General features: G+C 45.6%; 3 protein-coding genes across 4 annotated transcripts; 1 reads left to right on the top strand and 2 right to left on the bottom strand.

Annotated features, from left to right (window-relative positions):
- Positions 1-27,363: 27,363 nt before the first annotated feature.
- Positions 27,364-33,352, bottom strand: LOC123066933 (cytochrome P450 90B2-like). 2 transcript variants are annotated; one of them, XM_044489912.1, is made up of 8 exons: positions 33,111-33,352; positions 32,668-33,001; positions 32,316-32,468; positions 30,578-30,829; positions 28,935-29,027; positions 28,099-28,177; positions 27,900-28,012; positions 27,364-27,603 (listed from the first exon to the last, which is right to left on the bottom strand). In XM_044489912.1, exons 1-8 carry the CDS (start codon positions 33,350-33,352, stop codon positions 27,364-27,366), a joined length of 1,506 nt encoding a protein of 501 aa, XP_044345847.1. The 2 variants fall into 2 exon arrangements, with proteins under 2 accessions (XP_044345847.1, XP_044345848.1); XM_044489913.1 differs by having other exon boundaries at positions 27,906-28,012.
- Positions 33,353-34,029: 677 nt separating this feature from the next.
- On the top strand, positions 34,030-38,239 carry LOC123068071 (uncharacterized). Its single transcript, XM_044490574.1, has 5 exons — positions 34,030-34,061; positions 34,531-35,043; positions 36,568-36,691; positions 36,781-36,939; positions 37,950-38,239. The coding sequence occupies exons 1-4, from the start codon at positions 34,030-34,032 to the stop codon at positions 36,793-36,795; spliced, it is 684 nt and encodes a 227-aa protein (XP_044346509.1). The 3' UTR covers positions 36,796-36,939; positions 37,950-38,239.
- An 11,919-nt stretch (positions 38,240-50,158) lies between these two features.
- LOC123068070 (uncharacterized) lies at positions 50,159-53,878 on the bottom strand. Its single transcript, XM_044490573.1, has 3 exons — positions 53,184-53,878; positions 51,137-51,480; positions 50,159-51,016 (listed from the first exon to the last, which is right to left on the bottom strand). Exons 1-3 carry the CDS (start codon positions 53,876-53,878, stop codon positions 50,295-50,297), a joined length of 1,761 nt encoding a protein of 586 aa, XP_044346508.1. The 3' UTR covers positions 50,159-50,294.
- Between the last annotated feature and the right edge of the window lie 18,211 nt (positions 53,879-72,089).

Raw genomic sequence — 72,089 nt, 5'->3', positions numbered from 1 at the left:
GCTTCCTGAATCATATCCGGGCCAAAGAATTGTCTTTCCCCGGTCTCTGACCAGTTAAGGGGTGTTCGACACCGTCGTCCATAGAGAACTTCAAAAGGGGCTTTACCCAAGCTAGATTGATAGCTGTTGTTGTAAGCGAATTCGGCAAATGGAAGGCACTTCTCCCAGTCCATTCCGAATGAGATAACAGAGGCTCGAAGCATGTCTTCTAGAATCTGGTTGACGCGTTCCACTTGACCACTCGACTGAGGGTGGAAAGCGGTGCTAAAGGAGAGACGGGTTCCCATAGCATTTTGGAAACTTTCCCAAAATCGAGAGGTGAAAAGACTTCCTCGATCCGAGTTAATTTCCAAAGGAACACCATGGAGGGACACTATTCGGGAGATGTATAAGTCTGCCAGCTGACTAGCGGTTATACTCTCACGAACAGGTAGGAAATGGGCTACTTTGGAGAGACGATCGACAACGACGAAGATAGCATTATTCCCTCTCTTGGTCCTGGGAAAACCGGTAATGAAATCCATACTAATTTTATCCCATTTCCATTCAGGAATAGCTAAGGGTTGAAGGGTGCCAGCAGGCCGTTGATGCTCTGCTTTTACACGACGACAGACGTCGCAATTAGCAATATACTGAGCAATTTCTCTCTTCATCCTAGTCCACCAGAACCTCTGGCGTAGGTCCTGATACATCTTAGTACTACCGGGATGAATGGTGAGAGGAGATTCATGAGCCTCCTTAAGGATCAACTGCCGTAGATGCTGGTTCTTGGGAACCACTAGACGGTTCTCAAAGTACACAACACCATGATCATTTGTGGAGAAACAACTAGCACCTCCGCTAGCAATGTTCTCTTTGATTTTAGATATTCCCTTATCTCGCTTTTGGGCAGCGATGATTTGATCCGTAAGAGTAGGTTTTGCTACCAAGGTGGAAAGAAAACCTTGAGGTACAATGTGAAGGTTAAGCTTCCGAAATTCCTCATGGAGAAGCGGTTGACTTTGTTGTAACATCAGGTTGTTACAATAAGATTTACGACTTAGCGCATCAGCCATGACGTTGGCTTTCCCTGGGGTGTAGGTTATTCCTAAGTCGAAGTCTGTGATCAATTCAACCCAACGTCTTTGCCTGAGATTCAGATCCGGTTGGGTGAAAATGTACTTCAGACTTTGGTGATCAGTGAATATTTCGCAACGATTACCGAGGAGGTAATGTCGCCAGGTCTTAAGTGCATAGACTACGGCTGCAAGCTCTAGATCATGAGTAGGATAATTCTCCTCATGTGGGTGCAATTGCCGTGAAGCGTAGGCAATTACGTGTCGATCTTGCATGAGAATGCAACCTAGTCCTTGTCGCGAGGCGTCGCAGTAGATAACAAAGTCCTTGGAGAAGTCTGGCGGTACCAGTACGGGAGCAGAAGTCAGGCGTCTTTTCAGTTCCTGAAAGCTGTGCTCACATTGTGGAGTCCATTCGAACTTCTTATCTTTCTTGAGGAGTTCGGTTAGAGGTTTAGCAACCTTGGAGAAGTTCTCGACAAAGCGACGACAATAGCTCGCTAAGCCTAGAAAACTCCGAACTTGCTTGACCGATTCAGGTGGAGTCCAATTAAGGACGGCTTGAACTCGCTCAGGGTTAACAGCAATACCTTTACCAGATATTACATGACCCAGATAGGTCACTTCTGACAACCAGAATTCACATTTAGAAAATTTGGCATAAAGGCGATGCTCTCGAAGTTTCTTCAACACTAGCCTTAAATGTTCGGCATGTTCTTCCTCGTTCTTGGAGTAGATGAGTATATCATCGAGGTAAACCACGACGAATTTATCCAAATACTCCATGAAGATTGAGTTCATTAACCGAGAAAAGGTGGCTGGAGCGTTGGTTAAACCGAAGGACATGACGGTGTACTCGTATTGGCCATAACGAGTAACAAAGGCCGTTTTAGGAATGTCCCCGTTTCTGATTTTGATTTGATGGTAGCCCAACCTCAAATCCATCTTGGAGAAGACTGAGGATCCAGCGAGCTGATCGTACAGGTCGTTGATCCTGGGAAGCGGATATTTGTTCTTGATTGTGACCAAATTGACAGGTCGGTAATCTACAACCATCCGGTCCGTACCATCCTTCTTCTTGACGAATAGGACGGGGCAAGCCCACGGAGATGAGCTAGGTCGGATGAAACCCTTTTTCAAGGACTCATCGAGTTGTTTCTTAAGCTCGGCTAGTTCTAGGGGTGCCATCTTATAAGGTCTTCTAGCAATCGGAACGGTTCCTGGGATGAGGTCTATTACGAACTCAACATCCCTGTCAGGTGGAACACCTGGCAATTCCTCTGGGAAGACATCCGGGAAGTCACGGACTACCGGAATGTCCTCAAGGTCTGGCAAAGGGCTGGCGTTAAGAGAATATAATTGTCGCTTGGCTATTCGGGTCAAGACATTGACTATCTTCCCCGAAGGATGGGTGAGTTGAACAGTCCTAGAGAAGCAATCAATTTGGGCATGATGAGCTGACATCCAGTCCATACCCAGAATGATATTAATATCTGAAGATTTAAGGGCTATCAAAGACGCGAGGAAAACAAGTCTGTCGACTTGGATTTCATTTCCATAACTTACCCTAGAGGTCTGCCATCTAGAACCAGGAGTAGAAATTTCCATAGTGGATGGCATGTCACAGAATGCAACGTTATGCAAACGAGCATAATTTTCGGATATAAAAGAATGAGAGGCTCCTGTATCGAAAAGAACAGATGCCGGGTGGCAATTAACAAGAAGCGTACCGAGAACGACGTTGGGATCCTCTTGAGCTTCTTCGGCAGAGATACAGTTGACATGGCCACGTGAAGCGGTGACCGGCTTGGCGTGGAATATTTTTCCTGTCGGCTTGCCACGGCCAACAGCTTTAGCAGACTGGTTGGGGTTGGTCTGGGGACACTCACGCATATAGTGACCAGATTCCCCACACTTGAAACAAGTCACGGAACTGGTACGTGGAGGAGCATTGTTAGTTGGACCCCCATAGGGCTTGGCCGGTGCAGACTGTTGAACAGGGCGAGGCGCCTGGAAGGATGGCCTCGGTGTGAACCTGGGTGGCAGGGCGGTGTTGGGTACCCACACGCGGCGCTTCTGAGGACCAGCACCGGATGAGGAACCCATGTCACGGCCATGCTTGCGTGTTGCGTCATAGTCAGTCTGACCAGTTTCAGCACTGATGGCTTTGTTGACAAGTTTCTGAAAAGATGTGCACTCATGCAGACGGAGGTCGCGGCGAAGCTCAGGACTAAGGCCCTTACGGAACCTTGCTTGCTTCTTGGCGTCAGTAGAAACTTCCTCGGTTGCATATCGTGCGAGATTACCAAACTCCCTGCTGTAAACATCCACAGAAAGTCGGCCTTGGGTGAAACTGCAAAATTCTTCACGTTTACGGTCCATGAGACCCTCCGGAATGTGATGTTCACGGAAAGCCTCGCTGAATTCAGCCCAAGTAGTGACATGGCCCGCTGGGCGCATAGCTCCATAATTCTCCCACCATAGACTGGCGGGGCCTTCAAGATGATATGCAGCAAAGGTGACCGTGTCAGCCTCAGCTACTAGCGCGGAACGCAGCTTGTGAGCGATACTGCGAAGCCAGTCATCAGCGTCGAGAGGCTCGGCGGAGTGGTGGAACGTGGGTGGATGCAATTTGATAAAATCACTGAGTGACACCACGTTAGTCCTCTGATGGTGTGCTGTGTTCTGTTCAATACGCTCCAACAAACGGTTGGTCTCCCGCTTGTTTCTCTCAGCTTCCATCATAACCTCGGCTAGGGAAGGAGGATGAGGCAGATTTTCATTCCTGCCTTCACTGCCTTCGGCCTGCTCTTGAGAAGCAGGGTTAGCGCGCGTGTTGACCATCCTAGGTAAACAAGACAATGATTTAGTCAGAATGATAAAATTCCGACATAGGATACAGAATGTAAGGAATAACTCGAAATGCAAGATGATCATCCGTATGACATGGTAAAACAGAAACTGCTTCTTTATTCCATCGTCATACACACCATACAGGGTTTAGTTCAAGACCAAACAAAGTACTATTACGGTGAGAAAGGATTACATCTCATCGGAGGCATCCCAAGCTCCTATCCATTATTTTTCTACACCTCCGGAAAGAGTACAAACTAGGTCATATCCCACGAGTCACGCGGGACGATAGACGACACAGCTAGTGCGAACTAGTGATACTACCACTAACTCAGACCGATCCGTAGTAGTCCTCGTAGAAGTCACCTCCATAGCCTGGAAGCTCAACATGATCATCCGGAAACAGACGATCTCGCGGAGCTTGTGGACCATAGGGGCTAGGATGAGGTCTTGGACCAACAGACGGTGGCCTGCAGGGACCGCGAGGTGGGGTGATGCCTCCTACATCACGCCAAACCATCACGTCTGGCAGAGCAGATCTCACAGGATAGAGATCGCGCATATCTGAATATCCAGCTTGCACCGCCGGTGCGAACCGAGTCAAAGTGGCCCAGTGGTCAGCACGGGTATTGAAGAGCTCTAACCTCAAGGCCCGATTTTCACGGTCCTTATCCTCGAGCATCTCAGCAGTGGTGCGAGTCCGTGAATCCTCCTGAGTGGGGTCAGCATAGATAGCCTGGAGATACCCTTGTGCTCCCGGAAGTGATCCTGGCATATACCGGAAATCAGAGTCCCGAAATAGACCAGATCTGACTCGCATAATGGTCATCATAGAGTAGGCGGCGTCCTGCACAGCCATCTCAATAGTAACCCCGAGTCCATAGGAGCAGTGAAGGGGCTCGGTGGATCCAGGATAAGATGGAAATATCCTGACAGTGCAGAGATACTGGCTTTGATTAAAGTCTCGAAATTGCTCTTCGACCGTGTACTCAGGATACCAGCGGTATCCAGCCTCAGTCATTACCCTGACCAACTTGGCAGTATGGCCGGGTACATCTAGGCATCGAGTCAGGCGAACCACTTGATTGAGGTCGCGAGTGGCCATCTGAAAGCACAATCATAATGCAAAGGCATTAGAATTTCTAGCAAAATTTCGGCAGCATAACAGCTGTAAATGCTCAAGAAGGATTTTGAGACATTTGACAAAGGATTACATACACACTCATCATCATCATACCAAGTTCTGAGACCATCCTAGCAACATAATATGGTAGAAGAACTGAACTAGGCTTGTATCCATCATACCTATAAGGTACTACTGATTAGTAACACGTGATCCTGATAGAGAGAATAGGTCCTAATTCCTTAACCCCCGGTGGAAGAATGGACTGACTCAGATCAGAATGTCATAAGATAAAGGAGTAAAAAGAGCCTTACGTTCCAACCCACAAACAATTCCCCTACATATAACTAAAGAATTTCTAGACTCAACATCGACCAGTTTGGCTTGGAGAACCTACAGGCAGTCCGGCTCTGATGCCAACGCTGTCAGGACCCCGACTCGATGTCACATCGATCTAGCCGGTAACACCTCATATCACTTTGCGGCCTCACGCACGGTATCCCCACGGGTGTCGCCTTACCTTTGCCCGGGACCGTTTGCGCCTTTTGGCTCACGTATATGATAGTGTCGCTAGCATCCATATGATAAGGAGCCCGGGCTGACATGACTAGTCGTAAACCCAAAGTGGCACAGACTTACAGGGACAGGCATCCATGACCCAGCTTCGAACGTGTCGGTCATCAGCAAGTGGGTCCGGGCTGTAGCACTGGGCTAGCAGGACTCCGGTAAACCGGGCTGTAGCGGGCTAACAGGACTCCGGTACTCAAAGCGTGACATTTCCCCGAAGGGACAGACACAGGAACGAAGAAGGACACATGCCGGCCAGCCTAAGTGTTCCAGAGCAGTAGCAAGCTACCATGGCTCAGCGGTAACACTAGGAGACATTTCCCGGTAAGAGAGGCTACTAAAGATAAACAACTAGATAGTCAGATCCCACACATACCAAGCATTTCAATCATACACACAATATGCTCGATATGTGCAAATACAACGAAGCATCACAACATGACTCTACGACACAAGTACTTTATTTAAGGCTCAGGGAGCCATACATAACATACACAAAGGTACGGGTCTCACGACCCAACACTCAAGTCATACAGTCATACAAACCAGCAGCGGAAGTACATTGTCTGAGTACAGACAACTAGTAAAATAAAAGAGGCTTGGAAAGCCTAGCTATACTACGTGGTCCTTCACAAGCTCAGGGTCACCACCTGGGTCTTTAGCCTACTCGTTGATGTCAACGTCTACATAGAACCCATCAGAAGGGGTTGCAGCGTCTTCTGTAAAAATGTAGATTATAGCAACATGAGTACAAAGGTACTCAGCAAGACTTACATCAGATCCTACATACATGCTTAGTATCAAGAAGGGTTGGTGGAGTTATTGCAGCAAGCCAGCTTTGACTCTTGGCTAGGCTATCCTACGATACTCCAACTTGAAATGGTTTTGCGCACACGAGTCCACTACTCACCACTTCAATACACTACCGAGGATCCACCTCCGTCTTCCTACGGAAGAGCCATCCTCGGCACTCACACTTATCTTGAGGCTTTTAGTAGTTTCCATTTACTTGTCTATGAACTGTATAGGCAACCAAGTAGTCCTTTACCGCGGACGCGGCTATTCGAATAGATTATGATAACCCTGCAGGGGTGTACTTCTTCATACATGTTTCCACCACTTAGCGTCTGCACACGACATGTGCTCGGCAGACTTCAAGCGAAAGCCGACGTGGGTGTAGACCACGACCTACCTAAACACTTAAGCCTCTAGTCCAGGTTTATCGCCTATTCAGGTTCCATCCGCAGGGAGTCCGGCCGAGGTTTCCCATACGGCCCCGAACGATGTGAACAGGGTTCCCGAGATACCTAACGGGTATTCGGTACACCCGGCCACGTACCTACCGCATCACAGCCCACCCCTACGGTCAGCGCTGTCCACGGCCTCCAGTAGGCTACAAACACCAGAAACTACTTGCAACTCCTGGACAGAGAGCTAGGGTGAATAAGAAGTCGAGCGGGGTCATATTTCAGGGCCCAATGCATGGTAGTAGCTGTATCTTAAATCACACATACAGATCTCAGTGCTTAAGGTCGGCTTCAATGAAACAACCCACCATGTACTCCTACATGGCCTCTCATCGATACCTTTACCAAATCGTGTTCACCACACCACTCTCATTACCGACATAATCATTTCACTCTAGCCCATCACCCAGATGAACCAGACCTGACACGACTCTAAGCATAGCAGGCATAGCAAGGTAGGAACAACACATACATATGGCTCAATCAACTCCTACACATGCTAGTGGGTTTCATCTAGTTACTGTGGCAATGACAGGTCATGCAGAGGAAATGGGTTCAACTACCGTAGCACACAGCAGTTTGAAACGCGTTGTCTTAATGCAGTAAAAGAGAGCAGGAGCGAGAACATGGGATTGTATCGATATGATCAAATGGTTGGTTGCTTGCCTGATGGTTCGATGCACTGATACGGTTCTTCGTTAGGGTAATCACGGTACTCCTCGGAGGCAGAACCTGCCGCAAAGAACACCGATACACAACCATCACCAAACAATGTGCAACAATATGATGCATGCATGAAACATAGCAATATGAGTGTGTTGGGCTAATGCAACTAAGACCAGAAGGGTTTGAGCAAATTTGAATCAAAGATTCAAATTTCAAACTCAAACATGGCCTTTTAAAGTGCTTTTCCTTGTTCTGCTTGAAACATCAATTTAACTTGTTTGATCATGCATGAAAATAGTACAGATGGATAGATTGGATTTTTCTGATCATTTTTCATATATAATTTGTCCAATTTGGAGTTACAGAATAAAAGTTATGAATTTTTGAAGTTTAAATAATATTCTGGAATTTCCTGATTTAAATTAAATCCAGAAATATAATTATTGCGCCAGCATGACGTCAGCATGACGTCAGTGGTCAACTGCGGCTGGCTGGGGTCAAACCTGACGTGTGGGGGCCACACGTCAGTGACAGGGGGGCTTAACAGGATTAAATTAATCCTAATTAGGAATTAGTGGCGCTGGGGCCCACTGTCAGTGTCAGGGGGGGTAGTTAGTTTAACTGATTCGGTTAGTGCTAATCCTAATTAGCTACAGGGCTGGGCCCACCTGTCAGGGACACAGGGGGGTCCTGCCGTGGTCAAGGTGGGTCAAACCCACCGGCGACATGACGCCGGCGAGGCCCGAGACGGCGGCGCGATGCGGGATCGCGCTACAGGGCACGGGCGAGGCCGTGCTTGGGCTCGTTGGAGAGCTCTTGCTCCCGCGCGTCGAACGGTGGTGGTGGTCGTGCCTGGGGTGGCCTGTACCGACGACGGCGACGACCGTGGCGGCTGCCGGATCTCGGTTGAGCTCGGGGTCGAGGCTACAACGGCTGCGGGGATGCGGGGTTGGCACCTACGGCTTCTACGCGGTGCGGTGAGGGCGTGGGTGTGCTCGGTTGGGCGCTACGGTGACCGTGGCCACGACGGCGACATCGCCGGCGGCGTCGAGCTTCGGAGCTCAAGGGGGCGGCAGCTACAGGAGGCTAGGGACGACGGGGCGAGGGGGAATCGAGTCAGTGGCTCACCGCGGAGCTGCAGGGATGGTTAGCGGGCTCGGGGACGGCCGGAGTGCAGCGAATCGACGGCGATGACCTCCGGTGGCCGAGGAGGGGAACGGCGACGTAGGCGGCGATGCAGGGCTTCCGGAGACCCGTGGAGCGGTGGGGAGGAAGAGGGGGTCGAGGCGGAGCTCCTGAGCTAGTCGGGGAGCGAGGGGTGGCCGGTGACGGCTGCTATGGCGAACGGCGGCGATGGTGGTGTTCGGCCGTGTGAGAGAGAGAGCGAGGGAGAGGAGGGAGGAACTGAGGGAGAGTGAGAGAGAGCAGGGGGGAGGCGTGGCGTCGTCCGGGGCATCGAGCGAGGAGGGGAGGGCAGGCAGGCAGCCGAGCAGGTGGCGTGGCGCGGTGGCGCGCGCGCGCGCCGGCCACACCCCCCTCCCTCTGTCGAGGACGAAGACGACAGAGGAGGGAGGCGGGCTGGGCCGCCTGCTGGCTGGGCCGGCCAGCTGGCTGGGCCGCACAGTGGAGGAGCCCAGGTAAGCTCCTCCTGTTATTTATTTTTCTGTTTTCTAATTTCTGACATTTGTTTTGATTTAAATAATATATTAAATCATTTATTTAACTTATGCCAATTTTTGCAGGAGCTAGATATATTATTCCAGAGCTCCTTTATAATTGGCATAATATTTGGACATATATTAATATATATAATTAATATATTTCCAATGCAAATATTTATGCATTAATTCCAAATGCCCAAAATAAATACCTATGAGCTCTTAAAAATATTGGTTTGATTTTTATCTCTGTCCAATATTTTCAGAGAGCAACATGAGCATTTTCTTGGACCCTTTTGGAGAAATTTTTAATTGGATCATTTCAAAAAAAAATGATTCTGAGGGTTTCACAGATCCCCATTTCAAATTAAATGGAAAATTTAAACATGATGCACACACTCTGATGCATGACTAGCTAGGGTGTGACACCTATCAGCGTTAATCACATGACGATGTGAACTAGATTATTGACTCTAGTGCAAGTGGGAGACTGTTGGAAATATGCCCTAGAGGCAATAATAAATTAGTTATTATTATATTTCCCTGTTCATGATAATCGTTTATTATCCATGCTATAATTGTATTGATAGGAAACTCAGATACATCTGTGGGTACATAGACAACACCATGTCCCTAGTAAGCCTCTAGTTGACTAGCTCGTTGATCAATAGATGGTTACAGTTTCCTGACCATGGACATTGGATGTCGTTGATAACGGGATCACATCATTAGGAGAATGATGTGATGGACAAGACCCAATCCTAAGCCTAGCACAAAGATCGTAGTTCGTATGCTAAAGCTTTTCAAATGTCAAGTATCTTTTCCTTAGACCATGAGATTGTGCAACTCCCGGATACCGTAGGAATGCTTTGGGTGTACCAAACGTCACAACATAACTGGGTGACTATAAAGGTGCACTACAGGTATCTCCGAAAGTGTCTGTTGGGTTGGCATGAATCGAGACTGTGATTTGTCACTCCGTGTGACGGAGAGGTATCTCTGGGCCCACTCGGTAGGACATCATCATAATGTGCACAATGTGACCAAGGGGTTGATCACGGGATGATGTGTTACGGAACGAGTAAAGAGACTTGCCGGTAACGAGATTGAACAAGGTATCGGGATACCGACGATCGAATCTCGGGCAAGTACAATACCGCTAGACAAAGGGAATTGAATACGGGATTGATTGAGTCCTTGACATCGTGGTTCATCCGATGAGATCATCGTGGAACATGTGGGAGCCAACATGGGTATCCAGATCCCGCTGTTGGTTATTGACCGGAGAACGTCTCGGTCATGTCTACATGGTTCCCGAACCCATAGGGTCTACACACTTAAGGTTCGATGATGCTAGGGTTATAAAGGAAGTTTGTATGTGGCTACCGAATGTAGTTCGGAGTCCCGAATGAGATCCCGGACGTCACGAGGAGTTCCGGAATGGTCCGGAGGTAGAGATTTATATATGGGAAGTCCTGTTTTGGTCACCGGAAAAGTTTCGGGGTTTATCGGTAACGTACCAGGACCACCGGGAGGGTCCCGGGGGTCCACCAAGTGGGGCCACATGCTCCGGAGGCTTGCATGGGCCAAGGGTGGTGAGGGACCAGCCCCTGAGTGGGCTGGTGCGCCTCCCACAAGGCCCAAGGCGCAGCAAAAGGAGGAGAAGGGGAAACCCTAGGCTTAGGTGGGCCCTAAGGCCCACCCTAGGGGGCGCCCCCCTCTCTCCCCTCTTGTCCGCCTCCCCTTTTCCCATCTAGGGCTGCCGGCCCCCTAGGGGTGGGAACCCTAGAGGGGGCGCACCCTCCTCCCTCTCCCCTATATATAGTGAGGCCTGGGGCTGCCCATAACACGTGATCTGATCTCTGCCTGTTGGTGCAGCCCTCCCTCTCTTTCTCCTCACATCCCGTGGTGCTTGGCGAAGCCCTGCTGGATTGCCACGCTCCTCCACCACCACCACGCTATTGTGCTGCTGCTGGATGGAGTCTTCCTCAACCTCTCCCTCTCTCCTTGCTGGATCAAGGCGTGGGAGACGTCACCGGGCTGTACGTGTGTTGAACGCGGAGGTGCCGCCCGTTCGGCACTAGGATCTCCGGTGATTTGGATCACGACGAGTACGACTCCTTCAACCCCGTTCTCATGAACGCTTCCGCTTAACGATCTACAAGTGTATGTAGATGCACTCTCCTTCCCTCGTTGCTAGTTTCTCCATAGATAGATGTTGGTGACACGTAGGAAAATTTTTGAATTTCTGCTACGTTCCCCATCATTTTGCAATAAGTATATGAGTACTTTTGACTAATGTTGAGTCCATGGATTACACGCACTTTTACCTTTCCATCATTGCTAGCCTCTTCAGTACCGTGCATTGCCCTTTCTCACCTTGAGAGTTGGTGCAAACTTCGCGAGTGCATCCAAACCCCGTGATATGATACGCTCTATCACACATAAACCTCCTTATATCTTCCTCGAAACAGCCACCATACCTACCTATTATGGCATTTCCATAGCCATTCCGAGATATATTGCCATGCAACTTTCCACCGTTCCGTTTATCATCATGACATGCATCATCATTGTCATATTGCCTTGCATGATCATGTAGTTGACATCGTATTTGTGGCAAAGCCACCATGCATAATTTTTCATACATGTCACTCTTGATTCATTGCCCATCCCGGTACACCGCCGGAGGCATTCATATTGAGTCATATCTTGTTAGTTTTGAGTTGTACTTCATGAGTTGTAACAATAAAGTGTGATGATCATCATTATTAGAGCATTGTCCCCAAAAAGAAAAAAATGAAAGGCCAAAAAGAAAAAAAAGAAAGGCCAAAGAAAAAAAGGAAAAAAAAAGAGAAAGACCAAAAAGAAAAAAAGAAAGGCCAAAGAAAAAAAGAAAATAAAATAAATAAAAGAAAAGAAAAAAAAGAAAAGAAAAAAAAAAGAAAATAAAAAAGGGGGCAATGTTACTATCTCTTTTTCCACACTTGTGCTTCAAAGTAGCACCATGTTCTTCATATAGTGAGTCTCATATGTTGTCACTTTCATATACTAGTGGGAATTTTTCTTTATAGAACTTGGCTTGTATATTCCTAGGATGGGCTTCTTCAAAATGCCCTAGGTCTTCATGAGCAAGCAAGTTGGATGCACACCCACTAGTTTTCTTTTGTTGAGCTTTCATACATTTATAGCTCTAGTGCATCCGTTGCATGGCAATCCCTACTCCTCATGTTGACATCAATTGATGGGCATCTCCATAGCCCGTTCATTATCCTCGTCAATGTGAGACTTTCTCCTTTTTTGTCTTCTCCACACAATCCCCATCATCATATTCTATTCCACCCATAGTGCTATATCCATGGCTGACGCTCATGTATTGCGTGAAAGTTGAATTTTTTTGAGATTATTTAAGTACGAAAAAATTGCTTGGCTTGTCATCGGGGGTGTAGAAGATGGGAGCATTTTTGTGTGACGAAAATGAAGCATAGCCTAACTATATGATTTTGTAGGGATAAACTTTCTTTAGCCAAGTTATTTTGAGAAGACATGATTGCTTTGATTAGTATGCTTGAAGTATTACTATTTCTTATGTCATTGTGAACTTTTATTTTGAATCATTTGGATCTGAACTTTCATGCCACAATAAAGAAAATTACATTGAGAAATATGCTAGGTAGCATTGCACATCAAAAATTCTGTTTTTATCATTTACCTACTCGAGGACGAGCAGGAATTAAGCTTGGGGATGCTTGATACGTCTCCAACGTATCTATAATTTTTGTTTCTTCCATGCTATTATATTACCTGTTTTGGATGTTTATGGGCTTTACTTTACACATTTATATCATTTTTGGGACTAACCTACTAACCGGAGGCCCAGCCCGTATTGCTATTTTTTTGCCTATTTCAGTATTTCGAAGAAAAGGAATATCAAACGGAGTCCAAATGGAAAGAAACCTTTGGGAGCGTGATTTTTGGAACGAACGTGATCCAGAGGACTTGGAGTGCAAGTCAAGAAGCAGTCGAGGCGGCCATAAGGGTGGAGGGCGCGCCCACCCCTACTAGGCGCGCCCCCTATCTCGTGGGCCCCTCGGGCGTCCATCGACCTACTTCTTCCTCCTATATATACCCAGGTACCCCGAGAACATCAAAGGCGACCAAGAAAAACTGTTTCCACCACCGTAACCTTCTGTATCCGCGAGATCCCATCTTGGAGCCTTCGTCGGCGCTCCGCCGGAGGGGGAATCGACCATGGAGGGCTTCTACATCAACACCATAGCCCCTCCGATGAGTTGTGAGTAGTTTGCCACAGACCTTCGGGTCCATGGCTTCTTCTCTCTTTTTGGATCTCAATACCATGTTCTCCTCGATCTTCTTGGATATCTATTCGATGTAACTCTTTTTGCGGTGTGTTTGTCGAGATCCGATGAACTGTGGGTTTATGATCAAGTTTATCTATGAGAAATATTTGAATCTCCTCTGAATTCTTTTATGTGTGATTAAGTTATCTTTGCAAGTCTCTTTGAATTGTCAGTTTGGTTTGGCCTACTAGATTGATCTTTCTTACAATGGGAGAAGTGCTTAGCTTTGGGTTCAATCTTGCGGTGTCCTTTCCCAGTGACAGCAGGGGCAGCAAGGCACGTGTTGTATTGTTGCCATCGAGGATAAAAAGATGGGGTTTATTTCATATTGCATGAGTTTATCCCTCTACATCATGTCATCTTTCTTAATGCGTTACTCTGTTCTTATGAACTTAATACTCTAGATGCATGCTGGATAGCGGTCAATGTGTGAAGTAATAGTAGTAGATGCAGGCAGGAGTCGGTCTACTTGTCATGGATGTGATGCCTATATACATGATCATGCCTAGATAATCTCATAATTATTCGCTTTTCTATCAATTGCTCGATAGTAATTTGTTCACCCACCGTGATACTTATGCTATCTTGAGAGAAGCCACTAGTGAAACCTATGGCCCCCGGGTCTATCTTTTATCATATAAGCTTTCAATATACTTTTATTTGCATCTTTACTTTTCCAATCTATATCATAAAATACCAAAAATATATTTATCTTATCATACTATCTCTATCAGATCTCACTTTCGCAAGTGGCCGTGAAGGGATTGACAACCCCTTTATTGCGTTGGCTGCGAGTTCTTTGTTTGTTTGTGTAGGTGCGTGGGACTTTTGAGGAGCCTCCTACTGGATTGATACCTTGGTTCTCAAAAACTGAGAGAAATACTTACGCTACTATTGCTGCATCACCCTTTCCTCTTCAAGGAAAACCAACGCAAGCTCAAGACGTAGCACAGGCCAACAATGTTTAATGTTTGCCTTTATCAGACAACCACTAGTGCAGAACCGAGCTTTAGTGCCGGTTCGTGACGGCCTTTAGTGCCGGTTGGCAAACCGGCACTAAAGAGTGGGGACTAAAGGCCCCCCCCCTTTAGTACCGGTTCGTCACGAACCGGCGCTAAAGTGCAAACACGTGGCACAAGCCAGGCCCGTGTGCGTGTAGGACATTAGTACCGGTTGGTAACACCAACCGGTACTAAATGTTTGGGTGTTTTTTTAATTTTTGCTTTAATTTTGTGTTTTCAATTTGGCTTTATTTTCCATTTAATTATTTTTTGTTTGCTGGTATTTCACGATACTACAAATTGTACATGTTATCTATGCATATATATTAAATAGATTTTCTCGTACGTAGAACCGCATATATATATATATATATATATATATATATATATATATATATTATATATCATCGAATGTCTCACAGCCAACACCATTAACTATTCACACATACACATGTATATACATATACAATTTCTCCTACATGTTGCCTTGGTGCCTTCGGAGCACGATGACAAGTGGTTCATGGGGGCGGTAGCGGGTAATAGTATTCTCCTTTCGGATCTATGACCTGGTCGAGCAAAAATCCGGCTATTTCCTCTTGAAGTGCTTGTATGCGGTCCGATGGTAGGAGCTTATCCCGCACCGATCTGAACTGTTAAGAAGGAGATCAATATGCATGTGTGTTAGTTGTGTGACTAGATATCGATAATGGTGTGAATAGTGTTCTGACAAAAACGTACCCAGTCCTGTCTATCAGATCTGCTCCTTTCGCACGTCATCATGCGAATGTTCTCGCAAACGTAGTATGCACACAGATTATTCCCTTTCGCCTGCCTCAGGGCCTTTACGAGAATGGAATTGAATCAGATAATGATTAATCAAGCATAATAATTAATTAATGATATTGAAACAAGAATTAAAGAGATGGTAGCTAGCTAGTACTACTTAATTACTTACCTTGGGTCGATGCCAAAACAACTTTTTTGGCCACGTGCCTGGAGTCACCTTGATGAACTTTGCCCATGCCCTGCCCGCCGGCAAAGAAAATTAATAAAGGGGTTATTAAATAGTTCATATCAGGAACTAATAGTTAATAATGATTGAAATTACCTGTTGACTATCCCCTTCACGATGGTGTAGTCTTTATCTTCTTTAGTTAGTGAGTCCAGTAATTCAACTTTTCCTTCCTCAACTTTAATGTCTAACAAGACCCAGTGCCAACTGCATACGCACACGTTTGCATGTCTTAATTAAGCGGGCATGTGCATAAAATTAATCAACTACCGTAAACCGTATACACTTAATTATTAACATCTAGCTAGCTAGTAAGCAAAAACAGAATTTGTAGTACAAGACAGTGTGACTCACGGGAAGTTGTAAGGAAGTAGTATATCTTCATTGGTATTGAGGCGCTTCAAGAACTCTAGCATGCTTTCCTCTACAGCAGCTTGACAATGTTCAATCTGCCATATGTCCTGATTAATGGTATTTGGGTCAATGAACCCAACGCCATAGCGTCCAGCTTTTTTCATTTCATACATCTTCATCCTGCATATAATACCACAGAAAAAGAATATAGTGAGGATAATTACATGTAATGATTGATCAAAATTATCACTACATAACTAGCTTGAGACTTAAATTACAGAAAGAAATCACTTACAGACAATAGCAACTGACGATAGACTTGTCGAGTGCGTCTTGATTAAATAACTGAAATAGTTCTGGATACTCAATGGTCAGAGCTTTCTCATGGTAATAATGCTCATGCTTGACATTCACCATGAGGGACTCTCGATTGGAAATCTTGGTAATGTTCATGTACCATTGATGCAATTGATACATTCTCGTTGGGAGGTCCTTGACCTTGTCTGGATGGACCAAAGGTTTGCCCCGGACATATTGCCATGCTATTTCCGATTCTTTAAGCGTAGGCATGGGCTCGATTTCGAGGAGTTGTCCAACAGAGATATTGAGCATTTGAGCCTGCATTATATGATCCTCTGTTATTACCACATCGCCATGCTGGGGAACGCTAACGGTTTGCCCACAATAATATTTGGCGCGCGTACTACTCCTCTCATGTGTTGTTGGCACAACAAGCGGGGGGATCGCTTGCGCCGCCTGTTCTCCCAACTGGGGAACGGTTTTCCCGCATTTTTTGCCAGCTGCTTGTTGGCTCGAGCTTGAGCTCGCTTCCTTCTGTAGTCGTGCTCGATGTGCCTTCCTGATTTGGCGCTCATAGTCCGAGTCAACAGGCTTGGGAGCTGGTTCTCTAGCCATACGAATGAAGTGGTCAATTACTTTCTCAGGCACTTTCTCCTTTGGCGGCGGTGCCGGTTTCGGTCCAAAATGGGCGTCCACTTGGGCTTGCACTATGGCTGTGTTTTGCTCCTTAGTCATGTCGTAAGGCCTCTGAGGAAGAGGAGCGAGGCTTGGACCATATTTATATCGCTTGCCTTCGCCTGTACTTCCTGAACTACCTCGACTCGTACCGCTACGCACCAAAGCTGCGGGATGTCTCTTCTGCGATTGCTGAGACGGCGGAGACGGCTGACGTGGAGTTGGACCAGGAGAAGTGGCCTGACGATGTGCCGGACTTGAAGCAGGAGGTGTGGCCTGACACGGTGCCGGACTTGCAACCGGAGAAGTGGCATGACGCTGTGCCGGGCTTGAAACCGGAGGAGTCAGCTCACGCGTTCGGGGACTTGGAGGAGGTGGCGGACTTCGAGGAGGAGTCGTCTCACGCGTTCGTGGACTTGGAGGAGCGGGAGTCTGCTGACTCGGTGGCGGACTTCGAGGAGTCGGCAGACGACGCGGTGTCGGTGGACTTCGAAAGATGATGCAATCCTTTCTCCATAGGATGATACGATGTATGGCCTCTCCCAGTGTGCGCTCGTCTTCACCTCCAGGAATGTCAAGCGTTAGCCCCGAATATGGGTCCACCACTTCATCAACCATGACACGAGCATAGCCCTCTGGAATCGGGATGCAATGGTAGGTTGCTTCGGGGGTAACTGGAAAAGCAACGCCGTCCGCCACCTTCATGGATATGTTCTTCATTTTGGAGTGTAGCTCGCAGTTAGTGTTCTCTATGATGTCATCCACAGGGTATTTATCCAGCAGTGTGTCGCCCGGGGCAGAACCAACGCTGCTTCTCGGCATGGATGGGACGGTGCTATCCAATGCTGGACGATCATCCGCTTGCTGCTGCCGCTGCTGAGACCCCCTTTCCTGGCTAAGTGAGTCGATCTGCTGTTGCTGCTGCTGGAATTTGAGTGCCAGGTCCGCGTGCCTTGCTTCTAGGCCTTGAAGGCGTTCTGCGTCCTGCTTCCTCTGCTCCTCCTCCAGCTTCCTTTTCTTCTCCTCCTCCATCTTCCTTCTTGCACGGCTCCTGTAGTCCTCGTTCCATTCTGAAAAGCCCTCATACCAGGGAATAACGCCCATGCCTCGTGTTCTTCCCGGGTGTTCAGGATTTCCCAGGGCGCGCGTAAGCTCGTCGTTCTCTCTGTTGGGCGTGAACACCCCCCTTCGAGCTTCATCTATTGCGTCAATTATCTTTTGTTCGGCTCCTTTTAGACTTGCCTTCCGCGAAACTCCGCCTGTCTTCGGGTCCAACGCTCCCCCATGCGCATAGAACCAAGTTCTGCACCTGGGGGGCCAGTGCCGGGTAACCGGAGTGACCCCTGCATCCTCCATCTCTTGCTCAGACTTATCCCACTTAGGCAATCCCACCGCGTAGCCACCTGGACCCAGCCTATGGAACTGCGTCTTTCTTGCGGCATTTGCCTTGTTTTTCATCGACCGTTCCTTAGATATTTCTGAATCCTTGAAGGTCACGAAATCGTCCCAGTGCTCTCTTTGCTTCTCTAGTGTTCCCGTGAATTCTGGAGTCTTCCTTTCATTAGCGAGGTAGTTGGCCCATACAGTTTTCTTGTGGGTGTTGAATGCAATTGCCATCTTCTTAAGAGCAGCGGCCTTGACTTTCTCCACATCTGCTTCAGTGAAATGATCTGGTAGGGTGAAATGTTCCATCAGAGATTTCACAAGGTCTTTTTTGGCTCTTTGTCGACCCAAGTAACACCTGGACGTTTAGTCTTTGGCTCTTTCCATTCTTGAATGGAGATCGGGAGTTTGTCCTTCACAAGAACTCCGCACTGACGAGTCCACTTGTTCGCAATGTTCTTAGGCGTGAGGGGTTCGCCACTAGGTTTGATGGATTCGATGTGGTACTTTACACCATCCTTCAACAATCTGCCCGGGCCTCGCTTTGTCTTGCTGTCTGTAGAAGCAGATTTGCTCGATCCGGAGGGCTGAAAGAAGAAAGATCGATTCGTTAATATATCTTCAATAAAAAAACATGTGATGATCACCATGATGCATGCTTATATAAATATACCTCGCCGGTAGTGTTTGTTATTTGAAGATCAGCATTGTCTGTGTCATCACAAACATTGTCTGTGTCATAATCATAATCATAGTTCATGACTTCATCAGCCCGGTCGTCGAGATCGAATATCTTTTCATCACCCTCTCCGGTATTGTTAAGATATTGGGAGCCGTCATCTGCTTCATTCAGATCATCTAGCCTGTGAGGGCTGCGTATGATGTCGAACAATTCCTCTTCTCTCTCTCTGCCGGTATTGTCCGCCATAGCTTTTACTTTACTAATAATACAGAAGAAATATAAAACAATTTAGTATTCAAATTACAATGCATGGATGCAATTAATCAATAAGGAAAATCTGAATCTCGAATACATCCTCTCGAATATATAATCTCGAATACATCATCGTCTTAATATATATAATCTCGAATACATCGTCTCGAATATTATATATCGAATACATCACTGGCTAGGTACCTAATAAAGATCGAGTACTACAGAAGAATCTAGGGCGCCACTCGCGGTTCCTGGGGCGCGGGCGGTGCACACCCAAAGAGAAGGAACCATCACAGGATCATATCTCCGGTCATCTGCCCAAAGAACCCGCCAAGTAGTGGAGAACCTGACGTCGTCCATAGCAGCCATGTAGCGATGGACGTGCTCATCTTCCTCCCTGACACGGCGACGCACCACCTCCGGCGGGGCCGGCTGCCTCTGCACCGAATGTGGCCCACGCGAACGCCACCAAAGAAGATCAGGGTCGACGACGGGACCCGAGGTCGGGTTCCTCACCAAGCGGCGCGCCCCTCCAGGTAGCACCTCCCAGTGCCAGCCCGGCGGAGCCCAGTCCCGGACATGGGTCCCCTGAAGCATGACGTCGTCGCGAACGGGTCGACGGCGAGGATGCGGGCCGGGCATATCGTCGAGAACAAATACTATATGCCCGCAAAAAGTAACATTTTTTAAATGATTGGATTGTGATAACTAAAATTCTATATATATGCAAATTCTAACAATTTGACATTAATCTAATTCATCTAACTAAAACTAATTCTAAAATTTCCTGATTATATAACTAACATTTCCATAACAATTCTAATATTTATATAACTAAAAAACAGAAAAATTGCTAACATTTCTATAAATATTTCTATAACTAAAAAACAGAAAACATTTATAACATTTCTATAAAACTAACATTTCTAATATTTATATAACTAAAAAACAGAATAATTTCTAACATTTCTATAACTAAAAACAGAAAAATTTATAACAAACAAACTAATGTGTGTAGTGTGTGTGTGTGTGTGTATGTGTGTGTAGTACTGAGTGTGTGTGTGGACATGGCGGCCGGGGCGAGCTCACCGGTGAGGCGACGACGGGGCGCGACGACGGTGCGACGGGACGGGGCGGCGACGACGGGGCGACGGGACGGGGCGGCGACGACGGGGCGGGGCGGCCGGGGCGACCGTACGGGGCGGGGCGCGTCGACGGGGACGACGGGGACGGGGACGGCCGGGGCGGCGACGTCGACGGGGGCGGCGACAAGGGGCGAGGACGGCCGGGGCGGCGACGTCGACGGGGGCGGCAACGAGGGGCGGGGGCGGCGACGATCGGGGCAGGGCGGCGCGACGGAGGGAGGAAACAGGGGGGAAGAACAGAGGGAAACTGAATTTTTTTCAAGTGTTGTTTATATAGGATGGACCTTTAGTACCAGTTGGAGCCACCAACCGGTACTAAAGGTCTGTTTTGGCCAGGCCAAGCGGCGGGAAGCGCACCCCCTTTAGTACCGGGTGGTGGCTCCAACCGGTACTAAAGGCCCCCCTTTAGTACCGGTTGGAGCCACCACCCGGTACTAAAGGGGGTGCGCTGGCTCCAGGCGGTGCGCAAGTTTAGTCCCACCTCGCTAGCCGAGAGGCTACCGCACTGGTTTATAAGCTCCAGTGCGGTAGCTCTCTCGAGCTCCTCTCCTAGTCAGGCCTACTGGGCCTACCTGTCCTCTTCGCCCAGTGGGCCTACTGGGCCTTTGCGGGCCTGCATCCTGGCCCAACAAAAGATTGTGTTCCTAGTCGTATGCAGGCCGCTTTGGCCCAGTAGGTGGGCTTTTTTATTTTCTAATTTTTTTCGCTTTATTTATTTTTGTTTATTTATTTTTGAGTTGTTTTTTGCTGTATTTAGAGTTTCTTTGTGAATATTTTTGCTTTAGGTACAAAAAATTACAAACTTTCTGTTAGTGCCGGTAGTTTTCAAATTTGAATAGTTTAAATTTTGAATTATTTGAAATTTGTGTGAATCACTAGTTTGTGAATAACTTAACTTTGAAAAAAGTTTTTTCAGTGATTCTTTTTTCTTATGTTTAATATTAGTGTGTTTTATCATTATATTCAATTTGGTAATGCTTAGGTTATTTAAAAAATGAAATGCCTTTGTAACAGTTCAGTTTTCGTCGGAAACCCTGATACTTCGAAAGAGATTGTCCATTTTGTACACGAAGTGCATCCAGTTTTTGCCGTAACCCTCTCTACTTTCTTGCACATGCTATTTGTATGAAATTATGATACCATGCCAACTTTCAACCTTTTCTGAGTTCATTTGAAATGGTTTTCAATTTCAGGGTCATTTAGCTGGAAAAAATCAGTAAATGCATGAAAAGAATTTGTTTGCACATAAAATTTCTTCGCGTTTCAAATGCCAAAACACATAACTACCCTAACTATTACAGACATTCCCTCCTGGGTGTGAAACACAGAAGAAAGTGATGATAGTGAAGCCGATCACATCCCAGATCTTTGGGTGTGAAACTTTTTCTTCGCGTCTGTCCCTTTGCGCCGTAGCCATGGAAAATCTTCATCATTTAACTGGATGCTCGGGTCAATATTCACTGTGAATGGAGCAATTTCATCAAACTTTTCATAATCTTCTGACATGTCTGTCTTGTCATCCACTCCCACGATGTTTCTTTTTCCTGAAAGAACTATGTGGCGCTTTGGCTCGTCGTATGATCCATTCGCTTCCTTATCTTTTCTTTTTCTCGGCCTGGTAGACATGTCTTTCACATAAAAAACCTGCGCCACATCATTGGCTAGGACGAATGGTTCGTCTGCATACGCAAGATTGTTGAGATCCACTGTTGTCATTCCGTACTGCGGGTCTTCCGTTACCCCGCCTCGTGTCATATTGACCCATTTGCACCGAAACAAAGGGACCTTCAAATCACCTGATCCATAGTTAAGTTCCCATATGTCCTCTATGTAACCATAATATGTTTCCTTTCCCGTGTTGGTTGTTGCATCAAAGCGGACACCACTGTTTTGGTTGGTGCTCTTCTTATCTTGGGCGATCGTGTAAAATGTATTCCCATTTATCTGGTACCCTTTGAAAGTCATTATATTCGAAGATGGTAACTGGGACAGCGAGTACAGGTCATTTTGAATATCGCCATCATTCAGGGCACGTTTCTGCAACCAACCGGCGAAAGTCCTCGTTTGTTCGCGTGTAATCCAGTCGTCAGACTTCTCCGGGTGTTTGGACTGTAGAAAATTCTTGTGTTCCTCCATATACGGAGCCACCAAGGCGGAATTCTGTAGAACTGTGTAGTGTGCTTCAGTGAGAGAATGCCCGTCCATACATATTATTTGATGCCCTCCTAGCGTGCCTTTTCCTTCCAGTCTGCCCTTATGCCGCGATTCAGGAACACCAATCGGCTTAAGGTCAGGAATGAAGTCAATACAAAACTCAATGACCTCCTCATTTTCATGGCCCTTCGAGATGCTTCCTTCTGGCCTAGCACGGTTATGAACATATTTCTTCAAGACTCCCATGAACCTTTCAAAGGGGAACATATTGTGTAGAAATACAGGACCCAAAACGTTAATCTCTTCGCAAAGGTGAACTAGGACGTGCGTCATGATGTTGAAGAAGGATGGTGGGAACACCAACTCGAAACTGACAAGACATTGCACCAAATCATTCTGTAACCTTGGTATGATTTCTGGATCGATTACCTTCTGAGAGATTGCATTGAGGAATGCACATAGCTTCACAATGGCTAATCGAACGTTTTCCGGTAGAAGCCCCCTCAATGCAACCGGAAGGAGTTGCGTCATAATCACGTGGCAGTCATGAGACTTTAGGTTCTGGAACTTTTTCTCTGCCATATTTATTATTCCCTTTATATTCGACGAGAAGCCAGACGGTACCTTCATGCTGAGCAGGCATTCGAAGAAGATTTCCTTCTCTTCTTTGGTAAGAGCGTAGCTGGCCTGACCCTGATGTATGCCGTCTTTTCCGTGCATACGTTGCTGGTCCTCCCGTGCCTCTGGTGTATCTTTTGTCTTCCCATACACGCCCAAAAAGCCAAGCAGGGTCACGCAAAGATTCTTCGTCACGTGCATCACGTCGATTGCGGAGCGGACCTCTAGGTCTTTCCAATATGGCAGGTCCCAAAATATAGATTTCTTCTTCCACATGGGTGCGCGTCCGTCAGCGTCCTTCGGAACAGGTTTTCCGCCAGGACCCTTTCCAAAGATTACCTCCAAATCCTTGACCATATCATGTACATCAGCACCAGTACGGTGGCGAGGCTTCGTCCGGTGATCCGCCTCACCTTTGAAATGCTTGCCTTTCTTTCTTACGGGATGCCTTGTCGGAAGAAATCGACGATGTCCCAGGTACACATTCTTCCTACAACTATCCAAATATATACTGTCGGTATCATCCAAACAGTGCGTGCATCCGCGGTATCCCTTGTTTGTCTGTCCTGAAAGGTTACTGAGAGCAGGCCAATCATTGATGGTCACGAACAGCAACGCCTTTAGGTCAAATTCTTCCTGTCCGTGCTCATCCCACGCACGTACACCTGTTCCATTCCACAGCTGTAATAGTTCTTCAACTAATGGCCTTAGGTACACATCAATGTCGTTGCCGGGTTGCTTAGGGCCTTGGATGAGCACTGGCATCATAATGAACTTCCGCTTCATGCACAACCAAGGAGGAAGGTTATACAAACATAGAGTCACAGGCCACGTGCTATGGTTGCTGCTCTGCTCCCCAAAAGGATTAATGCCATCTGCGCTTAGACCAAACCATACGTTCCTTGGGTCACCTGCAAACTCCTCCCAGTACTTTCTCTCGATTTTTCTCCACTGCGAACCGTCAGCGGGTACTCTCAACTTTCCGTCTTTCTTACGGTCTTCTGCGTGCCACCGCATCGCCTTCGCATGCTCTTTGTTTTGGAACAAACGTTTCAACCGTGGTATTATAGGAGCATACCACATCACCTTGGCAGGAATCTTCTTCCTGGGGCGCTCGCCCTCGACATCACCAGGGTCATCGCGACTGATCTTATAACGCAATGCACCGCATACCGGGCAAGCGTTCAAATCCTCGTACTCACCGCGGTAGAGGATGCAGTCATTAGGGCATGCATGTATCTTTTGCACCTCTAACCCTAGAGGGCAGACAGCCTTCTTTGCTTCATACGTACTCTCGGGCAATTCGTTGTCCTTTGGAAGCATATTCTTTATCATTACCAGCAACTTTCCAAATCCCTTGTCAGATACACCATTCTCTGCCTTCCATTGCAGCAATTCAAGTGTGGTGCCCAACTTTTTTTTGTCAGCTTCGCAATTCGGGTACAACAATTTCTTGTGATCCTCTAACATGCGCTGCAACTTCGTCCTCTCCAGATCACTTGCGCAGTTTCTCTTTGCATCGGCAATGGCCCGACCTAGATCATCAGCGGGCTCATCTGATGCCTCTTCTTCAGCTTCTTCCCGCATTGCCGGCTCAGCTTCTTCCCCCATTGTTGTATCATCGTATTCAGGGAACCCATGGCCAGGATAGCCGTCGTCGTCCTCTTCTTCTTCATTGTCTTCCATCATAACCCCTATTTCTCCGTGCTTGGTCCAAACATTATAGTGGGGCATGAAACCGGACTCAAATAGGTGGACGTGAATGGTTCTTGACGTAGAGTAACTGTGACCATTCTTACAGCCAGCACATGGACAAGGCATAAAACCATCCGCCCGCTTGTTTGCCTCAGCGGCCAGCAGAAAAGTATGCACGCCATTAATGAACTCGGGAGAGCATCGGTCATCATACATCCATTGTCGGCTCATCTTCATTACACAACACCAAATAGACCAAATTAATACAAGTTCATACATAAAGTTCATACATAAAGTTCATATACAACACTTAATTAAATGCAACATACAAATAACTCTCTAGCTAAAGAATTTAAATGCAACAACAAATGCGATGAAGATCGCAACTAAGGTAACAATTGATCCAACAGCATAATGATACCAAGCCACACTATCAATGGCATATTTTCTAATCTTTCTAATCTTCAACCTCATTTTCTCCATCTTGATCTTGTGATCATCGACGACATCGGCAACATGCAACTCCAATTCCATCTTCTCCCCCTCAATTCTTTTCAATTTTTCTTTCAAATACTCGTTTTCTCTTTCAACTAAATTTAACCTCTCGACAATAGGGTCGGTTGGAATTTCCGGTTCACATACCTCCTAGATAAAAATATCTATGTCAACTTGATGGGCATAATTTGTCATAAACACGAAATGCAACAACTAGTTTTAAAAGAGAATATACCACATCCGAATCATAACAAGGACGAGGGCCGACGGGGACGGATATCAAAACCATGGCACTATGTATAACAAACAACGTACGGGTAAGATAATTATACGAGTAACTATATATCCAAATCACATAAACATCAATTTGGTAATGTAAAACATTCATGAACAAGAGCCTCACCAGAAGGTGGTGCCGGCGACGGGACGGTGCGGGCGATCGACGGTGGTTACGACGGAGATTTAGAAGGCACTAAGTAAACCACACCTACATATGCAAACTAAGTGTTATTTTTGACCTCAAATTGCATATAAATCAAATACTAGCAAATATAATTATTCCTCCCAAATTAATCACTATACAAAGCATTGCAAGAGCTAATCTAGCAATGAGAGTTGAAAGGACAAAGTTGCTAACCTTTGTGATCATTTGAATGGATGGGGGCCTTCAAATCTTGACAAATTTTGGGCAAAATTTGTGAGGAGCTCGAGGAGAGAGGGGGAAGAACAGAGGAAGTGAGGGGAAAGGGGAAGAACAGAGTGGCTCGGGGGACGAAGGGTTTATGTACGTCGACCTTTAGTACCGGTTCGTGCCCCGAACCGGTACTAAAGGTGCTGGACGGGCCCCAGACTGACAACACCCTGCCACCACCCTCTTTAGTACCGGTTCGTGGCACGAACCGGTACTATAGGTTCGCCACGAACCGGTACTAATGAGAACGGCCGGCTAGCCGTTGGAACCGGCACTAATGGACACATTAGTGCCGGCTCAAAACCAAGCCGGCACTAATGTGTCTCATATTAGGTCCTTTTTCTACTAGTGAACTAAAGATCTTGAACTAACTACTAGAATTACTTATGCATTTCCAACATGAGAGAGAGAGAGAGAGTGAGAGAGAGAGAGAGAGAAAAGGTGACACAATATAAGGATTAAGTTACGTAGCAAGCCAACAATGTTTAATGTTTGCCTTTATGAGACAACTAAAGATCTTGAACTAACTACTAGAATTACTTATGCATTTCCAACATGAGAGAGAGAGAGAGACATGATCTTACTATACATGTATCAACTGAAATATGTTTGGATTGTCACTATTACTTATGTAGTATTTACTGTGTTGTCAAATACACTTTTGTGCGATATGGTTTTGCAGTTCTTAAGATTTAATTGAATGTGTCATTGCAAGCATATTTCTCTTAGTTTTTTATTCGTGTGAATCAAATAATTGACATCAGCTATTGATGTAGTAAGACAGCTCTACCAAGGACCGTTGATTGCCAGATGTGTAGAATTTGGTGGCGACACCATCAACTGCGTCTCTAATGGTATGGCACCTAGGATGGTGACTGCATCCCTCCCCTCTATTAAGATTACTTAGGTAATGACATGCAGTAAATAAGTGAGTAACAAATATGTTGAGACTATGATAGATCAAAGTTGGTGTTATCATCCTCTATGACAGAAGAACAAAATTTTAGTGGGAATGTGGATTTGAAGAGTAAAATTGGGTCAAGATAGGACTACCTATGTAACAACATAGAGAACATTCTAGAATATAGTGTTTTATAAATGTCACAACAATTATTCATTCAAAATTTAAAATGATTCAAGATATCTTTTTAACAATAAGATAAAAATAAATACATCATACTTTTGACAGACTTCAAGATCATTCCCTCGCATTTGCGAGGGCCACCTTGCTAGTTATTTAAATAAAGCAGCGATGTTCTTCTAAAAAAACACAAACGCCAAAGGGAAATAAAACGACGACGAACATGTGTACATTTCTCTTCCTTTGACGCTAGACTGAATCATCGATCATATATGTCCACGGTCAAAACGCTTTACTCTTCTCCTTCCTCATGTGTAATCCTATGGACCCTAATGGGCAGGCCCTTGGGGAAGTCCACGAACGGGTACACGAACGCCTGGTCCGGCTCGGCGAGCTCCCACCGGAAGTTTAGCACCAGGTGGTGCAAGAAGATGGCAATCTCGAGCTTGGCGAGCTCCGACCCAGCGCAGAGCCTTGTGCCACCGCCGTAGGGCATGAAGTTGCTCTTGTGCGCCACGCCGGATGCGTTGCTCTGCAACAATAGTAAAAACAACGTTAACACCTCTGAACCTGAATGCATATATCAAGTTTGTCTTTGTGCTATTGAAGTGGTGGTGGCCGTGCTGTTGCCACGACCATATGGCGTCGTTTTGTCTTTGCCGCCGAGGTTTCACGGCATGAAGGCCTGTGACTGACTGGACAACAACGACTGCCAGACATATATTTTCCTTTTTTTTTGGTCTTTCTTGGATTGATTTTCACGAGATCCAGTATCATTCCTAGTCCCAGTTGATTTTGTGCTGATAAAATTGCTGGCAACGTTTAGGCACTGACCTTCCACCTCCAAGGGTTGAAGCTGTTGGGATCTTCGTACAGTGATGAGTCGAGATGCACTGCCGCTAACACCGGCAGAATTTTCCATCCGCTCGGAATGTCATACCCTGTCAGTCCACGTACATACAAATATTGAACAACTGCATCTATAGGAAGAAGAGTTCAGTGGTACGGTAAGAATGAAGCCACCAACCATTGTAGTGCACATCTCGAATGACCTTCCGGTGCAGGAACCTGACGACGTTGCCTAGCCGCAAGGTCTCATTTATAACCTGCAAGAAAACAAGCAAATAAGAACTCAAATATTTGTCAACTTTTCTCTACCGCATTTGAACTCGCAAACGAGAGAGTTCGGCAGTTGGAATGTAGGACCGGAAGATGGTATTTTGGTGTACAATGACACAATGTATAGTTCCATACAGTATAACAACACCGGCCGTGGAAAAAACCAGCGGTGACCAAGAGCTACAGGGAGCTTGTTTTCAAAATTCAAATTTTCACAGCACCAAAGGTTTGAATTTTTTGTTAACATACATACACATATACTACGTATCAACGTATGTGCATAATTTCATAATATTTTACTTTCACACGTGGCATACAAAAAAAGAAAACATATTTCCAAAATGGGCTGGCCTTTTTTGTTGTTGGGCCGTATTTTTGGTTTTTTTGTACAACCTACAAATCATAATATTTTCTATTGTATTTCCACACGTCCGTGCGGAACACATATAATTTTCTATGGTTTTTTTTCGAATTGTTTTGAAACTTTTAAATGGTCCTTTTGATATTTTAAAAATAGCGACCTGACGGTGCACCAAAAGACTGCACTCAACACCTACGATGCTACTATAGTAATACTACTGTATCAAGGACATGCGCTACCCAACTTTTCAGGGGATCGGATAAATTGCCTTGCCATGAAACTGTGGATGGACAGTGATTTCCCCATGGGAAGTAAGCAGGCCACAACATATATCTTGCACTGATATTACGAGGGAGGAAATGAACGAATCAAAAAGGCCTTACGCATTGTGTGAAAACCATCTCTTTGTAGTCTTCCCAGCTCAATTTGCACTCCCCTCTCAGCTTCTGTCTCCTAGCAATCTCAAGATGCTCCTCCTGCATGGCCATTGATCACTGTGAATATTTCCATGATATTTGTGGTGCATTTCACGATCCACGTATGTACTGAATGTGTGTTTTTTCTTCTTCCGAAAGATATATAGCTATGTCACTGGTAGAAAACAGGGCTTTCGTTCGGGACAGATAAATCCATTAGTCCCGGTTCAGTCATGAACCGGGACTAATGTGAGCATTGGTCCCGGTTCATGCGGCAAAGGCATTAGTCTCGGTTCAAATGGGACCTTTAGTCCCGGTTGGTGCCACGAACCGGTACTAAAGGTCTAACCTTTAGTACCGGTTCGTGCCATGAACCGGTACTAATGGGGTCAAACTCTACCCCCCCTTGGATCGCCTTTTCAGTTTTGTAAAAAGCAAAAGAAAATGATAAAAACTTCAAAAATTAAAATCCTTCGAGATGTAGTTATGTTACTACATCTACTAGTTAGGAAAATTTAAAAACTTAAATTTGGACATGTTTTGCAAAAAATGTAGGGAAAATGTAAAACGGCTATAACTTTTGCATACTATGTCAGAAAAAACATATAATATATCAAAATGTTCAGCACGAAAATCCGCATCCTATTTTGACGGCCTACGGCCTGTTTGCAAATTTTTAGAATCCTCAAATTCTAAAAGGAAAAAAAGTTATGCTCAAATTTTAGTTTTTTTTAATTTTTTTATTTTTGTTAAATCTGGTGAAACTGTGGTCAAACTACTTATTCAAGAAGTATTGGTGTTACTAAATAATTATTCAAGAATATTAGTGTTACTAAATAATTATTTCAGTTTTTTTGAATTTTGGTCAAATCTAGTCAAACTGTGGTCAAACAATGGTCAAACTACTTATTCAAAAAATATTAGTGTTACTAAATAATTATTTCAGTTTTTTTGAATTTTGGTCAAATCTGGTCAAACTGTGGTCAAACTATGGTCAAACTACTTATTCAAGAAATATTAGTGTTACTAAATAATTATTGTTTTTTAGAACAATAATTTCAAACTCAAACAGTGAAATGTGTGACTTCATGCTCAAGCTAAATTCCTAAGGGTTAATATGATTGACATCTTACTATTGTTAGGAAAACAACAAGTGCAGACTTTGAAACGAGGGAGAATAGAACCCGGAAGTTAAGCGTGCTCAGGCTGGAGTAGTGAGAGGATAGGTGACCATCCGGGAAGTTAGATGATTTGGAATGATGAGGGATGATTAGAGATTAGAGATTAACATAATTCAGAAAATTGAAAATAAAAAATTCAAAAAAATTCAAATTTTTCTAAGAAAATCATAAAATTTTCTTTAGTACCGGTTGGTATTACCAACCTGGACTAAAGGTGGACCTCCAAGCAGCGGCCACGTGGACGGTCTTCAGTCCCGGTTCGTGTAAGAACCGGGACTAAAGGGGGAGGCTTTAGTAACGACCCTTTAGTCCCGGTTCCAGAACCGGGACTAAAGGCCCTTATGAACCGGGACAATAGGCCCTTTTTCTACTAGTGTGTCTAGTTTAGCACAAATGAATTTGAGTTGGTATAGTAAACTGAATTTGTACCCGCAGTTGTTTGATGGCTTTAGGGCAACCTTCGAGGAAGAATATAGCGAGGGAGAGTGCTACTGACGATGTCTCATGCCCGGCAAAGAGTAAGCTCAGCAAGAGGTCCAATATTTGCTCTTTTGAAAGATTAGACTGCTTCATCGCCCACCCGAGAAGATCATCTTCTTCTGTACTCGAGTCCTCCTTGTTCATCTGCTCAAGCCTCTCCTCCATTTTCCTCTCGATTACTCCAAGTATGGTGGCCCACGACTAAACGCAAAACATATTAAATAATTATACGATGTTATTTCACGATAGAACAAAAAAAACTGCAGCAAAGTAATATGTACTCCCTCCGTCCGGAATTACTTGTCGCAGAAATGGATGTATCTAGACGTATTTTAGTTCTAGATACATCCATTTTCGAGACAAGTAATCCGAACAGAGGGAGTAGTAATTTTGTCGGGACCTTCTGGGAGAACATTGCACGTGTCACTATAATTAAGATTTTGCAAAATAACCGCCTACTGGTCTAAGATCGTGCATTCTCATAGCTTTCTGTTTTGGAGAAATTTATATAGTTTGTCTAATTCATATCTAGATGTTTTTTAAGGATGACAAATCTAAGCTCCTAGAAATATATAATGCAGCAATAAGAAGCGAAAAAAAACTAGGAAAAAAGTAGACCACAAACTGAGTGGACATCAGTTTAGATGTGACATAATTATGTCACATCTAGATGTGTCCTAGACAGACCCAAATTTATATCATTTCAACATAGGTGCTGTCAAATAAAATAGGACAATTCCCCAGCATACAAATTATTCCCCTTCTACCTTTTTTGCGCTTTGGCATTAAGAAGTAATTAATAATTAAATAAAAGAAGGCTTGCTCTTTTGTTTTTGGTTTTTTCTTATATGGTCAATCAGTATTTTTTCACTTTATGTTCAGAATCGTTTTTAGGTTGGTGAATAGGCAACGAGATCAAGTATACAATGCAAAATCGCTTTAAACAATTCATGAATAAAGCATATATATATATATATATATATATAATCCTACTACCGGGTGTAGTTACACCCATTTCTCATATACTATCATGTGATAGTATATACTCTACTTTATTACTTTTAGTATGCTCATATACTATATCTAAGATACTCCAAAGCGAATTATGTGAAAAAATTGCATGTGAGCCCATGTTTTTATAATATTTGTGAAATACGTACATATTTGTACGTAAAAAGAGTATGCTCAAAATATACTACATACTACATAAAAAATAGTATATATACTACCTAAACATTCTTACATACTACATACTACTATATACTCTCCGATATGATAGATACTCCCTAGAACGTATGAAACAAAAGTGGGAGTAACTACACCCGGTAGTAGGAAAAATTTGTCATATATATATATATATATATATATATATATATATATATATATATATATATATATATATATATATATGTCAACATTGATGACAGTAAGTATTGGCTTGACAAAATTTAACTCTAACAAGGGGCGCTAAGATCATTAATTAAAACAAAATCTAGGTAGGAGTATGTAGGATCGATCTCAGCAAATAATAAGAGGTGCTAACGTCATTAATGAAAAAAAAAGTTAAGAGGGTTGCTAATAGTGTGCCAGGCGAAAAAAACGTGGATAAATGATGAATTCCCCCTTCATTAATGTACATGTAGCTTGTTACCATCAAATTCAGTTGTGTTGACTGTTCGTTGTGTACCTTGAGGGCCTTCCAGTACGCCGTCCCGGGGAATTTTAGGGGCGCAGACACCAATCCCTTCATGAACGTGATGTACTCCAGCCTCAGCCCCTCAGTTTCCTCCTCGCCGGGGTCCATGCTCATGAGATTCTTCGCCATCAGGTTATAAGTGAACTGCACGGACGGATCCATCCATTGTTAATTTGCTACAACACCACTGTGGGCGTACGACTTTGTCAGTTCCATCCATCGACCTTGCATGGACGGATGGACTACACCGCCGCCCACCACCACACCACTGCTGGCATGTAAGTGCATGCTATGCAGCTGCTGTGCATGGCGCGCGGTCAATAGCAGGTCAGTTACAAGTTACCTTCTTGGCTTCGTGCTGGGCGGAGAAGACGGCGGGGGAGGTGGAAAGCAGCCAGTCGCGGAGTACGAGGAGGGTATGGCGCTCCACCTCCGGGAGGAGCACGGCGCGGAGGCGGACAGAGCTGAGGAAGTCGAGGGCGATGGAGCGCATCTCGCGGTGGTGGTGGCCGACGAGCACCAGCATCGACCATTTGCCCAGGATGCCGCCGATGCTCGGCGGATAGCTGACCTCGAACAACCGCCCCTCGTTCTGCAGGATGTACCGGTTCAGCCCTGCGTCCGCCGACACCACCGTCGGGTGCCCGAACAGGCTCGACCGGTATATCTTCCCGTACCTGCATACATATACCATCAATATCATGCGACCTCAGCCCGAATGTTCGTTCACGCGTGTTGGCATGCTTTGTATTTGTATGAGTGTATGTGTATGTACGGACTACGGACCGTGCGATGTGCTGGTTCATGAACTGGCCGATGGAGGTGGCCGGGTGCGTGCGGAGGTACCCGAAGGTCTCGCCGATGAAGGGCCAACCGACGGCGCCGGGCGGCAGATTCGGGCGCTTCTTCTTCGTCCGGCCGGCATGGCATTTAGCCACCGTAATGGTGTAGAAGCTGAGCACGGCCAGGAGGATGAAGGGCAGGAGGAAAAGGAGCTCGCTGGTTATGGAGGCCATCACGGCCGCCATGAGCTATCGATTGAGAGGCCGCGGTCTCTTGGAATTTGATTTCCTTCTCGTTCACTTGGTCGACTGTGTTGCGTGTGTGTGAGACTGAGATAGATGATTGTTTTCAGAGAGAGAGTGAGAAAATAAAACAGGGGCTGAACTACAGAGTGGCTTTAAGCTCTACAGATTTCTCTCTCTGCAAAGAAAATCTTGCTAGGAAGGTGCCCACTTCCCCCTCTCTCTGATGTGGTGCTCTTATATAAGTTTTTCAGGTCTGTGATTCCCTAGACCAAATCACTACTTCTCCAAAACCAGATCCTCCATTAATTCAGAAAAATTAAATCAAATCTTATCAAAATCTCAACTGAATCAATATCTTCCCTACTTCCCCTATAACTATATCTCTAATACTCCTTCCGTGCCAAAATTCTTGTCATAGATTTGTCTAGATACGAATATATCTAAGATTAGATGCATCCGTATCTAGACAAAACTAAGACAATAATTACTATTCCGTATCTAGACAAATCTAAGACAATAATTAGTATTAGATACATCCGTATCTAGACAAATCTAAGACAATAATTTTGGGACGGAGGGAGTATTAAATAGGAGTTGGTAGATTCACCTCACCTCCTCCCTGGTTTTTTCCTCCCCGCATTCCCTCCTTTCTGTTGGCTTGTTTTTAATCCCAACAGATGCCGCACAAAATAAATCCAAAAGATTTAGAGTAAATTTAAATAATCTAAACCAAATCGGTACTATCCCAAAACGTCCTCATGCATTAACTCAATCAAATCAAATCAAAATTTCAACTAAATCAAAACTTCACGTCACTTCCCCTACCAACATACACTACACCACGACACCACATTCCCAACCAACGTGTGTTGGTAAAAGTACAGTGTACCAACGAACTGTTGGTCGGGAAAACTCGTATCATATTGTTGGACGGCAATACTGACGTGTAGTGTCAAACTATCAGTCGGGAATACTTTATTATTCTACATCATATTATCGGTCGGGAATGCTTCGTTTCCCCTTGGATTGTTGGTCGGCAATTAACGCCGACCGATTGCTTGTGGGTAACTGGGCCGGGCAGGTCGCTGTGCGCGCGGGGGCGAAAACTTAGCGCGAAAACAGCCCACTACGCGAAAAATCCCTCCTTTCTCTTGTTCTGCCTCCAACCTGTTCCACAGACTTTGTCTCAAAAAAAACCTGTTCCACAGACTGCCCCCAAATCTCGTAGCCTCCAAACCTAAATCCTCCGCCGCCGCCGCCGCCAGTCGAGCCCTCTCTGGTCGCTGGTGCTCTCTCCCCGTCCGGCTACGTGCTCTCCGGGCCGTGAGGCTGTCGCCCCCTCTCCCCTCATTCTCCAGCATCTCCGACGCTAACCGCACACCATCCTGCCATGGCCACGTGCTCGACTGTTATTCCTCGGCAAGTGCTCTCTCCGGCCAGCCGCCGCGTGTAAGCTTCCAGCAAGGTTGCCGCCACCCTGCCTGGCCCGTCCCCCCCTCTCCACCGTCGTATCCACCATTGCCGTCGGAGTACAAAAGAGAGCCTGGCGGCGGCGAGAGAGGGATCTGGATATGGCTAGCGAGGGGCTTGGGATACAGAGGAGAAAAGAGGTCCTCGGCTCCCCCCTTCGGCCTTCCCCAGCCAGATCTGCTCCCCTTCATCCACCCCGACTCCCCGAGCTCCTCTCGCAGGTAGTTCCTCTGCTCACCCCTCTTCCCCTGCTTGTGCTGCTGCTTGCTACTACTCTATGACCGTGTGCCTTCTTGCTGCTTGCTATTGCTCCTGTGGTGCTTGCTGCTTGTGTGGTTGTGGTGTGCACTGTTGTTCTGCTGTGAGTGTGCTTGCTGTGGTGTGCAGTGTGCTGCTAGCCATGGTTGTGTTGCTTGATGTGCTAGTGCTACTGTCGTATTGCTGCTGAATGTTGATGTTCTACTGTCTACTGATTGGTGATTAATCCAATCTTCCTTTGAAATGAAGCATTAGACAGTATACATGGTAATATGTTGTCCCCTTGAAAACTGAAACTCCGCTACGAATTGTAATTCTATTAAACCTTGTAAGCAATGAACTGTACATTATCTGAGACAAACTTTAGATGGAGAGAACAACACAAAATATTTTATATACCGAGCTAAACATACATAATAATAAGAGAATATAGACAAGCATTGATTGTTATTAGTCAATGCACAGAGCTGGATATCGATGTACTTCTTGTTGTTTCTTATTAAAATTTTGTTGTTTGGTACTCATCTCCCAAAACTAACTTTCAGTGATCTGCAGTTCTACACTCATGTAGGTATGGCACATATATATCTCTAGACATGGTTCACTCTTGCTGTAACAGGCAAATGTTAGTAAACAAAACTTTGTTCTTCGGGACAGGTGAGAAATAATGTGTTCTTTTCAGAAGAGTACACATGAAATCGTGTTGCTGTAAAGAAATAAGGCGGACCATCTAATACAACATTGTTTCAGAATATGTTGTTTTGGAATGATTATTTCGTTTTTTCTTATGAGACCTGGGTAATTACATAAAAGTTTCTTAGATGGTATACTATTCTGTTGCTTCTTTTCCCCTTAACTTTTACATTTTAGCATGCCATTTACTGGCCCGCTGGTTATTGAAATTAAAAGTTTACAAACACTGCTGCTTCATTCTGAACCTTAGGCTTGCCTAGTTTCTGAAATCATCAATGGATTTGCTACCAGCTTCATAGATGATTGAAGATTTTTTTCCTTTTAATGCTAACATGTTAAAGTCGTTAAATTCTGCACAACATATCTTTCCTCATTGGGCTGCAAACTATTTCAGCATACAGTTGTTATGATGCCCAAGTATGTATTTCTAGCATGAGTTAGCAACACAAATGCATAATTGTTTTGATACTATGTTCTGCTATGTAAAACTAGATGTTCCTGAAAGATAACCAATTGCACATGTGGTCGGAATTAAGAACGGTCACAGTTCAGTACTATGTGCCAGGCCTTTTGAAGTGGCATGTACATTTAATCTGCATGATTGATCTCCTTGAATATAAAACCCAGTTTTTATAAATGGTCCCCTGCATGCGAATATGTTCTCTGTACATGAACCAAAACGTGGTAGTTTTACTGAAAACCTATACGCTAGTACCAATTTATAGCAAGAGATGCATGCCTTTTTGTTATATATGAAAAATGATGATGATGAGTACTTGCTGTTGTTTTACAAGTTCACTGCCGACTGGTACCAGATTATATGGCCGTGAAGCTAGCTCGGCGTTGAAAAGAGCATCACCCTGTAGCTGTGCATCCTTCTCTAACAAGCACTCAAGCACTACCATGGCCGGGCTGTGGGTGCGTATGATTTGAATCTGCAGTGAAGACTGGTTCTTTTGTTTGAATCTAGTTTTGAGCATGTATGACTGTTGTGTTCCTTGATGCAGGCCGTCGGGCACTAATTCGACTATTTTCACGGCTACTGCGTCAATGACCGACCAAGAAACTATGGCGACGACGGCACCAGTGGCCCCATGGAGGTGGCGCCGGAACCCTAGCTGCTGCTGCTCTCCGCCGAGTCCCCTCCTCGTCTCCTCCTTCGTGCAGTACGTGTTTGCTCTCTAGCTAATTTCAATCTCACACCATCTGGGGGTGCTATTGTGCGTGTAATACATGATCTGCTTCATCTTCTTTTCTCAGACCTCCCTCGATCAGTTAAGTTGGACCGGCAAAAAAACACATACATACATAGCACCCTCCCATATCACTGGGTAGAGGCCAACGGGTGACAAAATCTTATGTATCTCAACTCTTTCGTTTAAAATCAAATAATTGATGTCTCTATCTTCACAGGTCTTGTTGAACCTTCAGATAGGCAAAAACAATCAATTCAAAGCCTGATATTTTGTTGTTATAATGATAATACCTACACGGCTACATTTCCAATTGCAGTCTGGAGATTCAAATTCAGATATGATAACTATATGGGGTTTTCAATTCTTTGGTAATGTTACTACATATATTTTTACATGTTTCTCTCTTAGAGGCCAATTTCAATCCCACACCATCCTAGGTGGTACTGTGCGTGTAGTACATGCTCTGCTTCATCGTCTTTTCTCATACCTTCATCAGTCAAGTTCGATCCTGGGTGGTACTGTGCGTGTGGTACATGCTCTGCTTCATCTTCTTTTCTCAAACCTCCATCGGTGAAGTTCGATTGGGAAAAAACACCTACATAGGTATCACCGGGTAGGGTCCTGACAAAATGTTACATGTCTCAGTTTTGTCATTTAAACCCATTTGATTTCTCTATCTTCATAACTCTGCCTTGCTCTACCTTCGGATAGCCATAAACATTCAGTTCAGAGACTGATATTGTTTGCTGCTATAATAATACCTAAAACACAGTTCTACATTTCTAATCGCAGTCTGGAGATTCATATTCAGATATGAAAAATATATGCTCTTGTTTGCAGCCCAATGCAGAAAGAAACCAAGGGTACCTCCTTTCACGCTAGTGATAATGAATTCTCTTAGTTGAAGGTAGCTTAGAGAAAATATCATGTTCTCCGGCTATGCTATATATAGGATATTAACTTGGGATTTTGACTTGCAGATGTTCAAGCTGGAGGATGTGTCGATGGGAATATGGATCAATGAGATGAAGAAGGAAGGCTTTTATGTCAAGTATGAGAATGATTGGTGGGAATCTAGTTGCGCACTACCAGGAGCCAATGTAGATCATGTGCCTCTAGATCAAATTCCAGAAAACAAAGCGACATATTTTTGCTCTCAAACAGTGAACCATAATGTTTGCTCTAGTTTATTAGTTAAATTAGTGTATGGGAAATTTTGATGTGAAAATTTATGAATGTGTGATTATTGTTTGGGTTTGGTTTAATATTGTTGGATGACATGCACGTTATTGTAATGAATTATGTAACTTGATTGATATTTCGTTGCTAACATAAAATCCAGCTATATGGGAGGGCTAACAGATGATGCATGGTTGGCAAAACAAAACCCAATCTGATAGGTGGTTGCGAAAGGCTAATGTGAGGCCCAACTGAATGTTGGTCGGGAAAGAATAGCCTATCTGATAGTCGGTTGGGAAAGGCCCATGGCAGCCCCAATGGATTGTTGGTCGAGAAATAATACTCTATCAGATAGTCGGCCGGGAAAGACCCAAGGCAGCCCCAATGGACTATTGGTCGGGAAAGGCCCATGGCAGGCCCAACAGGAAGTTGGTCGGGAAAGATACACCATAGCCAACAAGCAGTCGTCGGGAAATATATGTCGGTCGGGAAAGGGTTTTCCCGTCTGGACTTTCCCCAACAGACAGGGTCGGTCGGCAATAGTCTTTCCTGACCGACTGTGGGTCGGGATAACTTGTATTCCCGACCAACCTGACTGTTGGGGGTGTAGTGTTGTGGTGTAGTGATAATCCCTACTATTAAAGGAGGGTTGGTAGATTTGCCTCCCCTCATCCCCAATATTTTCATCCCCACGTTCACTACCCTTTTTTCCATTGATTTTTTAATTGCAATCCATGGCGTACATAATGCAAATGATCGTAAATTGAGTAAATTGAAATAATTTAAAGCAAATCATTACTTTTCCAAAACCATGTCATGCATATACGCAATCAATTCAAAGAAAGTCCTATCAACATCTTAACTAAATGAAATATTTCTGTCACTTCCCCTACCAAGCAAATCTCAACTATTAAAGGAGAGTTCGAAAATTCCCCTCACCTCCTCCTGTGTTTTTTCCTCCCCACACTCTCTGCCCTTTTTTTCCTGTTAATGTTTTTTGATCCCAACAGATGCCATAGAAAATAAAAACCAATCTAAATACAGTAAATCAGAATAATCCAAATCAAATCGGTAATTTCCCAAAACCACCACCTACATTAGCTCAGTCAAATCAAATTATTTCTCCCCTGCAAAAAAAAAATCAAATTATTTCTTATAAAAATCACAACTAATGACATCTCTTCAAACCCATGAACTTTTTGAAAATCAAATTATTCAAAAAAATCCATGATTTTTTTGAAATAGATGATGTTTTCTAAATCTGCAAAAAATCCTGAATTTTGTTTACAAAAAATCAGCGAACTTATTGCAAATCTACGAACTTTTATTCAAAATCACTACGAACTTATTTTTGAATTTGTGACTTTTCTCCCCCAAAAACGTCAACTTTTTTGAGGTTTGTAATCTTTTCAAATTCATGATTTTTTAATTTGCAAAGCTATTTTAATTTTTAGCTATTTTCTCTTATTTTTTTCAATAGGCAACGGTCGATCAGTCAACTCGTCAACCATGACCGAGCGAACCAAGGCGCCCTGGGCGAGTGAGCAGGTTGCCATGATTTTGGGCCTACCTAATGGGGACACATGTGCGCTGGTTCTCCTGGCCGGCGCTTAAGGCACCGAGCAGGAGTCTCTCGACCAAGTACCAATCAAGCTCACCCAGTGCTCATGGTCATGGGCAGGGCAGGTCAGGTCACCAGCACAAGCCGCCGCCGACACCGGAGTGCATGCGGGTGACGAGGTCACGAGCATGACAAGCATGGTTGGTCGCAGCACAATCCCGCCGAGGCGAGTAGCGACCCTGTGACTTGCTCAGCTATTGATACGTCTCTATCGTATCTCTAATTTTTAATTGTTTTATGCCAATATTATACAACTTTTATATACTTTTGACAATATTTATATTATTTTTTAGGACTAACATATTGATCCAGTGCTCAGTGCCAGTTCTTTGTTTTGCATGTTTTTTGTTTTGAGAAATATCCATATCAAACAGAGTCCAAACGCCAGAAATTTATAGAGAATTATTTTGGAATATATGTAATTTTTTGGAGGTGGAATCAACGCAAACGGAGGTCCACAGCCTCCACTACCCACCAGGGAGCGGCCCACACCCCCTGGCGCGTGGTGGTGCCTAGTGGGCACCCGGTAAGACGGTTGGGGCCCTTCTTTCGCTGCAAGAAATATAATTTATGAAAAAACGGTGAAATGCCAGAAAACAAAAACGCGAAACAGAAGAGAACAGAGATATAGATCCAATCTCGGAGGGGCTCTCGTTCCTCCGCCGCCATGGAGGCCGTGGACTAGAGTGGGAACTCTCCTCCCATCTAGGAGGAGGCCAAGGAAGAAGGAGGGGGTTCTATCCCCCTCTCTCCCGGTGGCGCCAGAACGCCGCCGGGGCAAGGATCATGATGACAATCTACACTAACAATCTTGCTACCGTCAACATCAACTTTCTCCCCTTCTATGCACCGGTGTAACCTTTCTATTCCCGCTGCAATTCTCTACATAAACATGATGCTCAACACTATATATTATTATCCAATGATATCTGGTTATCCTATGATGTTTGAGTAGACCTGTTTTGTCCTATGGGTTGATTGATGATCATGATTGGTTTGAGTTATATATTTTATTTTGGTGTTGTCCTATGGTGCCCTTCGTGTCGTGCAAACGTGAGGGATCCCCGCTGTAGGGTGTTGCAATAGATTCATGATTCGTTTTTGGTGGGTGGCTAAAGTGATAGAAGCTTACACCCGAGTAAGGGGGTTGTTGCGTATGGGATAAAGAGGACTTGATACTTGATGCTATGGTTGGGTTTTACTTTAATGATCTTTGGAAGTTGTGGATTCTTGCTAGAGTTCCAATCATAAATGCATATGATCCAAGTACGGAAAGTATATTATCTCATGCCTCTCCCACATATAAAATTGCAATAATGATTAACGGTTTAGTTATCGATCACCTAGGGACAAATAACTTTCTTGTGTGACAAAAATATCTCTACTAAACAACTAACTTTTATTATCTTGCAAAGTACTCCTAGTTTTATTCTTGCAAAGTAGTTCCAGCATCACACCTACAAAATAGTTTCATACTTGTTTTCGGTAAAGCAAACGTCAAGTGTGCCTACACTTGTATCGGTGGTCGATAAAACTTGAGGGAATATGTTCTACCTTTAGCTCCTCGTTGGATTCGACAATCTTATTTATCAAAAAAGGCTACAAATGATGCCCTATACTTGTGGGTTATCAACTATTCCTCGTCAAATCCCCCCACCACTGACACCAGCAGCCCACCGGCCCTCGCCACTATGGCTCTCCTGCGTCCCAACCGTGCACAGCCTAGAAAATTGCACGAAATTGGACGATTGATGTTGGAGATTTGTTATGTTGCTAGTGTGTTGTATTGCTAATGCTGGATTGACAACCATCCCACCTCAAGCAATAAGCCCCTCCTGCTGGTCCACTAGACCGAAACAGGACATGTTAGCAAGCGGACGTGGTTGTGAAATCAGGTGGGCATGATCGGCTAGGTGGTGGTGGTTGGAGACTGTGCTATAGCGACCTCCTATGGCTCCACGACAACAGTAGTCAATAAAAAATCTTAAAGAGGGTTCATCTCTCTAGATCCGGTGGTTGACTTTAGTGGTGAGATGCAAATTATAGACGACGGCTTGATGCAAAAGGATGGTTGTGCATCGGTGGCGGTCCCATAGCGCATTTAACTGCTGGGATCGTGGAAAAATGGTGGCGATAACACATGTTACTGTGATGGTAGTGCTACTAGTGCACCCGATGTATCACATGACACATGTGTGGTAAGCAATCCAAACTATTAAAAAAAAGTGCACCAGGTCTTGAGCTCCAGGGTGAAACCCTGATCTGAACGGAGTTGGTTATACCTGGTAATGGCAACGTCGATGTTGTTTTACGTCGTTACCTTGTTGAAAACATTGCTTGGATATGCTCGGACTAATTCTTCATTGTGAAATCTTAGATTCTGGCCTTGCTCGTTGGATCCGTGATGGCGGCACTTGAGCAAACACTTCCTTCTTAAAGTCCTTATTGTTGAAGAACCTCGTTGTACATTTGATGTCATAAGATGGCTGGTACAGATATAGTTTATCGATCGCGGATCTGATCGCTTAGCGATATTTTCTTTTTTCCTCGCCTACGCATAACATAGATTTTGTCTTATATGCCTTTGCTAGTTCTCGGCGTGTTTTTGCGTGTGTGTTGGTGGTTGTGTGCATCCTAATTATGTAGAGGCATGATGTGTGGTCATCGTGTTTCGTATCCTTTTAATGCTTCATTTTAAGCCAATAAAATTCATCCTTTGTCAAAAAAAAAAACAGGTACCTATCACTTGTGGCTCTAAATCTAACTCCGCATCTTGTTATTTTTCTGTGTTCGTCTTCAGAAGTTCAGGTCAACAGATGGCTGAGAGTGGCAGCAATATAGCATATCGTAACATACATGTCCTAATTACTACTTTTAAACTCTAATCGTGTGAAGTGGGCTACTAGTTATGCTTGTGCTTTATCACAGTTTCATTTCATTTCATCAGGCTTACAACTCTGACGTGATTCCTGCTATATTCTCTGAACAAAAGTTCTGATGACTACTTGCAGTTTGCAGAGGTATATCCACGTGATTCCTGCTATATTCCTAGATGTCCTAATTAGTTTGTAAAGTTTATCCATCCATGAATCCATTTGCCTGTAATGTTGCGGAGGTAATCTAGAGTATGTGTTCTGTAATTATTCATTTTTACAAGGATACTAGGCTACTAGCTATACTAGTTATGCTCGTGTTCTTGTGCAGAACCGTGTTTCAGGTGGTCTAAAAATGATCGATAGGAAATATTCAGTCACTGAAATTGATGGCCAGAACTAAAATTGTTTCCTTATTTCAAATTCGTTATTTTGGTATGTACCGAAACAATACTGAAATATTTTTGTATATACCAAAACCAAACCGTTTTTCAATTTCAAATTGTATTTACTGAAGTATGGATACCATACAGACCGAGAAACTGTATTTACCGAACCAAATAAACCAAATGTGCAGAGTTAATGAAACCCCTGAGCTCAAGTAGGATGTTGAATTGAAAGTGAGTTATCATTTTATTGTATCGTTGAAAGGGGAGAGCTTTACTGCACAATCACAGGTTCTTACAATCATAAGCTAAACTATCACGCGCAAGTTTGTACAGTATTAAACAAAGGGCCACCTCTAAGCTCTCTTCTACCAGACAATGAGCAGCAGTAAATACTACTACGAGGAAAGTGACGTAGTTGAGGACAAGAGAAGAGCCTGCCAGCCATTGGCCGTGGCCAACAACGCACTGCATGCTGGCTCTCTAATGTACCCCAGGAGATTAGCACTATCATTAGTGAGGAATGTAAAACCATTATCAATTAATGAAATGCTTTTCCCCCCGCAAAGAAAAAAGAGAAGAGCCTGCCAAGAGGGATTGCGCTTCAGAGAAGTTCTGGCAAAGTCTTAATCTGTCGTTAATACTACTACGAGGAATGCAATATTTTTAATCTATAGGCCTCTACAGTTAATTTGGTGGTTTTATCAAGAACAAAAGCAACTTATATTAGCTCCACTCTGTTGCACATCAGGGTGGACGCGGTCCGGTCCGATCCGGGCTTTGACCGAGCCAGCCTTTGGACCAGCCGCGGCCGGTCCGGTCCGGACCGGACCGAGGTGTCCAGCGAGCCTACTATCCAGGACTTGACCGAGAGGAGCAAAGCTCGGTCAGCCCGAATGGACCGAATGGGACCGATGGCTGTGACTCTGTTTAGGCTGTTTTCCAACCTGGGAGTGCTTTGTTGGCCACTGTTTAGGCTGTTTTGACGTATTTAGACCGTAGCTGTCCCTGGGAGTGCTCTATTAAGCGTTTTGGCCATTATTTAGCAGTGCCCTGTTGCGCTTTTTGGCCACAATTTAGGCTGTCCAAATTTAGTGAGTGCTCTGTTTCTGTATAATGACTAGTATGGCATAACTAAATTTGGACAGCATTTTATTTGTATTTTGGACATCAAAACAATTGATTTTGAGAGGAATAATATCACAAAAATCACATACACAAACATTGATCACTACAGTTTTCAGACAAGTTTCTTCAGATAATTTTGGACCGAAACAGCAGGAATATCACAGCCACAAACAACTAATTTGGACAGCAAGCACTGGACTAAATTTGGACAGCAAGAATAACTAAATTTGGACAGCATTTCCTTTGTTTTTTGGACATCCACAAACTGATTTTGACACGAAAGATGGCACAAAGCAGGTTAAGCACAAATATCACATCCACAAACATAAGGTCTTATCATCATTGAACGGCACGATTACAAACTTGCAATGACAATTCCAAGTCCATGTCAATTGACAAGTTGAACATAACACAGATGAAAGGTGAGAGCTTTACTGCACAATCACATGTTCTTACAATCATAAGCTAAACTATCACGCGCAAGTTTGTACAGTATTAAACAAAGGGCCACCTCTAAGCTCTTTTTTTTTTGCGGAATCTCTAAGCTCTCTTCTACTCCCTCCGTTCGGAATTACTCGTCGGAGAAATGAATGTATCTAGATGTATTTTAGGTGTAGATACATCCATTTTTGTGACAAGTAATTCCGAACAGAAGGAGTACCAGACAATGAGCAGCAGTAAATACTACTACGAGGAAAGTGACGTAGTTGAGGACAAGAAAAGAGCCTGCCAAGAGGGATTGCGCTTCAGAGAAGTTCTGGCAAAGTCTTAATCTGTCGTTAATACTACTACGAGGAATGCAATATTTTTAATCTATAGGCCTCTACAGTTAATTTGGTGGTTTTATCAGAACAAAAGCAACTTATATTAGCTCCACGCTGTTGCACAGATTTCATCTGCTACTTGGCGGCAACAAAGCAGTGCATGCAGGAGCTTCAAGAGTAGCCACTATCTTGGCGAACTCGAGGGATTTGTTAAGGAGGTCAAAGGGCAAGGAATAACCTCCCTCTGATATGATTCTTCGACACATACTTTATTGTTTTCATAATGATTCATTGTTATTTTGATAATGCATTGTTAATAGTGAATACGATCAGCCCCCGCGTCGTTCCTACAGGAGCCACTCGGGTGGTGACAACCATTCATGCCGCCAGCCCTCCCTCCCGCTTCCCCTCTTCCTAGTCGACGCCAGAGGTGGTTGTCGGCTCGCCGCAGAGCCACCGATGAAGGTGCGGCGAGGATCTGGTCGCCCCCTCCTCTCGCCGCGGACTCCTCACAGTAGAGCATCCTCTGGCGGTGCGTTGGCGGACACCTCGGCTGTTGTCGATGGGATGGTGGGCTTAGAGCCTTGGGTCCTTGGTTCTTGGCCGCCAAACAAATCTGTCTTTGGTGCCCTTAGATCCAGCCATGTCGGCCCCGGGACCGACCGAGCTCGACATGGCTCTCTCCGGCGAGATGTGAATCTGCGGTAGTGTCCTTCGCCGCCGGAGGTCTTTTACGGTACCTCTAAATGAATGTGAGCCATCCATCCGTCTTAATCCGATGGTTAATCTTAGATGGTACTCCAATACAAGTCCTAGAGAGTACTACCTCAAACAAATATGGAGTACCTTGATGGTAGGGGTAAAATCGTAATCAATTGGTGATCTATTTATTTCTCAATCTTATAGAAGTATTAATTATAAATAGAAATCCAGTGCACGATTAAATAGAATGAGACGCCAATTCCGTGGGGACCTGCTCGTAAGGGCGTGAACTCATACTTCAAACATAATTTTGTGATGAACCCTAATCCCAAACCAATATCATTCGCAGAAAGAAAATCTCAAAATCAACTGTGATGAACCCCGTCCAATTCGCATGGCGGGCCTTGATGAGCGCAGGGTCATCACCACCCAGGGGATTTGAAGTAGGCTAGAGAAGTTCACACCGTGCGTTCATGCCTCACAATCCAGGTTGTGCACACCGTCATGTGCATGTGAATGGCGGCCGCCGATGGCGGTGGCTACACGAATTGGACGGGGATGGCTCCGAGAAACTGGCCCATCACAGTTGTTTGGGGAGGAATGCAGATCTTATGGCGCAACAGTTCAATTAATCTACAATTAACATGAATTCACGGATGACTATTACCAATAACTAGTGGGGCAGTGATGGGGAGGACAAAGGCTCTAGCCGCTACCACGATGAGGTAACACAGTGCGATTGCGGCGGCCACATGTGGTCGATTGCGATTGAAGAAAAGTCAAAACTAATTAGTCAAGGCAAATGATCCAGAATACCCCTGTAGATGGATGATTGGATTTATCCGGTACTCCCACCTCCTCGCAGGGAGTACCAGAGTACTTTAAAAACTCTCCGCCGTCATTGTTGCTTCGTGTTATGACAACTTCGTCATATGGTGGTGGCATTGCTGTGGAGTGCTGTAAGCACCGAAAGTTCTTCAGATCTAGTGTTGTCTTCGACGGTGAGATGCATTCTATGAATGAGGACTTGATGCAGAGGGTATGATGGTGCAGCGGCCATGGGTCATCACATGTAGCTGCTGGGATCACGGAATTAAAGGTGGTGGCGACAACACATGATTTACTTCCAGGGAGGTGCTACTCGTACACCCGGTCTCGAGCTCCGGGGTGAAAACCTAGGCCTGATCGGAGTTGGTTATACTTGGCAATGGTATTGGTATTCTGTCGTTACCTTATTGAAGGCATTGCTAGGATATGCTCTGATGTGTTCTTCCGGGTGAAAACCTAGAATTAGCCTTTGATGGTTGGATCCGGTGACTGTGGGCTCTTTAGCATCGCTCTCTTCCCGAGGCATTGTTGTTGAAGAACATCCTCATTCATGTGGTGTCATGCGATGAGTTGTGCAATTATGGTTATTGTTGTAGATTGCTGATCACGGATTTGATAGCTTCGGGGTTTTCCCTTTTTCGTCACTTTGGCATAACTTTGGCCTTTTATGACTTTGTTAATTCCCGACATGCGTGCGTGCGTGCGTGCGTGTGTGTGTGTCCTAGCTATGCACATGCCAGGTGGTGCTAAATGTGTTTGTATTCTCTTGATACTTTATTTTGAGTCAATAAAATCCACCATTTGTTGAGAAAAAGATATTGTAACTATATACATATTTTCAATATTGTTGGACTTTTCTTCATCCCCACTTGACCAAACAGGCATATAATAAGTATGTAACTCAATAGTGTTCTTAAATCATTGTCAGTTTCCCCTACTCCGAGACTTCGTCCCTTGTGATTTTCTTCTATTCTACGAACCTATGTACATATGTTGTTTACTTGGTACAAATAACATTTACAAATTACTATAAATTATCAAAAAATGCATATACAATAGTTAATGGATGGAAAATGACGATATAAAGATTAACATGATGTAGGGAAAACACTAAAAGTTACTCCCTTCGTCCCAAAATAAGTGTGTCAACTATGTGTTAAGTTGAGACACTTATTTTTGGGACGGAGCTTATGTAACTTATTGTGCACTAGTTCATCTTCATATCAATACAACCCTTAAATGATTGCATTTCCATGCCAATATACATTTGTCATTTTTACTGTATGTGATTTTTTTCACAGTTAAAAAAAGTTATCCAGTCTCGGAGAATAGGATCATGTGGGCCCATGGTCCAAACTTGCCGATTATTTGTAGAAGTGGTAGTTTGACAACTACTATATGTAGCCATGAGCCGCCGCGGCCGCTGCCGCCACTACCGCGGCATGGCCGATGGCATTGATATGAGGCCCTCTGATGCGAAGGAGAGGGAGGGGGCAAGGTTGCCGTTGAAATTTCTATGCATGGAATGGCTAACCCCTTCGGAACCTCATCCGCTCAAGCATGAGTGGATCTTCTTGTACGATAACCCGCTAGAGAAGCCTAGGGTGGTCGTCTAGGGGATATCCATCTACACCTTCTATACCATCGAAAGGTTCTTGAGGTTTTTCCACTTTACATCCACACAATCCCCCCACTCACCCGCCCCAAAGAACATCCTAGTGCCTGATACGGCTAGACTCTCTCATTCGATAAAACAATTGGATTGTAGGAATGTTGCCGACATAAAATAATTCATCATGCTTCGCCTTGGTAAGTAGGATTTAGAGACAACAAAAATAACACATCATTATGTGAAGCCTTCAAACTTGTTACAAATGTATCAATGCATAATAGCCCTTAACACTATAATAATTTATTTGTTACGATGAGAGTTTCCTTTACCATTGTTTGTACATAGGCAACATAACAATTCAGTTTGGTGTATGTTGCTTCATTTTGGGTGTTTAGGTATGCATTAGGCTTTCGTTGATATGCTTCACTTTTTATCATATACAACATGCAATACTCTGATTTCCACTTTTGCGCTCTAGTTAGTCAATGATATGATGGTTTAAGAAGGTTTGCATTTCAACTAGATTTGTACTACCTCTCTCTCAGTTTACAGGGCGTGCGCGTACCCCTAGGTCGTCTATTTGACCAACCTAATACAAGTCATATATTACAAAAAATATACCAATATAAACTTCAAATGTTCTATTTTCAAAAGATATAATTTTTGTGTTATATAGTTTATATTAGGGTGGTCAAATTGGTAACCTAGGTATACGCGTAGGACTTGTAAACTGAGATGGAGGGAGTATTATTTTCTATCTATAAATACACTGTTTTTCCTAATTTTTAATGTCTCACAATCAATTGAGGTCTTCAATTTGAAATTGGGTCACTCGATTTTGACCGCGTAAATAATTTCTTAAGGAGCTCCTTTATTAAAGTCTTTTAATTCACTATGCTCCCTAGTCGCACAATGCTTCCTAATTTCTAAGGCCACACAATCAATGGAGGTCTTCAATTCAGGATTGGGTCATCCGATTTAACCGAGTCAACAATTTCTCAAGGAGCACTCTTATTAAATTCTGAATTCACTATGCTTCCTAATTTTGAAACACTCCGTATTTAAATTTTGGATTTGGTTAACGATTCTGACCGGGTCAACCTTTTTACAAATCATTCAACAACAACCGGCCGCAAAAATGTATCAACCCCGTGCACCCTCTCACCACCTAGAAAAAGAATGCCAACATGTGATATTGTAGCACCAATATAGTATATGTAGCCACCGACGCACATTAAGTATGGGTTGATTAGCAGATAACACCGAAACACACTATGAAAGGCCCACCATAACACCGCATTATAAATAGAAAGGAAACACACTTCATCGTCTCCTCCACTCATCAAATCAAATCCCCCCTCAGTTCCAAAATAAGGTATTTTTTTAAGTTACATTTCTTTAACTTTTATCAAGTTCAGAGCGAAAAATTCCAGATCCACAATACTAAATAAATATAAGGAAGTTCATTTCATGATGAGTCTAATGCTACCAATTTGATATTATGTATATTGAATAGTCAAACTTCAGATTTTCTAAAAAACTAACACATCTTATATTTTGAGAAGAGAGAGTAAAGAAATTATGAAAATCAAACAACACCAACGGCAAAGCAAAGCGCGTCCAACCCTTCCAGTTTTCATTATCTCTAGACGAGTTAGGCATATACTCCCTCCGTCCGGTGAAAAGTGTACATATAGAAATTTTAGGTCAAATTATGAAGTGGAGTAAAAAATGCATTGGAAATGTGCAAGCCGCCATCTCTCTGCTCTTTAATTATCCTACCCCCAATGACCTAAGTGCATGTAAAAATTAAAGAGACCATGTATAGAATGCTATTGGTCTTGATTACCGTGTGATAAGAGAGAAGCATTTTTTTCTATTTTAATGTGCATTGAGAATATAGATATACACTATTTTGTGGACAAATTTTAAAGTCAAACGTACACGTTTCACCGTAGGGAGGGAGCAAGTATATACGTAGAGTATGAGAGCTCCAGCTAGCACATCTGAGCTCTAGGTTATCACGAGTTCAAAATTTCTTTTTGTTCATCCAAAACAAATAAAAAAATTATAACGAATCTTTTCATTGATTTACATATATTAAACAAGCTCAGTGATATCTTGGACAGTAACAACAATTAATAGTCTTACAATTATCAACTACTTCTGTCCGTGAAAACAAATTTATTTATGACTCCCACACACGGATGGTGGCCACATTGAAGCCACATTTTAGTTAGCCTGAGCAGTAACCATGGAGATGCCAACATGGTGGCCAAACCTTGCCACTTCGCAGTCAGTGGCAAAGATGCCAGAGGAGACATACCTAGTAGCACCACCCATGACCGGCATGTTAGCAGTCATGCTAAGCTTGTTGACGTAATCGGAGCGATAGGTCTGCCCTAGCACGCCGTGGACATCGTCAGTAAGGTTGTTGAACTTGAACCCGATGTCCAAATGTGCAAGGCTGTCATCCTTGGTCACACCATAATTATGGATGCGGGAGTCCTCCTCAGTGATGGGCAGAACTTTAGCCATGATATCGAACACTCCCTGGAGCTGCACCCTCACACCGTTGGTGACAGCAGTCCTAGTGACGGTCAACCCTGGAATGATGTCAGACTCCCATTTGGCACCAAGGTTGGCAGGGATTTCAATAGATGCTCCGTCGAAGGCCATCTCTAGGCGGTCAATGTCGTTGTTCCACTCAATGGTCTTCTGGGCACCCATATACAGCTGATGGTCGGCGAAGCGGATGCCTAGAGCCTGGATCCAGGTGAAGTCACGGCTCATGGTGGGGTTGCGCTTGCCGATGAAATGAGCGTTGATGTGGAGGTCGGCATCGGAGAGGACACAGAAGTCCTGATCCTTCTTGCCGTGGAAGTAGAAGTTGTTGCCGTCGGCACCAGTGAAGCGTGGGTCCCCGCACGACATGCCGGGGTAGAAGTCGCACACTCGTACAAAAATGTTAAGTAATTAATTTAGGCATCTCGACTTCTTAATTTGTATGGACATAGCTAGTATGTGTGAATATATGTATAGGTGATACGCATGATGTATGTATATATGCTTACAGCAGTAGGTCTTGCAACCTGGGCACATAACGATGCACTCGTTGGGGCAGCGCTTGTCGCAGGTGGCGACGCAGGGGTTCTTCCCGTCCTTGGTGTCATCGCAGGAGATCACATGGTCCCTCTTACCGAACCGGCCCGGGTGGATCATGTGGGAGTTCTTTGGCAGCGCGGGGTCCACTGGCGCCTTCGCCTGAGCATCGGCGACGGCGATGAAGGCGCACAGGGCTAGCAAGGTTGAGATATTCTCTGTTTCCCTACTTGAAGTGACGAAGTTTCTAGCTAGGTTGAGATATTCTCTGTTTGGTAGTGACGTGCAGTTGTGATGGTGAGTTGGGAGGGATACACTGGATGGTGCCAATTTTATAGCCCAACTTGGATGTGCCTACTACTAGGTTGGTCTGAGCTTACTGGATTCATGATGAGTTGTTTATGTCTTGGATTGTGGGTTTGGGAAACGTATCGCCTTTTGATCATCCTAATTACACTCTTCTTGTTAGCTGGCTTTGGTCAACTACTGTTCCTTCTTTCCCAAACAAGAATTGATAACTAAATGAGGTGATTCTCTTTCACATGGTACTAGACAACTCCATGGCGAACCGACTTCTATATCTTGTTAGGCATATGTATGCGCGACAGGGAATCAATTATCTTTGCTGTTGGTGTCAGCAAGGCTAAACCCGCAGGGAGTCAGCTAGGCAGAAACAGAGACACGCATCTGATGCCATCCTGTCTTAACCATCCTTCACATATAGTGCATTGACTTTGCCTTTGATTGACTACTTAGCTGGTAACCACTGTTTAGTAATCACTTGCAGGCATATTTTGCTTGGTGTCCATTAGAATAACTTGCGTTGGATCCAGTTAACTAGGTAGATCTGAGTTGCATAAATTTGGACTTGGAATCAGAGTTCGAGAACAGGTGTATGTGTATACCTTTTAATTGTCCTAATCCGACTCTACCTTACCTAGCTGGCTCTCATGGTCAACTATGATTCCTTCGTTGTTAAACAAGAAGAGTATGGACTTGATTCTCTTCCATGCAGGGTACACACTTGATTAAGTCACTTCAGGGTAAATACTTCCTATCTGTTGTTGTAGAAGGACAAGTTATGGGCTGTGCAATCTCGATGTATTGATCGGTGCACCAGGCACGTTAAGTACAGAGGTGGGCCACAACCTCAACTATACAAAGGAAACAGGAGGTGGGCCCTACACACAAATATACACGTACACAATATACCCAACACCCCCCTCCCCCCGCAGTCGAAGCGGTGCCAGTGACGCAAAGACTGGAACGGAACTCCTCGAAGGTAGAAGTCGACAGTCCCTTCGTCATTACATCGGCGAACTGTTGTGCAGTCGGCACATGGAGAACCCGAATACGTCCAAAAGCCACCTGCTCGCGCACAAAGTGAATGTCCAGCTCAATGTGTTTAGTACGGCGATGATGAACGGGGTTGGCGGAGAGGTACACCGCAGAAACGTTGTCACAGTAGACAACCGTAGCCTGGGAGACGCCATGATGCAGCTCCTGAAGTAACTGTCGTAGCCAGGTGCACTCGGCAACAGCGTTGGCCACAGCTCGGTACTCAGCCTCCGCGCTGGAGCGCGAAACCGTGGGTTGTCGCTTGGACGACCACGAGACGAGTGAAGGACCGAGGTAGACGCAGTAGCCAGAGGTGGACCGACGAGTATCGGGGCAGCCAGCCCAGTCTGCATCGGAGTAGGCCACCATCTCCAGAGAAGTAGACGCCGTGAGTGTCAATCCGAGGGTCATCGTGCCGCGGATGTAACGAAGGATCCGCTTCACGAGAGCCAATGAGAGTCACGAGGGGCGTGCATGTGGAGACACACCTGCTGAACATCATACTCAAGATCCGGTCTGGTGAGAGTCAAATACTGAAGAGTGCCGACGATAGACCGGTAGAAAGGAGCATCCGACGCAGGCGAGCCCTCAAGAGCAGAGACCTTGGCCTTCGTGTCAACAGGAGTAGCAACAGGATGACAGTTGAGCATGCCAGCACGCTCAAGAAGCTCATGTGCATACTTCTGCTGATGAAGAAAGAAACCGTCCGGGCGCCGAACGACCTCAATGACAAGGAAATAATGTAGAGCACCCAGGTCCTTAATAGCAAACTCTTCACGCAGCCGGAGAGTAATCTGGTGAAGAATAGCTGCGGAGGAGGCCGTCAGGATGATGTCATCAACGTAAAGAAGCAAATATGCAGTCGTGTCACCGTGGCGATAGACAAACAGTGAGGCGTCCGAGCGAGTAACGCTGAAGCCCAGTGTCTGAAGAAACCCGGCGATCCGCTGGTACCAGGCGCGGGGTGCCTGCTTGAGTCCGTAAAGAGAGCGGGACAGCAGACACACATGGCCGGGAAGTGAGGCGTCGATGAAACCGGTGGGTTGCTCACAATACACTTGCTCCTCAAGATGGCCGTGGAGAAAGGCGTTGGAGACGTCCATCTGGTGAACCGGCCAGCTGCGGGACACGGCGAGCTGGAGGACGGTGCGGATCGTGCCCGGTTTTACAACCAGGGCAAACGTCTCAGTGAAGTCCACTCCAGCGCGCCGGCGGAAACCACAGACCACCCAGCGAGCCTTGTAGCGCTCGAGAGTACCATCCGAGCAGGTCTTATGGCGAAAGACCGACTTGCCGGTGATGACGTTGGCGCGAGGAGGCCGGGGAACCAGTGTCCATGTGCGGTTCCGTTGAAGAGCATCGAACTCTTCCTGCATCGCCGCAAGCCAGTGAGGATCACGGAGGGCGGCGCGAGCGGACGCGGGAAGAGGCGACGGCTCCGCGGTGGAGGCGGTGAGGACGTACTCGTCGCTCGAGTACCGGAGGCTCGGACGATGAACGCCGGTACGAGCGCGTGTGACTGGGCCAGGCGTCGCTGTCGGAGCCACCGGCGAGGCAGCCAGCGAGGCGGCCGGCGTCGGGGCCGGCGAGGCGGCCGGCGTCGGAGCCGGTGAGGAGGCCGGCGTCAGGGCCGGCGAGGTAGCCGGCTTTGTAGCCGGCGAGGAGGCCGGTGTCAGGGCCGGCGAGGTGGCCGGTGTCGGGGTCGGCGAGGCGGCTGGCGTCGAGGCGGCTGAAGAAGCGGCCGAGCCAGCAGCGCCCAATCCCGCGGCGCCCGAGTCGGCGGTGGCGGGTGAAGGAGGGGCGCCAGCTGCGCCGTCAAAGTCGGCCGAGGAGGCCGAGGGGGCGGGCGCCGGCGTGAGGGCGCGAGGACCGCCAAAGCCCGAAGGCGGTCCACGGGCCGAACGGGACCGTCCACCTGACGAAGTCGTCGAAGGGCCGGCGGTGGCCGGCGGTGACGAGACGACAAGAGGTACCTGCTGCTGAAATGGAAACACCATCTCATCAAAGTAAACATGTCGGGAGGTGAAAACGCGATGGAAGACGGGATCATAACAGTGATAGCCCTTAGTGTTAGGTGGGTAGCCGAGAAAGATGCGGGCGACGGAGCGGGGTGCAAGCTTATGAGGCGCAGTAGCGGCGATGCTAGGGTAGCAAAGGCAGCCGAAGATGCGAAGTCCATCATAAGAGGGGGGTGTTGGAAATATGCCCTAGAGGCAATAATAAATTAGTTATTATTATATTTCCTTGTTCATGATAATCATTTATTATTCATGCTATAATTGTATTGACCGGAAACCGCAATACATGTGTGGATACATAGACAACACCATGTCCCTAGTAAGCCTCTAGTTGACTAGCTCGTTGATCAATAGATGGTTACGGTTTCCTGACCATGGACATTGGATGTCATTGATAACGGGATCACATCATTAGGAGAATGATGTGATGGACAAGACCCAATCCTAAGCCTAGCACAGATCTTGTAGTTCGTATGCTAAAGCTTTTCTAAATGTCAAGTATCATTTCCTTAGACCATGAGATTGTGCAACTCCCGGATACCGTAGGAATGCTTTGGGTGTTCCAAACGTCACAACGTAACTGGGTGGCTATAAAGGTGCACTATAGGTATCTCCGAAAGTGTCTGTTGGGTTGGCACGAATCGAGACTGGGATTTGTCACTCCGTGTGACAAAGAGGTATCTCTGGGCCCACTCGGTAGGACATCATCATAATGTGCATAATGTGACCAAGGGGTTGATCACGGGATGATGTATTACGGAACGAGTAAAGAGACTTGCCGGTAACGAGATTGAACAAGGTATCGGATACCGACGATCGAATCTCGGGCAAGTACAATACCGCTAGACAAAGGGAATTGTATACGGGATTGATTGAGTCCTTGACATCGTGGTTCATCCGATGAGATCATCGTGGAACATGTGGGAGCCAACATGGGTATCCAGATCCCGCTGTTGGCTATTGACCGGAGAACGTCTCGGTCATGTCTGCATGGTTCCCGAACCCGTAGGGTCTACACACTTAAGGTTCGATGACGCTAGGGTTATAAAGGAAGTTTGTATGTGGTTACCGAATGTTGTTCGGAGTCCCGAATGAGATCCCGGACGTCACGAGGAGTTCCGGAATGGTCCGGAGGTAAAGATTTATATATGGGAAGTCTTGTTTTGGTCGCCGGAAAAGTTTCACGCATTATCGGTATTGTACCGGGAGTGCCGAAAGGGGTCCGGGGGTCCACCAGGGGGTCCACCAGCCCCGGGGTGGGGGCCACATGGGCTGTAGGGGTGTGCGCCTTGGCCTATATGGGCCAAGGGCACCAGCCCCAAGAGGCCCATGCGCCAAGAGATAAGGGAAAGGGAGAGTCCCAAAGGGGGAAGGCACCTCCTAGGTGCCTTGGGGAGGATGGACTCCTCCCTAGCCGCACCCTTCCTTGGAGGAAGGGTCAAGGCTGCGCCCCCTCTTCCTTGCCCCTATATATAGTGGAGGGGAGGGAGGGCAGCCGCACCTGAAGCCCTGGCGCCTCCCTCCCTCCCGTGACACCTCCTCCTCTCCCGCAGGTGCTTGGCGAAGCCCTGCAGGATTGCCACGCTCCTCCACCACCACCACGCCGTTGTGTTGCTGCTGGATGGAGTCTTCCTCAACCTCTCCCTCTCTCCTTGCTGGATCAAGGCATGGGAGACGTCACCGGGCTGTACGTGTGTTGAACGCGGAGGTGCCGTCCGTTCGGCACTAGGATCTCCGGTGATTTGGATCACGATGAGTACGACTCCTTCAACCCCGTTCTCTTGAACGCTTCCGCTTAGCGATCTACAAGGGTATCTAGATGCACTCTCCTTCCCCTCATTGCTGGTTTCTCCATAGATAGATCTTGGTGACACGTAGGAAAATTTTGAATTTCTGCTACGTTCCCCAACAGGGGGTGCATCGAAGAGAAGATGATGAGGTGTAAAGTTCCCGCGAGTACGACACGGGCGGATGTTGATGAGGAGAGAAGCGGTGGCGTGAGCGTCAGGCCAAAAGCGCGGAGGCACATTGGCATGAAAGAGAAGAGTCCTAACGCAGTCATTGAGAGTGCGAAGGATGCGCTCAGCACGACTGTTCTGCTGCGAGGTGTACGGGAAAGTTAGACGAAAGATCGTGCCATGTGTGGTGAGAAGATTACGAACAGCGAGGTTGTCAAACTCCTTCCCGTTGTCTGTCTGCAACGCGAGAATGGGACGACCAAACTGCGTGAGAACATAAGAGTAGAAGGCGGCGAGAGTGGATATAACATCCGACTTGCGGCGCAACGGGAAGGTCCACACATAATGCGAAATATCGTCAAGTATGACAAGATAATAAAGAAAGCCCGTATTACTGGCAACAGGAGAGGTACAACATCACTGTGAATTAACTCAAATGGGTACGATGCAACAAAAGAAGAAGCCCTAAACGGAAGACGAGCATGTTTGCCGAGGCGACATGCATGACACGAGTGATCCTCGTTCTTATTACACGTGAAAGAAAAACTCCAAAGTATGTGGCAAAGGGTGGCAGGATTAGGATGACCCAAGCGAGCATGCCAAAGATCCACTCCGGTGGCGAGAGCGATAGGGGCGGCGGAAGTGGTGGAGGTGGCGGAGTGAACCGGGTAGAGCTCGTCGGGGCTGTCACATCGGTGGAGCACCATCCGCGTGCGATCGTCCTTAACAGAAAAACCACATTCGTCAAATTCAACGGTAACCGGATTTTCACGTGTAAGAGAACGAACAGAAACAAGATTTTTAATAAGTTTAAGAGAAACTAGAATATTAGACATGGATATGGGAGTGGAGTTAGATGGAAAATATGTATGACCAATATGGGTGATAGGAAGAGAAGAGCCGTCACCGACGGTGATGCGGTTGGAGGTGTGGACAGGATGGGCGGTGTGGAGGTTACCGGGGTATGCCGCCATGTGAGCGGTGGCGCCGCTATCCATGTACCAGTCGCCGCGCCGGTGTAGCTGGACGGGGAAGGAGTGTTGTGGAGAGCCGCCAAAAGGGCCGGGTCCCACGGTGCCGGCGGGAGAGGCGGTGCGGCCGTCAGGGGCAGCAGCGGCGGCCCACCTGGCGGCGGCTGCTGACCGTAGGGCGCCGCGTAGGGCTGCGGCGCGGTGTAGTACGCCTGGTGTGGCTGTGGCCGGGTGCCGAGAATGCCCGGTGCAGGGGCCCGAGGAACCGGCATGGAGTAGGCGTGTACAACGCCGGTCCATGGGTTTTGGTCGGCGTACCACGGGGCCGGCTGAGAAGCCTGCTGCGGTGGGCGGGGTGCTCCTCCCTGAGCGCATGCGCCCCCCTGCTTGCGGCCACCACAACGACCGCCGCGACGACCCCCCCCCCATTGGCCGCCGGCTGGGGCGGCGGGAAGGGGGCGGCCGGGGCGGGCGGGAAACCTGGCGGGAAGGCGGGCGCCGCCGGCTGTGGCGGCGTCGGGCATGGTAGTGGCGGGGCTAAACCCCTGCGGGTGCCGGCGACGAGGGCGGTGTGGGTCGTGCGAGTCCGCGCCACCCGCATCCGACGATCCTCCAACTTGAGGTACGCGACCACCTTAGCGAAGGTGGGCTCCGGGATGAGGGTGAAGTTGGAGGCGGCGTTCCCGAAATCCTCGTTGAGGCCGCCGGAGAGGGTGCTGATGAGGAGCTCGTCGCCGATCTTTTCCCCGAGATCATGGAGCTCATCGGCGAGCTTCTTGAGGCGCATGCAAAAATCATCGATGGATGAGTCAAGTTGCTGGCACCCGTAAAACTCACCGTAGAGGAGGACCTTGCGCTGCAGCCGGTTGTCGGTGAAGAGGCCGTTGAGCTTGGTCCGGGCCGCATAGGCGTCGTCCTCGTCGTCCACCACGGTGTGGAAGAGGTCGCTGGAGATGGTGAGGTAGAACAAGTGGATGATGGTGGCGTCGAGGATCATCCACTCCTCGTCGTTGATCATGAGCGCTGAGTCCATGGTGCCGTCCACGTGGCCGTGCAGGAGGTACTCACGGAACACAAGCGAAAAATACCGCTTCCAAGCGGAGTAGGACGCGATGGTGTGATCAAGCTTGACCGGAACACGCTCATGGATGTTGAGATCGCGGACGAGAGTGACATCGGGACCGGCGAACGGGTTTGAGACGGTGGACGAGGAGGAGCTCCTGGCGAGGGTTAGGGTTTGGGACTCGGCGCGGGAGGAGGGAGACGGGATGGTGCGGGTTGCGGCGCGGGTGGGAGGGAAGGGTGCGGGAGCGTGGGCGGAAGCGGGAGCAAGCGGCGGCGGCGGCCTCGGAAAGAAGCGGCAGCAGCGGCGGGCAAGGTGGTGGAGAGAGGCGGCGGCGACCAGCAGCGACGACGGCGACCGGGAGGATGGTGGCGGCGGCGGCGGCGGGTGGCGGCGGCGGCGGCGGCGCGTGGAAGCGCGGCGGCGGCAGCGGCTTTAGGGTTTAGGATCGTGCTGCGATAGATACCATGTAGAAGGACAAGTTATGGGCTGTGCAATCTCGATGTATTGATCGGTGCACCAGGCACATATATATAAATACAGAGGTGGACCACAACCTCAACTATACAAAGGAAACGGGAGATGGACTCTACACACAAATATACACATACACAATATACTCAACAGTTGTCATGCATCAATAATAGGAAGCATGCAACTATTACTTCTTCTGGAAGTACTTTCTTGTTCGTTGTTTAGGTGTGATTTTCATTCATGATTGTTTACCTTTTTATATAATCAGCACTAAATAAAAAAATATTTATTACACGCATGTATACATTCTAACCAAAATCAAATGCTACTTTATGCTCGTATAATGCCTCGATGCAACGTTATAAGTCAATGAAAGCTCTTTCTGTCCAAACATATACTACATTCCAAAAGAAATGAATGATTTTTTTTCCAAAAAATGGTGGATCTTATTGGCTGAAAATGGAACATCAAGAATATACAAACACCATAAGCACACATGCCGGCCTCTGCATAGCTTGAAATCAATGATATCCAAAATGTTTGCATAATTTCCCCATTGTCTTAGAATTCCTAAATATTAGTCATTTGAAATGTCACATTATTAATCTAAAATTGGTATCTTGAAAGTATACACCTTCAGTAAAAAAAATTAGAGCATTCCCCCCCTTACTCTTCCCCATGTTGATCTACTCAACGGTAATGGCTTCTCTCTTCAAGTCCGTGAGGGACAACCTACAAAGTACACCATTTGACAAATACTTTTATATAAATAGGCAACCAGCCTCTATCACATCAGGATTGTACAAAGCCACGGCAACATAAAACCAGCAATACACGCCCGGAGTTCTGCTTCTCGCACATTGGAGAAGGGGAAAAGCTTCCGAAATGAAAAATAACCTCTCAATGATGATCTCTTACCACCATGCCTATGCTAGCTAAATTTTCCTCCACAAAACTAGCATCGACATTAATCTTAAAGATCCAACCTGTGGCATCTCTCGATCCATGTTGAGAAGATTATGTGACGCGAGAACAAATTGATGCAATGTTTGTTTTCTTTTGTGACGCAGAGTAGGCATAGGAATATTAGAAGCTCCATTAAAAAAAACCACAGATTGTCTAGAAAATTTAACCGATGTCATGATGGTAGCCTTTACATCCCCAAATATCAAGCTATTTCTAAGATGATATACATGCCAAAACAAAAGAAGTAAATTTGGTCGATCATCCGCATCCTCCTTGTCTAGCAGGAGAAGAAATCAATCTGTACCCTCATGCTCCAGAAAGTCCTCCCCAAGCAAGTTCCACAATTTGTGAACCGAGAGCTTAGGAGCCGGCGCCTTATAACAAACAATGAGGGCATGGAAGACATCCTAAGAAGCCATGCCACAAATGGTACACATACTGCAAGTAATCTGATATGTGCGGGGCGCTGGCCGCTGGATCAGCAGTGCATGTGATGGATTAGTGTGTGCGGGGCTGCTGAGTATAGAATTTTGTACTGTACCAATCAATACATGCATGCACGTCAGCCACATATGCTTTCTAGTCCAACCTGCGGACCTGCGAACGCACACAGCCATGGAGATGAGAGCGAACGCCGGGAGGAGAGCAAGCAGCGTCAGGATGACGGAGGTCCTGGGGCCGTGGCCTGCAAGTGGCGTTGGGATGGCCGAGGTTAGGGCGACTGGCAATTGCCTACGGGCTGAGTCGGCTGCGATTATTGCTGCGGATGGCGGAGGTTGGGGACGACAGCATGCAGCCGGTCAAATAATTAGATGAACCATTACGATTAAACCTCAGAAAGACAAAATTACACCTAATTAGGAATTATCAAGACTGTTCGATCAGTTTAATAGAACACATTATATTGAGTAGTATGATGTACCGTAAAATCTCGTTAGTTATACATGAAGTGAGATGAGGATGATGGTTGGATCTTGATCAAGGTCTTAAAAAGGATTCAATTTTTTAGAATAAAAATCAAGTAACTGATGGAAAAGACGGAAGCCACTGCTTGATTTACGCTGGTCATGTATACAAGGGTATACATAGTCAAGAACATGGAGGTAAGCGATACAATGACCCAGAGAAAATGAGGAGAAACATGACACAAGTTACCTAGGTTCAGACACCCAATGCGGGTAAGCGATACAATGACCCGGAGAGAATGAGGAGAAACATGACACGAGTAACCTAGGTTCAGACACCCAATGCAGGAAATGGCCCTACTTGTTACAGTTGTGTCGAATATTATGTACGAGGTAGGTTACAGTTGGGTGAACCTCGTTAACAAATCTCGGTGTCGTGCCTCATGTGATTACTTGGTCCTCGGATGATCGACGGTATGCCTCGAATTTATTCTAACAAGTGGTATCAGACCTAGGTTATTCGGAGGTTGTTGATTGTTGATCTAGAGGTGAAGATATCGTGGAAAATCAACCTTAAGGCAAGATCGGAAGAAACGGCATGGTGTCACGATCGCGTGGAACAACCGCGAGTGGATACGTACTCGGAGTTAGCGAGGTCGGGACGTGGCCTACGGCAACGCAGCTGGGCCAAGTAGGTGTAGTCAACCTCGATTGTGGCTCCTAAGTAGAAATTGGAGAGCTTGCTGGTAGTTTTAAATTCTTTTCATTTTCATCATGTTGTAAGATCAGCCAACGGTCCTGTTCATATCTGTGCTAAACATGCTTGCACGATTGACGTCACCCAAAGCTGGATCGACAGTGTTCCAAGCTTCCTGACCAGTAGCCTGTTGGCTGACTGCTCGGTGAACGCTTTTATAAAATAAACTCTCAGTGTTTCCCCGCAAAAAAAAAAGCATGGACGCGAGCAGGCAGCCCAAGCGGCGGAAGGATGCGTGCAAGGACGGCTAAGCATCGACTCGATCAGTCGCGGCGTGCAGATTTTAGCCATACGTTGTGCAATCGGAAACAGCAAGAAAGGCATCGTGGCAGATTTGTTTTGTGTAAAAAAAAGAGGACCGAGTCCTCAAGTGGGCACGGCGAGAGGCAGATCACATCTAGCGAAAAAGGTCCAACGTGATACGACAGTCCATTGGAGAGCATCGTGACAAAGCAACAACAGCATCGGGAGTTGAGCTAGAGCTACTACACGTGAAGATGAAGAGTGTACTTTGGTTGGAATTTGCTGCTAGTGCACAAGGGTGTACCACGTCAGGTTTTGCTTGTGTACTTGGGCATCACGTGAGGAAAGCTCGGATAAATTTTTCACAGGGTCAGTTGTACAAAGAACTGTGGCGCCATCGGGTATCAGATTTGAGGTGGAGAAGTTTGACAAGACTGAAAACTTTAAGTTATGACAGACAAGGGTGAAAGATTTGTTGGCACAACATGTATGATTGAAGGCATTGCAGGAAGTCATGTCAGCTAAGATGGAATTGTCAGGTGATGGATGGAAATTTCGTGGAAGATGATTTGGGAGCCTTGAGTGTGTTATACAGTCGAACGAGTTCGGCTGGGTCGGACTGGACAGTCTGATGGGATCGACGCAAGTCGGTTGGTACAGAAGACGGTGGTGGGATCGGCGAGGATGACATAGGAGCGTGGTGCTGATGGTGACCGAGTTCTGGGCATGGAAACACGTGGTACATGCCCGAGTGCTTGTGTGGCTTCGACAAGGCTATGGCGCGGGGTTGATTCAAGACAGTGCACATGTGAGCTTGGAGTCGACGGGGCGCAGGAGTGGACTGATCATCTACCATGGAGTGATGTTGAAGGTGAAGCTGCATTGAGGGGCTACGGTGTAAGGATCCAGATCGAAGCCTATTCAGCGGGAAAAAGCGAGTGGCATGTAATTTGGACTGGAGCCCAGTGGTATGATGGAAGCGTCAAACTCGTCATCGGTTGGTGATGATCGGTGGTACTCTGCAATGGGGGTTGAGTGGTGTGGTTTCGCGACCCTTGAGACTCGATCGGGACAGTAGAGGCTCGACGCGGTAATAGCGGCAAGGCGTGCGGTGCGCACGGGGCATGGAGACGGGCCAGGGCTCTGGTGGTCATACATGTGGTGAGACAACTGCGAATTTGATTCGGAATGACTACAAGCAATGGTGAAATTCATTCAAGTTTCAGACAGGTGGTCAAGAAAGGAGCGGTGATGTTGAGTTCAGGTAACTCTTATGTGTGACACCCAATATGTGAGTTGTTCACTTTCACGCAGGCCAGTGATCAGTGTGTGATGGCTTTGGACGTATACTCTGGAAGTTGGGAGCACAAACTAGAGTAACAAAGAACTTAATTTTGCTCGAGTGTTGGCTGTGGTCAAGAAAAGAAGGGACTACAAGTTGCAGATGGAGTCACATGGAGTCTTTGGAGTAGCAGCGGTGCTCATGGGATAAGCTCAAGTCCAATGTACATGGAAGTTTGGCGCATTGACGAATTCAAGGTGGTGGAGAATATTCGCCAAGGTGGAGTTTGTTAGAGTTGTGTCGAATATTGTGTACAAGGTAGGTTACAGTTGGACTCTGAATAGTATTGTATTTACATAGGATATGGACTCATGTCCAAGTAGGACGCTTGTATCCTAGGCCTCTCATATATAGCGGGGGTAGACACACGATGTAACCTATGCCAACATAATAGCACCGGAACGCAGGGGAAGCGGCGGCGTGTGCCGGCGCCCGGGCGGCCGTGATGCGGTATTGTGACGGTGTCATGGGGAGTAGCGCCCATAGTTAGGCCCCGGGGATGTAGCCATATCGGTGAACCTTGTTAACAAATCTCGGTGTCGTGCCTCATGTGATTGTTTGGTCCTCGGATGATCGACGGTATGCATCGGATTTATTCTAACACTACTTTCTACCTTTGAATCGGTCCTTTTATAATACACAAAGGTTACAAGATCATGTGCCCTCGACCTGCCGTTGGACAGCTTGATTGGGGCCTCCGGTTTTCATGTTCCGCGTTGCTGCGATGTCAGGGTAGGCGGCCCTAATCATGTGCATCCCTTCATCACTTGATAGATGTAGTGACTGTTGTTGCTAGAGAAGGTGGCTTCAGACTTAATGATGTATTTTTTGTAAACTCTTGGTGAATAATTAATAAAATGAATGTATGCATCACCGTGATGCATAGGCCGGGGTCATCCTCCTTTTCGAAGAAAAAACAAAGGTTACAAGATGTGTTTCTGACTAGAGTGGCCAAAATCCTCTAATCGGCTAAAGCTTCTGAGTTGTTGCGCGACTCAAGAGTTGCATGTTGTTTATCTCAGTGGTCCTTATACATGTGTCTGCTCTTGCTTCCAAGCTGAGTTCAACCCAATCGGATGTCAAGATTCTAGCGAGTAAGGAAAGGGATATCTTAGTTGGTTTGTCGTTCGGATTCTGCAATGTTTCTCTTATTTACGCCTGAATCTCCATAATTTGTACAACCATGATAGTCTTCTAGAAGAGCTCCTCGCATATGAATACATCTTCATATCCCATATAAATACAATATTCACAAAAATATGGTATACTCATCGACACTGGCCCCATATTCTGTATAACGCTTGTAATGTTTGCTTGTTATATTTTTTTTGTCACACTCACACCATGTACGACCATACATACACATTTGTGTGTCTGTTACCAGGGGCAGACCCACAGATGTTCGTGGGTGTACAGATATAGACCCAAAATATTTGTGCCAAAAAATGATATATATGTTGTACGGTGGAGTCACATATCACAAACGTGAAAATAAAAAAAAACATCATGATTGGTCATTTTCCGACGGAAATGCCAGACCAACGAACTTTATCTACGCGCTAATTGCCACTTAAACTCATAATCACCGCTTTGTGCGAGCGGTTAGCTATCTCAAAAATCAATCAACTTAAACTCGGAAGTGTGGCATTACACTTTCCCCACAGCACAAGTGGCCCATTAGACAACAATAGACAATGCTATCCAATTCCTAGTTTGTAGATATCGTTCTCAAATATATGGGTATCCTGGAAGGATATGGCGCAACCCAAAGATATGGGAGGATTAGGGTTTAAGGATTTCGAGCTATTTAACCTAGCCTTGCTTGCTAGGTAGGCATGACGAATTCTGCAACATCCAGACTCTTTAAGCTCTCGCATCTTGAAAGGAATTTACTTCCCGAATACAACTATACTGGAAGCCAACATTGGTAGCCACCCGAGCCAAATTTGGAGGGCAATAGTTGAAGGAAGAGATATATTGAAACAAGGCTTGATTAGAAGGATTCGCAATGGTGCAAGCACTAATATTTGGAATTCATGAGACCTTATGGGAGCAGAATTGCAAGCCCCCCAGAAAATGTTTCTGAATTAATAGATTCCACGGCGGCGTGCTGGAACATCCAACCGATCTGAGAAGTTCTTTTGCCCATAGATATCCCTCATGTTCTTAGCATCCCTCTATACACTATGAATCTTCCAGACTGTTGGTGCTGGAATTTCGAGAAGAATGGCGCCTTCTCAGTACGTTCCGCGTATAAGATGCTGACAGCAACAAAGCAAAGAAGAGAAGCATGGCTCGAAGGGACAGCAGGAACTTCGAACATACTGCAAGAAAAGAGTTCGTGGAAGTCCATATGGCATGTCAACGTCCCAGGGAAAATAAGGATGTTCCTCTGGCGACTTGCGAGGCACTCTTTACCCACTGAGGATGTCAGGGAACATCGAAACATGGCCACCTCAAGTTCGTGCGGATTGTGTGGCACACATGATTCTTGGAGGCACTCTCTTCTGAATTTCTCTATGTCCAGATGTATCTGGGCACTGGCGGACGAGGAGTTAGCGGACCAGCTGAGGGAATCAAGCGAGCCGAGCGTTAAACAGTGGCTGTTCTCATTAATATGCTTATTATGCGTGAAGCTTTTGTGAAATTGGCAGTAACACTTTGGGCAACGTGGACAGCGAGGAGAAAGGAAATCCACGAAGGTATTTTTCCAGAGCCCCCATGCGACCCACGCATTCATCAATCGCTATCTAGCTGAGCTGGAAAATAGTCAAGGAGCAACAGAATGCAACGCCGAGATCAGCAGCACCCCGGACAGTAGCAACAGGCAGTGTAAGGCCAAAGGCTCCACCGGCAGGATTTGTCAAAATCCATGTCGCTGCAGGGGTATATAAACACCATGGAAGAGGGGCGGCCGTGGTTGTGTGCCGCGACAAACGGGGAAATTACTTGGGAAGCTCAGCATTGTTGGTGGAAGGAATGCAGGATGCGGCGATTCTTGAATGCATGGCATGCAGAGAAGCTTTAGCACTTGTCGAGGACTTATCAGTTCAGAACCTGATCATGGCATCGGACGCAAAACAAGTGGTGCAAGATATATCTACCACTAGCAGGGGTCTTTATGGCATGGTTATCTCTGAAATCAAGTCTAAAGTCTTAAGTTTTAACTGCAATATAGTTTTTGAAGGACGCCGGTCTAACGGAGATGCTCATAGTTTAGCTAAATTCATGGATCTGCCACCGTGTCTGTGTGGTAAATAGTGACACCACGCACGTTGTTACGTGTTGTCAAGGTCGGAGCAACAACATATACAATTGTTAATGTGGTGATCAGAAGCGGCACATATACGTGCGGTTGGTAAGGATAAAGGGAACCCATCAATTTTGATAAGGTATTTTTATTTTTATGCCTCTCCTTTCTTAGTTCTACTTAGTTTTGCCCGTCCATCTAACATCGCTCCCTTTTTTCCTCCTCTACTCACCTACGCCTCACAAAAGGCAAAACCGTGCCTTGCCGTCGGGTCAAAGCTGTTGACCATTACTTCATCCCGGTACTTACGCGTGAGACCGACCTGTACAGCCGCACGCATTGGCATCATCGGCTCTTTCCTGCACACAGTCGCGTGGGACCCACCATCTCACCGCATGTGTCATTGATTTCGCGTCGCCGGTTGATACCCTTCCGCATTCATGGCATGGCCGTGCAGCATCATTCTCAGTGAAGTCGAGCTTCTCGCCAGCTGCGACATCCCGGTGCCGCCGGACACGCGTCTGCCTATGGGATGGATTGTGAATCAGGGGGGGTCTTCTTGTGGCGTATGTCCCCGCTATTGGCTCAGTTGCCTTTGGGTATGTCGTCCACAGGTTTCGGGAAGGTCTGACGCTGAAGGAGACGGCACATTTGCACTTCAAGCCAACCAGCCCATTATGGTTCCATATCCTCGCCTAGGACCATACCGCTCGGATCCAGCACTTTGATAGCCCCAACCCACTGCCGCGGAGAAACATCACCAGGCGATATGCCTTCTGGAATGGCCTTAGCTTCGAGGTTGTCATCACATCGTAGCTTTACGAAGAAAATTATATTCGAATTTGGGAATAGGGTCGCGCAGAAGTTGTCCTATTATTTGAATAAATTATGATTTGTATGAATTTTGTATGCTAAAATAGGAGTGTGTTATGAGTTGTTTGCATGCACTTGGAATGAATCAGAATTTCTATGAATTTTGTTTAAATATGTGTACAAATGAGAAAATGGATGTCCAAGATGACTTTTTTGTGAAGCAAGTCTCAGAAATAAGATTGTAAAATGTGCCATTTCAATTTTAATCTAAAGTAGATCATATGGGATTCCAACTGACAAGTTTTCAAGAATTTCATAGTGTGTTTGCTATATTTCCTTGATTTTTTTTCATTTCTAGCGATTCACATAAAGTAATTCAAATTTGAACTATAAATGTGTTCTCGTTTGGTCGTAAAAATCTGGAAAAATAATTCTAGCTTACAGATTAGGAATGTAGACAATAGCCACAAAGAAAAGTCAAATTCCAAAACACTTTATATGATTAGTCATCCATGCAATTTTGACAACAATCTGAAAGAAATTACAGAAAATAAAAAAGCCTCAAAAATTGTAATCCTTTGCATGGGGGCTATTTATGTGCACTAGATTGTGAGAAAAATGATAAACTTGCCATACCACAAATTAAAAGTTACTTTTCCTTTATTCTAGTTCCCAAGATAACTATTTTTGTAAAAATATGGTCACAATAATATTGTAAATTGTCCCCTTCCAATTTTCACCTAAAGTAGAGCACATGGGATTTCAACTATCAAATTTGCATGAACTTCGTAGTGCTTTTGTTATATTCCATTGATTTATTGAATGCCTAACGATTTACATCAAATAATTCAAATTTGAACTACAAGTATCCTCTAGTTTGGTCCTATAAAATCTGGAAAATAATTTCTAGCTTGAAAGGAACCTAGGCAATAGCCACAAAGAACGGCCAAATTCACAACCACTTTATATGATTGTGTCTCCATGCAATTTTGACAATGATCCGTCTCCAACTTATCTATAATTTTTTTATTGTTCCATACTATTATATTATCTGTTTGGATGTTTTATATGCATTAATATGCTATTTATATTATTTTTGGGACTAAGCTATTAACCTAGAGCCCAGTGTCACTTTCTATTTTTTCCTTGTTTTTGAGTCTTACAGAAAAGGAATATCAAACAGAATTCAAATGGAGTAAAACTTTACGATGATTTTTTTGGACCAGGAGACACGTGTAGGACTTGGAGAGGAAGTCAGAAGAGTACGGAGGGCTCCACAAGCCCTCAGGGCACGCCCCTCTGACTTGTGGACCCCACGGGAGTCCTCCAACCCTAATCTTTGGCCTATAAATTCAGAAATATTTCCAAATGATCATTTTATTGTATTGTTGAAAGGTAAGAGCTTTACTGCACAATCACAGGTTCTTACAATCATAAGCTAAACTATCATGCGCAAGTTTGTACAGTATTAAACAAAGGGCCACCTCTAAGCTCTCTTTTTTTTTGCGGAATCTCTAAGCTCTCTTCTACTCCCTCCGTTCGGAATTACTCGTCGGAGAAATGAATGTATCTAGATGTATTTTAGGTGTAGATACATCCATTTTTGTGACAAGTAATTTCTAACGGAGGGAGTACCAGACAATGAGCAGCAGTAAATACTACTACGAGGAAAGTGACGTAGTTGAGGACAAGAGAAGAGCCTGCCAAGAGGGATTTCGCTTCAGAGAAGTTCTGGCAAAGTCTTAATCTGTCGTTAATACTACTACGAGGAATGCAATATTTTTAATCTATAGGCCTCTACAGTTAATTTGGTGGTTTTATCAGAACAAAAGCAACTTATATTAGCTCCACGCTGTTGCACAGATTTCATCTGCTACTTGGCGGCAACAAAGCAGTGCATGCAGGAGCTTCAAGAGTAGCCACTATCTTGGCGAACTCGAGGGATTTGTTAAGGAGGTCAAAGGGCAAGGAATAACCTCCCTCTGATATGATTCTTCGACACATACTTTATTGTTTTCATAATGCTTCATTGTTATTTTGATAATGCATTGTTAATAGTGAATACGATCAGCCCCCGCGTCGTTCCTACAGGAGCCACTCGGGTGGTGACAACCATTCACGCCGCCAGCCCTCCCTCCCGCTTCCCCTCTTCCTAGTCGACGCCAGAGGTGGTTGTCGGCTCGCCGCAGAGCCACAGATGAAGGTGCGGCGAGGATCTGGTCGCCCCCTCCTCTCGCCGCGGACTCCTCACAGTAGAGCATCCTCTGGCGGTGCGTTGGCGGACGCCTCGGCTGTTGTCGATGGGATGGTGGGCTTAGAGCCTTGGGTCCTTGGTTCTTGGCCTCCGAACAAATCTGTCTTTGGTGCCCTTAGATCCAGCCATGTCGGCCCCGGGACCGACCGAGCTCGACATGGCTCTCTAAATGAATGTGAGCCATCCATCCGTCTTAATCCGATGGTTAATCTTAGATGGTACTCCAATACAAGTCCTAGAGAGTACTACCTCAAACATATATGGAGTACCTTGATGGTAGGGGTAAAATCGTAATCAATTGGTGATCTATTTATTTCTCAATCTTATAGAAGTATTAATTATAAATAGAAATCCAGTGCACGATTAAATAGAATGAGACGTCAATTCCGTGGGGACTTGCTCGTAAGGGCGTGAACTCATATTTCAAACATAATTTTGTGATGAACCCTAATCCCAAACCAATATCATTCGCAGAAAGAAAATCTCAAAATCAACTGTGATGAACCCCGTCCAATTCGCATGGCGGGCCTTGATGAGCGCAGGGTCATCACCACCCAGGGGATTTGAAGTAGGCTAGAGAAGTTCACACCGTGCGTTCATGCCTCACAATTCAGGTTGTGCACACCATCATGTGCATGTGAATGGCGGCCGCCGATGGCGGTGGCTACACGAATTGGACGGGGATGGCTCCAAGAAACTGGCCCATCACAGTTGTTTGGGGAGGAATGCAGATCTTATGGCGCAACAGTTCAATTAATCTACAATTAACAGGAATTCACGGATGACTATTACCAATAACTAGTGGGGCAGTGATGGGGAGGACAAAGGCTCTAGCCACTACCACGATGAGGTAACACAGTGCGATTGCGGCGGCCACATGTGGTCGATTGCGATTGAAGAAAAGTCAAAACTAATTAGCCAAGGCAAATGATCCAGAATACCCCTGTAGATGGATGATTGGATTTATCCGGTACTCCCACCTCCTCGCAGGGAGTACCAGAGTACTTTAAAAACTCTCCGCCGTCATTGTTGCTTCGTGTTATGACAACTTCGTCATATGGTGGTGGCATTGCTGTGGAGTGCTGTAAGCACCGAAAGTTCTTCAGATCTAGTGTTGTCTTCGACGGTGAGATGCATTCTATGAATGAGGACTTGATGCAGAGGGTATGATGGTGCAGCGGCCATGGGTCATCACATGTAGCTGCTGGGATCACGGAATTAAAGGTGGTGGCGACAACACATGATTGACTTCCAGGGAGGTGCTACTCGTACACCCGGTCTCGAGCTCCGGGGTGAAAACCTAGGCCTGATCGGAGTTGGTTATACTTGGCAATGGTATTGGTATTCTGTCGTTACCTTATTGAAGGCATTGCTAGGATATGCTCTGATGTGTTCTTCCGGGTGAAAACCTAGGATTAGCCTTTGGTGGTTGGATCCGGTGATGGTGGGCTCTTTAGCATCGCTCTCTTCCCGAGGCATTGTTGTTGAAGAACATCCTCATTCATGTGGTGTCATGCGATGAGTTGTGCAATTATGGTTATTGTTGTAGATTGCTGATCACGGATTTGATAGCTTCGGGGTTTTCCCTTTTTCATCACTTTGGCATAACTTTGGCCTTTTATGACTTTGTTAATTCCCAGCATGCGTGCGTGCGTGCGTGCGTGTGTGTGTGTCCTAGCTATGCACAGGCCAGGTGGTGCTAAATGTGTTTGTATTCTCTTGATACTTTATTTTGAGTCAATAAAATCCACCATTTGTTGAGAAAAAGATATTGTAACTATATACATATTTTCAATATTGTTGGACTTTCCTTCATCCCCACTTGACCAAACAGGCATATAATAAGTATGTAACTCAATAGTGTTCTTAAATCATTGTCAGTTTCCCCTACTCCGAGACTTCGTCCCTTGTGATTTTCTTCTATTCTACGAACCTATGTACATATGTTGTTTACTTGGTACAAATAACATTTACAAATTACTATAAATTATCAAAAAATGCATATACAATAGTTAATGGATGGAAAATGACGATATAAAGATTAACATGATGTAGGGAAAACACTAAAAGTTAGTCCCTTCGTCCCAAAATAAGTGTGTCAACTATGTGTTAAGTTGAGACACTTATTTTTGGGACGGAGCTTATTTAACTTATTGTGCACTAGTTCATCTTCATATCAATACAACCCTTAAATGATTGCATTTCCATGCCAATAAACATTTGTCATTTTTACTGTATGTGATTTTTTTCACAGTTAAAAAAAGTTATCCAGTCTCGGAGAATAGGATCATGTGGGCCCATGGTCCAAACTTGCCGATTATTTGTAGAAGTGGTAGTTTGACAACTACTATATGTAGCCATGAGCCGCCGCTGTCTGTTTGGATGTTTGGATGTTTGGATGTTTTTATTGTTCCATACTATTATATTATCTGTTTGGATGTTTTATATGCATTAATATGCTATTTATATTATTTTTGGGACTAAGCTATTAACCTAGAGCCCAGTGTCAGTTTCTATTTTTTCCTTGTTTTTGAGTCTTACAGAAAAGGAATATCAAACAGAATTCAAATGGA

This window comes from Triticum aestivum, chromosome 3B (genome assembly GCF_018294505.1).
Source record: "Triticum aestivum cultivar Chinese Spring chromosome 3B, IWGSC CS RefSeq v2.1, whole genome shotgun sequence".
NCBI classification, from domain to species: domain Eukaryota; kingdom Viridiplantae; phylum Streptophyta; class Magnoliopsida; order Poales; family Poaceae; genus Triticum; species Triticum aestivum.
Note: the sequence above shows the minus strand (reverse complement) of the source record. Positions and strands in the feature narration are given on the sequence as shown.

Excerpts from the sequence above, each read along its gene's own strand:
- LOC123066933 (XM_044489912.1), bottom strand. The coding sequence starts at position 33,352 with ATGGCGGCCGTGATGGCCTCCATAACCAGCGAGCTCCTTTTCCTCCTG. Across the intron at positions 33,002-33,110 it reads ATGAACCAGCACATCGCACG|GTACGGGAAGATATACCGGT; the intron begins GTCCGTAGTCCG and ends ATATGTATGCAG. Across the intron at positions 28,178-28,934 it reads AGATGGTTTTCACACAATGC|GTTATAAATGAGACCTTGCG; the intron begins GTAAGGCCTTTT and ends GTTTTCTTGCAG.
- LOC123068071 (XM_044490574.1), top strand. The coding sequence starts at position 34,030 with ATGCCGCACAAAATAAATCCAAAAGATTTAGA. Across the intron at positions 34,062-34,530 it reads ATAAATCCAAAAGATTTAGA|ACTTTGTCTCAAAAAAAACC; the intron begins GTAAATTTAAAT and ends CCTGTTCCACAG. Across the intron at positions 35,044-36,567 it reads TCCCCGAGCTCCTCTCGCAG|TTCACTGCCGACTGGTACCA; the intron begins GTAGTTCCTCTG and ends TTGTTTTACAAG.
- LOC123068070 (XM_044490573.1), bottom strand. The coding sequence starts at position 53,878 with ATGCAGGAAGAGTTCGATGCTCTTCAACGGAACCGCACATGGACACTG. Across the intron at positions 51,481-53,183 it reads TTCTTTCTTCATCAGCAGAA|TGTATCCCTCCCAACTCACC; the intron begins GTATGCACATGA and ends GGCACCATCCAG. Across the intron at positions 51,017-51,136 it reads AGGTTGCAAGACCTACTGCT|TGTGCGACTTCTACCCCGGC; the intron begins GTAAGCATATAT and ends TTTTTGTACGAG.